Source organism: Panicum virgatum, chromosome 5N, assembly GCF_016808335.1.
Source record: "Panicum virgatum strain AP13 chromosome 5N, P.virgatum_v5, whole genome shotgun sequence".
NCBI lineage: Eukaryota > Viridiplantae > Streptophyta > Magnoliopsida > Poales > Poaceae > Panicum > Panicum virgatum.
Window position 1 is genome coordinate 41,920,950 of NC_053149.1, and position 70,031 is coordinate 41,990,980.

General features: G+C 45.2%; 4 protein-coding genes, 1 long non-coding RNA gene and 1 pseudogene across 16 annotated transcripts; 2 read left to right on the top strand and 4 right to left on the bottom strand.

The window, feature by feature from the left end:
* Window positions 1-1,425: 1,425 nt before the first annotated feature.
* Window positions 1,426-10,042, bottom strand: LOC120674701 (AFG1-like ATPase). Of its 9 annotated transcripts, none has more exons than XM_039955845.1 (16): window positions 9,728-10,042; window positions 9,255-9,341; window positions 8,678-8,973; window positions 8,518-8,597; window positions 8,322-8,396; window positions 8,113-8,238; window positions 6,210-6,279; window positions 6,033-6,119; window positions 5,890-5,955; window positions 5,689-5,781; window positions 5,536-5,592; window positions 5,323-5,451; window positions 5,160-5,250; window positions 4,980-5,068; window positions 1,935-2,002; window positions 1,426-1,794 (listed from the first exon to the last, which is right to left on the bottom strand). In XM_039955845.1, exons 4-16 carry the CDS (start codon window positions 8,532-8,534, stop codon window positions 1,719-1,721), a joined length of 1,044 nt encoding a protein of 347 aa, XP_039811779.1. In that variant the 5' UTR covers window positions 8,535-8,597; window positions 8,678-8,973; window positions 9,255-9,341; window positions 9,728-10,042; the 3' UTR covers window positions 1,426-1,718. The 9 variants fall into 9 exon arrangements, 6 of the variants coding, with proteins under 6 accessions (XP_039811779.1, XP_039811780.1, XP_039811775.1 ...); XR_005675161.1 differs by having other exon boundaries at window positions 1,440-1,794; window positions 1,935-2,018; window positions 8,322-8,422; window positions 9,728-10,038; XR_005675160.1 differs by having other exon boundaries at window positions 1,440-1,794; window positions 1,935-2,123; window positions 8,322-8,422; window positions 9,728-10,038.
* On the bottom strand, window positions 2,186-4,973 carry LOC120674699 (proline-rich protein 36-like). The gene is made up of 2 exons (XM_039955838.1): window positions 2,459-4,973; window positions 2,186-2,338 (listed from the first exon to the last, which is right to left on the bottom strand). Exon 1 carries the CDS (start codon window positions 4,429-4,431, stop codon window positions 2,551-2,553), a length of 1,881 nt encoding a protein of 626 aa, XP_039811772.1. The 5' UTR covers window positions 4,432-4,973; the 3' UTR covers window positions 2,186-2,338; window positions 2,459-2,550.
* A 1,564-nt stretch (window positions 10,043-11,606) lies between the features above and the next one.
* LOC120674700 lies at window positions 11,607-15,733 on the top strand. 2 transcript variants are annotated; one of them, XM_039955840.1, is made up of 5 exons: window positions 11,607-12,050; window positions 12,334-13,049; window positions 13,124-13,380; window positions 13,464-15,470; window positions 15,555-15,733. In XM_039955840.1, the coding sequence occupies exons 3-4, from the start codon at window positions 13,249-13,251 to the stop codon at window positions 14,649-14,651; spliced, it is 1,320 nt and encodes a 439-aa protein (XP_039811774.1). In that variant the 5' UTR covers window positions 11,607-12,050; window positions 12,334-13,049; window positions 13,124-13,248; the 3' UTR covers window positions 14,652-15,470; window positions 15,555-15,733. The 2 variants fall into 2 exon arrangements, with proteins under 2 accessions (XP_039811774.1, XP_039811773.1); XM_039955839.1 differs by lacking the exons at window positions 11,607-12,050; window positions 12,334-13,049 and having other exon boundaries at window positions 13,056-13,380.
* A 2,217-nt stretch (window positions 15,734-17,950) lies between these two features.
* LOC120674705 lies at window positions 17,951-21,455 on the bottom strand. Of its 3 annotated transcripts, none has more exons than XR_005675166.1 (3): window positions 20,889-21,455; window positions 19,787-20,764; window positions 17,951-18,639 (listed from the first exon to the last, which is right to left on the bottom strand). It is a non-coding gene; the product is annotated as an uncharacterized LOC120674705 (long non-coding RNA). The 3 variants fall into 3 exon arrangements; XR_005675167.1 differs by having other exon boundaries at window positions 17,951-19,662; XR_005675165.1 differs by having other exon boundaries at window positions 17,951-20,764; window positions 20,889-21,454.
* A 4,239-nt stretch (window positions 21,456-25,694) lies between these two features.
* LOC120674694 (myosin-17-like) lies at window positions 25,695-47,989 on the bottom strand. The gene is made up of 39 exons (XM_039955832.1): window positions 47,577-47,989; window positions 39,580-39,708; window positions 38,937-39,080; window positions 38,699-38,844; window positions 38,436-38,592; window positions 38,267-38,325; window positions 38,020-38,179; window positions 37,751-37,900; window positions 37,533-37,669; window positions 37,294-37,440; window positions 37,100-37,201; window positions 36,955-37,012; window positions 36,770-36,871; window positions 36,470-36,504; window positions 36,206-36,332; window positions 35,952-36,122; window positions 31,756-31,887; window positions 31,578-31,687; window positions 31,407-31,467; window positions 30,755-30,932; window positions 30,400-30,605; window positions 30,154-30,273; window positions 29,968-30,066; window positions 29,671-29,892; window positions 29,280-29,419; window positions 29,032-29,146; window positions 28,890-28,943; window positions 28,703-28,783; window positions 28,410-28,580; window positions 27,828-27,980; window positions 27,529-27,735; window positions 27,304-27,444; window positions 27,152-27,222; window positions 26,971-27,070; window positions 26,837-26,893; window positions 26,699-26,755; window positions 26,519-26,599; window positions 26,334-26,416; window positions 25,695-26,244 (listed from the first exon to the last, which is right to left on the bottom strand). Exons 1-39 carry the CDS (start codon window positions 47,577-47,579, stop codon window positions 26,121-26,123), a joined length of 4,590 nt encoding a protein of 1,529 aa, XP_039811766.1. The 5' UTR covers window positions 47,580-47,989; the 3' UTR covers window positions 25,695-26,120.
* Window positions 47,990-51,710: 3,721 nt separating this feature from the next.
* On the top strand, window positions 51,711-52,974 carry LOC120674809 (annotated as a pseudogene).
* The last annotated feature ends 17,057 nt before the right edge of the window (window positions 52,975-70,031 follow it).

A 70,031-nucleotide genomic window follows, 5' to 3' on the forward strand; every position in this document is an offset into this window, starting at 1 on the left:
CAAGGGACCACTTTTGACCCGGTTGGAGGGGCCGCCTGAACCCTGAGGCTCATCTGGCAGTGACTAGGGCTTTGGATCTGGGTGGATCTAGCTGCTAGGATAGTTTTTGGGTGTATTTTGTGTTGTTGTAACCGTGTAAAATGTGCATAAATTTCTGTGGAACTCGGAAAAATGTGAGACTTATCTTGTTGAACTCCTGTGGTTTAGATCTGCTCTATAAAAATATTTTTGCATGTTACTGTTACACTAATTTAATTATTTTTTTGGTTGTAAAAGTAATTTAAATGTTTTATTATTTATCTACTGCTCTAAAAATATCAAATGTACACTTTTTAGGTTCATAGTTAAACTATCTAGTGGAAGATTTGGTTTTGCTGTATTTCAAATGTTTAATTATGGTTTTAGATTGATTTGCTGCTTGCTTCCTGAAAGCTTGTTTATTGGACAACTCCTTGCTGAAAAAATGGTAAAATGGCAAAACCACTTCTGTTGAGCTCTATTGCATGTCTTTTCTGATTTAACTTATTTGTAGTTGCTGAAAATTATAATGTTCACAAGTAATTCTATAAAAATGCTTTATCTACAAATCCAGCTTTCCTAAGTTTATTTCGATGCCCACTGTGTGCTCAATTTAATTCAGGATTTATGCTTGTTGTATAAAATTTTTATTGATACTTCTCTTTTCGAAAAGTTCAGAAACATGTATCAGTATCAATTTGGTTACAGAAAAACAAATAAGGGTAAAATGATCTTTTAACACCGTGAACACTCAAAAATGACGGAAGGGCCAAATAAGCGAAGAAACAAAGTTTTTATTTTTTTAGTAAGACACAAAAAATGTGTCTCATATCTAATTCATAACAAGGAAACCTCTTCTTTCGATCTGTTATGCGATAAGATCGGGTTTTTCAACCCTCTATTTTAGTGGTGAAGGATTGCAAGTCTATGTTGCTTGAGGTGTTCCCCCACCCGATGTTCTTTTAGCGGTTGCTAAATCTCATTGTAAACAGTGAATAGTTTTTGCGGTCTTCAAAGCCTTATGTGGCAATGGTGTTTACATGTGTCCATTTCCCTTGCTGCCTTTCCAGTGTATTTTTCAAGTTCCGGTGGACGACGAACAATCTATTGAAAAGACGACCAGAGATTTTTTTGGTGTAATTTTATTTTCTTTATGTCGTTTGCATCAAGTTGTCCTCCTTCTGTACTACCAATTACTTTCCTTAATACGAATCAGATATGAGACAATGTCTTTCTTAAAAAAAAAGTTAACCCTCCTTTTCTTATTCAGAAAGCTCAATGATCCTTTTGGCCTAGTATTTTTATGGACTAATGTAGTTGACTGATGCTGTGAGCCATGATATTATGTCTAAGCAAAGTATTCGTCCTGTATGATATAAGGACAATATCAAAACTGTGAGAAAACAATGAGGGTCAGCTCGTTTTTGAGCATAGGCCTCTTTGAAGGTCTGGGTTACATGTGAGATACCATACATTTTTCTTTCAGAAATTCAATATAGATGAGTAATTTTATGGATCACCCACCCGTTCGCAAAAATACCCTTACATAACTTATTACACATTTACATGCATCACTGTTGAGCTTTTCAGATTCCTACGTAAGCAAGGTGGGCTGAGTACAAGAATTCCAAATGTGAGGCACAGAAGGCTGCTGCTTATTATGCTAGTACAACATCAGCATTATCTACACCTTGCAAGAGCTACGGTTGCTGCTGGTGCTGCCGCAATATCGCTTCAAAGTCCTCCAAGTATTCCCTACAGTTGATCTCTGTCAACCTGTGATCACACAAAAGGGTTGATGGCATCAGTTTAATCTAGCCTCAAAGGGTTCATTCTAAATCGGCGTGGCAGACAAGAATTCAAATAAAAAATCTACAGACAGCTGAAAACATATGTCTGAACTTATTTCACACTACCTGCTAATGGTACGATCCTTTGCAAATCCAAGCTCGTTATCCACACATAGGTCAGGGTCGTCGCTTTTCTGTGAGCGCAAAGATCTAGGTGAAATAATGTGTGCTTCAGCAAGTCACGATATTCTCAAACAGTTATATCGGTCCTGCCTCAGCTGTGCACAATAACCTTGCTTTGTTCTCATACATAACCTAAAAATTCATTAGTTATTTGGATATAAGAACACTTAGGCTAAGTTCAGCAGAGAATTTCAGAATCCAGAATAAGGGGAATGCATTTCTGTTATGGTAGATCTAGGGATAGCACGAAGAACCTGTTCGTCGCCCTCCCTTTGGAGGCTCTGACTACTTTTAGGGTTCTTCTTGCTTGTCTCTAACTGATACATGATAGTCTCTTTTATAGAGACGGGGCTGTTCGGCTGATTTAAAAGCCGGCTGATTTCGGCTGATTTAATAGTACCATGTGAGAAGAAATAAATCAAAACAAGCCGAAATAAGCCGGGAAAAGAGAAGCGAACAGGGCCGACAACTGACTTGATCCCTAAGCAGTATCCTAACCGAATCAATCTAACTTATCTGTTGCCTAACAAACCCAACTAATCCTTATTCCCGGCACTGTTCACGCGGTACAGTACCATGTGGGCCCTAGACCGGCTCCACTTGCCATAACACTACTCCACCCTTCCAAGACAGCTTGTCCTCGAGCTGTGGTGGGTGGTGGTAGCTGCAGCAGAGAAGCAGAGGGGATGTCACGGCGAAGATGATGTCGAGGTTGCTGTTCAGGCCACCTGTGGCCCATGTTCTCCTTCACCAGCATGTGCTCGAGCGCTTCATCGGCGTCAGACATCACCAAGGTGTCCAGGAAGCAGAGGACGCCTTCGCGAACGCTGATGGCAAAGTCGTCATCGGCCTTGCCGTAGATGCGGTAGGAGGTCGCCGTCGATGCCGAAGCCAGGCCCGAAGCGGAAGGAGCCGAGGGTGGCCCTGACGCCGGCGGGCGTGCTCTTGAACGTGAGCCAGACGCGAGGGAGTAGAAGGCCATGTACAGCAGTGTCCTGCCGTTGACGCTGTTGCGGCCAAGCCCGTTCAGACCTGGTGGAGACGGCGAAGCGTCTGTGGCCCAGGCGTGCTGAATGCCCGGGAAGGATGCCGACGCGGGCGACAAAGGGATCAAGTGAGGTGCCATAGCCAGCAGCGAGGAGGCGCGCCCGCGGAAGCTGAAGACAGGGCCGCGCTCGCCGCAGCGGGCACGGCCGCAGGCGCTAGCGCGGACTGGGTCGTCGGGGCCATGGCAGGCGATGGAAACGCCAAAACCAAGGCCGCTCGTGGCGCTGGAGAACCTCCGATGGGCGGCAGTAGGTGGATGGACGGCCGTGGACGCCCGAAGGAGCGCGCGAGCGCGTGGGCGGCCGCGTTTGGGCGAAGGCACACGCGGACAGCGTCCAGGTCGCCAATGACGGAGGAGCGCGGACGGCGCGCAGGCGGGCGGACAGGGCGGGCAGCCGCGGATGAGGGGCGGCGGGCGGAGATGGATCCACCGCGATGGAGGACGGAAGCCGCGACAGACGGCCCGAGGAGGAGCGCGGACGACACCGCGACGGACGGGGCAACCGGATCCATAACGGCCGGAGATGCCGCCGGCAAAGATCCGTGCCGACGAGGGCGGCCTCGATAGGCGGTGACGGGCCGTCGGCGACGGATCCTTGACTGGCAGGGGCTGCTGCTCCCCGAGCGGATCGACGACGCCGGCCGGCGCAGCCGGTGTCACTGGTGGCTGCGGCGTCGGAGACGTCGGCGGAGCTCCTGGCACCACCGGTGGAGCAGCGGGGGACGGCGGTAACAGCGTCCGTGGTGCAGGGGTCGACGAAGACGAAACCGTGCGTGGCGCGGCGTAACCCGGAAGTGAGGCCGCGCGTGGCGCAGATGTGGGTGCCGTGACCCCGCGGGGCACGGCGTGCGGCGTGGATGGCGGAGGCACCACCGAAGGGGACAAAGATGACGGCGGAGGGGAAGGCGCCGGCGGAGTCGCTGGCGTCGCCTGCGGCGGTGGAGTAGATGACACCAGCAGGTCAACAGGCGGTACTGGTGTGGGAGGCGTCGGTGTCGGGGGTGATGCAGCGGCAGCCACCCCTGTCGTAGTGGCCGCGGTGGGTGCCGGTGAGGATGCGCCAATGGAGTCGAGCTTGGCGAAGATCTCGGCGATGGTGGAAGATGCAGTCGCAGGCCGTTCTGATGTCATTGGTTCGGCGGCCGGCGCAAACTTGCGGTTGATGGCGGCAACAAATCCTGCCCACGAAGGAACACCAATGTTCCTCTCCACCCAGCAGTACCACTGATATGTGCTGCCCTTCAATTTGAAAGAAGCAATCCATACCTTCTCATCTTCTACTGTCTCCCATGCGACGAAGCACCTGTTGCATTGGTGCAGCCACTGCAATGGATCAGTACTGCCATCAAATGCTGGGATGCGGAACTTGTGAACTCCCGTGGTTGCTGCCATTGATGGTGGAAGTGTAGATGCAATCTAGGGTGGGATTTTTGCGGCGGCGGCGGAAGCAAAGTCGTAGGAACAAAGGCTCTGAATACCAAATGTTATGGTAGATCTAGGGATAGCACGAAGAACCTGTTCATCGCCCTCCCTTTGGAGGCTCTGACTACTTTTAGGGTTCTTCTTGCTTGGCTCTAACTGATACATGATTATAGAGACAACTGACTTGACCCCTAAGCAATATCCTAACCGAATCAATCTAACTTATCTCTTTCCTAACAAACCCAACTAATCCTTATTCCCGGCACTGTTCACCCGGTACTGTTCACCCGGTACAGTACCGCGTGGGCCCTGGACTGGCTCCACTTGCCATAACAATTTCAAGGTGTCTAAGTTCAAATAAGAACAACATTAAGGAGTCTAAGTTTGAGGCAACCATACTGAATGTTGAGTTGCATGGTGTCATAAGTTCAGATATTAGAAACACAAAAGGTTGTCTGCACATACTGAGACTGAGAAAAAGTTAAACATAATAAATTGGAAGGAAACAAGAATCATACATCAACCAGTGTGACAAACCGATAAGCTGCTGTTCTGTTACTAGATCCAAACTTTGGAACGCCATCAAGTGCCAGTGTGTGAAACTTTTCTGCAGAGTAAACAATTGGGTAGCAGTTAGGTTATGTCAAGAGTTTCGGAATCCAAACAGTAGAAATTACATTGCAGCAATGTATACTTACTAAAGAGTCCAAAGTAATCTGCTGCACCTAAAGGTCTATCACAAAGATCTTCAAATGGAAAATATGCACAACCATTTGCTCCAAGGGGAACCTGCAAAGTCATGGTTAAGTAACAGCAAAAAATGTGTTTTATGTGGAGTGCTTGGGAATACTACTAGCAGACCTGTAATTTCCTTCCCATAATTACTTCAACAGTTTGTGGTCTGGGTTCCTCATCTCCACTTAAAGATTGGAGTTTCTGTTTCAGAAGTGTACTGTAATGTTTCCCGACGAAATAGAAACCTTGCTCGGCCTGATCAGATATCAGATTGAAGATGTCAAAAAAGGGAAAGAGAAAGTAACCATATATGGCAACTTGTAAAAGTTGGTAACATACAGAACCCAATTGACGATAGTCTACTGCAGATCCAATGGGGTGCACAATGCACCTTTCCTGCAATGGTGCCCAAAAGTAAACACGACCATACTAGCATATTAAACTTCAATTAACAGCGCATAGAAATTAATAAATGTGAAACAACTCATATACTTTCAAGGTGTCAATGAAAGGCAAGAAAAGGTCCCGTTGTAAGCCACCTTCATAAAGCTTATCAGGAGTGCGATTAGAAGTCGAAACAAGAATCTGAGCACAAGACACGCAAATAAATCTGTATGAAACATTGATGCATTTTATAGATAACCTGAGTATTTAAGTCGCATAAGAAAGTGGAAGAAAATAGTAGCCACATACAATGCCTTTGATGAACAATTGTCTGAACAGCCGGTACAGAATCATAGCATCTGCAACATCAGTTACCTGCGCGGTACAGTTGGACATGTTACAAACATAAATATTAGCAAATTGCTGCAATATTTAACCCCAGTAGAAAATACCATAAACTCATCAAGACATAATATGATAGCCTCATCTGAAATCTCGGCTGCTACAATATCAAGGGGATCTGAAACACCTTTATGCATCTGCATATAGAAATGTGTCATGACAACATTTAGCATATTTTCCTGAAGCTTGGAGCTGGGAACTTAAGAAGACAATGATAAACAAATTACCTGAAGATGACTATGTACATTCAACATAAAATCATGGAAGTGAATACGTTTTTTTCTCCAATTAGATGGCCTGCCAAGGAGTAACATCAGTTATCTAAAGTGAAAAAACAGCATAAATAAAAATTATTTGTCTAAATATACTGCTAAGCCATGATATTTGGATGCAAAATTTATCTTTTCCAGACTATTAGGAATCAAATTATCTTACTGAATGAAAAAATGACACAGAACGCATGCCAGCATTTCATCCTTCCAACTAGTTTTTCCATCAAAAAGAAAATATGACAAGATTTCTGTTGGTAACAGGCAGTACAGGTTCCTATTAAAGATTATTTAACTGCTGAGGCAACAAGCACAAATTCTGCCTATTTGCTTATATTTTCATCCTTTTTTATGCTGAGAGTATAACTTGACATAACCCCCGCATCACATAAATTTTATTATATGTTCTACAAAAGGTGCTGGGATGTAATCAAAGGAAGGTTTATGAACTGTGTGATTGATTCCATAATCAGAAAGCCTCACAAATTTTTATTAAGGCTTCAGTTTACCTTCGTGACTAAGATGTATAATAAAACTGAATGATTTCATGCCAATTCTTAGCCTAATTTGCTCTTAGATTCTGAAAGAGCTTTTACCAACAGGCTGCAGAAGGTTATTCCTGGTTCAGTCCATGATAATCAGTCTAGCTTCACTAAAACAGAGCAAATTCATATTTCAAGAAATATAGGCAAGGGAATTTCTTAAGAGAAGTGTAGTGAATTCTTTAATGAGCAAGGATCAATGGTTTCCATCACTACAGCAGTTGCCTAAGAATGCAACTTACAGTGAGCAAGTATCAATGATTTCCATCACTACATCAACTTTATATTTCTTCTATATAGTTTGTGCTACCTATTTGCAATACTTTGGTGTGTCTATGGTAGGGATCTTCTTTTCCCTGCCCTTTGTACTTCTATTATTCTTCTTAATCAAAATGCTACATAGCTCTCCTGCGTGTTTGAGAAGGAAAAAAAATAACGCAATAGTTTATATGTGAATAAACATGTTTGATATACATCTGTATGAACAAATTTATTGGCTACTGAAAATAGTATAATATGTTTCTCCTTAGCAGATATACATCAACGATTAACATTGAGAATTCTCAAATATAAGGTAGTTGTTGTATCTATATGTACGTTGCATTCAGTGGCAAAGTATCCAGAAGGTGCTCTGAAACATTATGGTTTTGGTCTTTTGGAGGTTTTCCCTCTCACCTTCCACTAATAGGATCCAAGTATCCGGCCTGTTGATGTGCCACATATTCTGACTCAGATCAAAATGTACCAAGTTTCAGAAATGTCAACTATCCGTTTTAAGAAAATTTCAATGTTAGTGATATTACTAAAGCAACCAGTTGGAAAATTCATGAAAAGGGAAGCCATTTTTCTTCTGCTAGACTGCTACTTCCATCTTCCAGTTCACATGCCACTAGTCTTTGAACAATTTCACTACAATGTGGATTTATACTAATACTAGTGCATTTGCTGTTTCTACTGTGTGCTCTGTTAATTCGCAATTGCACAAGATCCAAAAAGAATGGTGAAGAAAAATACTGACCCTTGGGATCTGAATAAGTGAATAGTTGTCATAAGAGTTGTGATATGGAATCACTTAGATAGACTGATGTACCAGAAGAGCAATTAATATATTCACAAACTACTTCGATCTTTTGCAATTACAAATTAACAGATTGATGTACCAGAAGAGCATTAATATATTCACAAACTACTTAGTAGTGGACTGCTGAGGAAGTTTTAGTGCAATCTTAGCAGTATTTACACAATGATGATTCATAACATCATTATCATAATTCATGAAGTGGTGAGAAGGAAACCTTGCCCTGAACTGATATACTTACATTTGTTCATAGAACAGGTCCATAAGCATGGTCTTCCCTGTACCAACACCTCCATACAGGTACAGCCCCTTAACTGGAGCATAGTTAGAAGGCTGGGTAATGAGGCGGGACCATAGCCATCGACTCCTTCAATATGAAAGACAGATGTTAACATAATGCACTATATACAAAATGTCATCTCAGTGCCTTCAACCTGCTCTTAGTCTTACCGTCCTGATTTCTCAGATGACTTATATCTATCCAGCTGGCAGTCTTCTTCATTCTCAATCAACTCCTCATATAGCCTTTGTAATTGTTGAATTGTGTTAAGCTGTATGAACCAGTAAAAAGTGGGAAAACTTTTTACCACAGCATGGAAGGAAGCTATCCAAGAAATGAGGCTTTGGTCAAGGACCAGAGCAACACCTGAAAGCTATCGCCATCTACAAGCTCTCCTGATGCTATTCTCCTCTCGTATTCCACCATTGGACCACCTCTTCCAGTATCTGTCAGTGTAAGAAAGTAATTAAGTTGATTCAAATGGCCCCAAAAAGGCACCACACATAAAGAGAAATGAGAAGTGAACCTTTAACTGAATCAGCAGCTACAGTGGAGAACATGGACCTCATTAGCTCCACACCTGGACTTGCAAATCGGCTAATTTCACCAGTACGGTATAGTGTGCTCAGTGAACGGGATGTCGAACTGCACATGATCAAAGCATTCTGCTGCCTGATCAATCTGGTTGCTGATGAGTGCCTTTCTGCATGGTGCTGGGTGAAACGGCGGAGCTGCCGGAGGGACCGAACTGCTGATCTCATCTTCCCCTATGTATTCTATTTTTTCCACTTTCTAGGCAGGCACCACACTAAGTTCTGTGGCCTACAAAATGCAGCAGACCAAGAATCCATTAAAAAACATAAATGGTACATCTCCTAAGGCACCATGTGAAGGAACACATCAATCATGTGGAACAAACAGTGGCACTCGAAAGTAAGCAAAAAAAAGTTATAAATGGGGTGGGAGCATGTGAGACTGTGACATGGAATCTAAATTCCTAATAAAAGGTAAATAAGAAAATGACATGGAAAGTGTGCTCAGTAGTGAAAAGAAATGCAGCCACTACATATTTAGCTGCAATTAACAAGAAGTCTAAGAAATACCAAAAAAGGAGGCCGTAAAGTTTCCCGAGACGAACTAGGAATTCGTATCAAATTGACCAGAATACAGCTCCATCGATCGGCTACAAACTGCATGGCCAGATGAATATTATTTTAGTCCCCAAATCACCAGAGCAATTCTTTTCAAAAAAGAAAATCACCAGAGCAAAGGGCTGGAGATGAGTAAATTCTTGCACGACGGGCTACAAGTAGCAGCTCCAGGATTACCGGAGAGCACTGTTGCTTTGGTGTCTCAAAGATTAAAACTTGCTACAGATCAAGGAACACGGAACCGAGTGCGCGCCGGTTACCATCCAGTAACGAAAAAGGCACCAGAAAGGGAAGTTTCGAGGAAATTGGCGCTCCAAATCTTGCGGAGCTACAGAGCAAATCACTAACGATCCCTAATGAAATACCAATTCAATCTCCAAGGAACGATCCAGCTTTGAGATAAAGAACAGCCAGCCCCATCTCACCTGAGCGGCAACTCCGGCGCAAGAACGCCCACGCCCGTCTCCGTAAGACGCCGGCGACCGTGCTGGTGACGAGCAAGGCAGGAAACTCCACCCAAAAGCTGGGACCGGCTCACCGGCAGCACCTGGCACGCCACCGCCTGAGTGCCGAGGTTGGGAGGAGGCGAGGAAGGCAGATGCGTGACCTCGCAGGTACCGGCACCTCAGGATCGATCGACAACCAAGGCGGCGGAGGAGGATAAGGACGAGTCGCTGGCGGAGTAGTCGCCGGCGCAGCAGTCGGCGATGGCAGATGCGTGTGCTCTGTTTTTCTGCCGTTTTAGTTCTTTACGTAAATTTTGCGTTGGAATCGTACTAAATAAGTCTATTTACAAAACTTTTTTATAGATAAATTGTAAATCGCGAGACGAATCTAATGATGTTAATTAATCTATGATTAATCCATAATTAGCGGATGGTTACTGTAGCATCACTATTACAAATCATAGATTAAGTAGGCTCATTAGATTTGTCTCACGATTTACAGCTCATCCATATAAAAAATTTTATAAATAGACTTCATTTAATACTTCATATACGTGTCACAATATTTGATATGATTTTTTTTGTGTTTACGAGATTTACAGGTAAAAATCTAAGCATCGCCTCTAAGAGAAAATGCTCTGGTGGTGGACTGGTGGGCTTTGATGGGCTGGACTAACGCATAGCCTGCTATTTACTCCTGTTTAAATGGCTTCAAAATTCCAAAACTTTAGAGAAGGATAAATGGGTGCGCCAGCTAGTGGATTGGTGGGTTTTGATAGGCTGGACTAGACGCATAGCCTGCTATTTACTCCTGTTTAAATGGCTTCAAAATTCCAAAACTTTAGAGAAGGATAAATGGGTGCGCCAGCTAGCGGCCCACTCATGCTCCCCCTCAGCATACAAGCATTTAATGTCCTGCACTCAAGTTGCAAGTGGGGCGGGTGCGGGCTGCCCGCCCCGCGTCCGCAAGAGCCGTGACAGAGGTCGCGGGCGCATGCAGCTGCAGCAGCCCACATGACACCGCTTGTTTTTGCGGGCTTCTGCGGCAGCCCGCATGTGCCCACATCAAGTTACCACGGCAAACTGCATGCATCTTTCTCCTACCTCCAGCTCTCTCCCTCCACGCCGTGACTTCTCAGCTTCTCCCATCTCTATTCCAATAAAAACAATGACACCGCCGCCAGTGTGGCCGTCCTTAGACGAGCTCACGAAGTCCAGCCGTCCAGCATCGCCCCCGAGGCCTCCTCCATGGCCGTCTTGCGCAAGTCCACAAGCCTCCGCCTTCCTCTGCACACTAAGCCTCCGCCTTCCTCTGCACACTCATCGTCACGGTCGGCGGTTTCTACTTGCCCACCCAGGAGGCCAGGACGCCATGGTTCAGGACCTCAAACTCTCCATCTCAAAGGTGAGTCCCAGCTGAATTGACTTGAAGACCGTGCTTGCTTCCTCCTACGTTCTGCTCCTATGTCAAGGCGTTGCAGAGGCCATGCGGCTTGGCGTCGAAGGCAGTGATGCTCCACATCTCGGCAAGTAGCACATCAAGAGCAGGACCCGGTCCTGCAGGCCAGCGTAGAAGTCATCGTACAGGAACAGCTGCTCGACGCCGCCGTCGACGACGAGATCGGGCAAGAACACGTCGTCGTCTACCACCGCCTCGACGCCACTCGCTGCCGCGAACGACGCCCAGACGACGCTGGCCAGCTGCGCGCGACAGGCGGTACGGGCGCGAGCTCGCTACTTCGTGGCAAGGTTCACAATTTCGGCGAAATTCCGGTAAAAATTCCGTTTCCGCTAGTTACCGGGAAGAGAAATTTCGCTACTTTTCGGTAAATTTCGTTTCGAAATTCAAAAATTCAAAAAAAATTGTAAAAAAAATATGAAAAAAATATGATAAAAAACTAGGTGCTTTTTTGAGCGAGTAGCACTTGAAATCGTTCAAATATAAGTTGATTTGGTTGGTTAAAATCACTAAATGAGTTCGGACCCGTTAACGATGAGTGGACCCGTTAACCCGTTAACACGGTAAACCTTATCTGCTCGTCAGCGTCACCCCTCACGGTCGCCCGAGCCTCTTTTTTCCCCTCCACGGTCTCCTCTCTGGTCCCCTCCGCCGCCGGCGGCGATTTTCGCCTCCCCGCACCGAAAATTCGGCGGAAAGGCGGCGAAATCCGGGCGGGGTGTAGCGGATTCCGTTCCCTGGATGCGCTGTCGTAAGGGATCCGTAATCCGGGCGGATTTCGGTGCGGTTTCGGCGGAAAACCGGTGAAACCGACCGGATTTCGCCTCGGCTCCGGGAACTAAGGTATGAGAAGGTTTTTTTATGTTGATGCTTGTTGATGTCGATCTAAGTTAGTTGATTTGAGATTCTAGAGACCATGTGACATAGAAAGCATAGAAAAAATCAGTTAGTTGATATGTATGAATTTTTTCATGTTAGTCTCAATGTATGAATTGGTAGTTTTAATGAATTGTTAGTTTATGTGATATTCATGGGTTGTTAGTAGGTATTCATCAAAAAAAAACATGAGTTGCTACTTCATGTGTTATTCATGAACTTACACCTTACTATTTTTCTGTAATTGTAGGACAATGCCAGACCTAGTGTGGGAGCATGGCCAAAAAATCAGGGGTGGTTTCAAATGCAAGTATTGCAGGGAGGAGAAGAGTGGAGGAGGAGCAACAAGGTTCAAAGAGCATTTGGCACATAGGGGGAAAGATGTGAAGGACTGCCCTTCGATTCCAGCCGAAGTTAAGGCCTTCTTTAGTGAGCAGTTGGACAGGAACAAGGCTAGAGCTAAAGCAAGGGCCCGAGAAAAGCTGCTGAGGGACCAATCTGCAAGGGGGCCGCACATTGATCTAGAGAAAGAGGAAGGCCAGAGGCTCGACGAGGATGCAGAACTACAAGCGGCCTTACACCAGTCCCGCCAAGAGTATGAATTTATGCAGCAAGCTGGGCCACGATATGATAGGGGTGGCGGATCGGGATGTAGTAGTCGTCCTGATCGAGGGAGTGGTGGTGTAGGAGCAGGTGGTGGTGTTGGAGGCAGTGGTGGACCGCTGCCTTCGATGTTCAGAAGGAGCCAGTCACAAGTCCCCGAGAGGGTTAGGGACTACCATCTAGGGTTGAGCAGTGGTCCACGGTAGCAAAGGATTGATACCGGCCCATGGACTGTCAAGGGGAGGACATCAAGAGAGCTTCTAGGGAAGGCATGGGCGAAGGCGTGCCATGCTGTCGGTATTCCCGGCCGGAAAGTCGATGACCCATACTTTAAAGCTGCGATCGTGGAGACCCAGAAACAAGGTAACAATGTATATTTTGAGCTACATTACATATCCTTCATTGTGATCTTAATGCTTTCTCTTCTATGACCGCAGGTGTTGGAATCAAAATACCATCAGGGAGGGAGATAGATGGAAAATATTTGGATGAGAATGTGAAGGAGATAGAGAAAGAGATAGAGAAGTGGAAGAACGAGTGGGATGAATGTGGAGTCACGATCATGTGTGATTCGTGGACGGGGCCTATGCGTAACTCGGTCATTAATTTCTTGGTGTATAGCGGTGGCACCATGTATTTCTTGAAGTCCATCAATGCGTCCGACAAAATACAGGACCATCAATACTTGTTGAAGGTAAGTCCATGTATCGAAGCATTGTTCTCACCTTGGCATAAAATATAGGACCATACGCATATCACATTGGCAATGTTGTGCAGGAGATACGAGCAGTGGTCATGAAAGTGGAGCCTCACAATGTGATTCAGCTTGTCACGGATAATGGTTCGAACTACAAAAAAGCCTGCAAAATTATCTGTCATGAGTTCCCTACCATTGCATGGCAGCCTTGCCTTGCCCATACCATCAACCTTATGCTGAAGGACATAGGGAAGTGGCCGGAGCATGATGCTTGTATTCGAAGCGCGCAACGAATTTGCAGCTGGCTCTACAACTCCAACAGTTTACACAGCATGATGAGGGAAGCCATCGGTGGAGAGTTGGTCAAGTGGAATGTAACAAGATTTGGGACCAACTACATGTTCCTTGAAAGCATGTATAGGAAGAAGGACCAGTTCATGACATGGTTAGTGTCACCTGAGTTCCGACAGTCCCGCCACTTCAAAAGTGAAACTGGAAGGTACATTTACGAATGCATCACAAGTCTTCAATGGTGGGCGAATATGGAGTATGTGATCAATGATGTTGAGCCTTTGTACATGTTTTTGAGATTTGCTGACACAGACAAGACACCTAATTTGAGTGAGGTGACAATGGAGTATCAAAACATGAGGCAAACATATGCCAGCAAGTTCAGCTGTGACTACCCCCGGTTTGAAAAGATCATGGCTGTGATAGATGCAAGGATGAACACAGTGATGTCAGGCACATATATGGCCACTGCTTGTGCTCTTAACCCTTACGTGCAGTACAGTTTGGGCACATCACAGACAGTCATGGCAGTAATGCGCAACGGTCTGGAGAAAATGTTGAATACTAATTCAGCAGCAATTGCATTGCAGGAATTTGAAATATTCAGGACGAAGCAAGGTGAGTTCTCTAGTGACATTGCTAGGCGAATGGCCATTAACCGGAAAACTTCACCAGCTGCTTGGTGGGCTACATTTGGGGGAGATACACCAGTGTTGCAAAGGGTCGATCGACGCTTGTTGTCGCAGTGTGCAGCCTCTAGTGGATGTGAAAGGAACATGAGCACCTTTGCTTACATCCACACCAAACTGCGCAATAGGTTGAGCCACCAGAAATTGGACAAATTGGTCTTTGTGAACTACAACCTCCGCTTGCGTCTGCAACGTGCTACTAGAGGGGCCGATCCATATGACTATGATTCAGTTAGCAGTTTCATGGATCTTTCTTTGTACCGGCAGTCATCAGCAATTCAAAATTAGATGAAGCTTTCAAGGTCCAATGGAGACCCAGCATTTGATGAAGACTCAGACTTCACTGACACTCCATTGCCGAGCCATATGTTCACTGACATAGGCTCTTCTCATGGTCACGATGAAGATGTTGAGACATGGGCCGAAGAAACAATTGGGGACACACATCTGGGAAAAAGGAAGACTAAGATTGGTCCCGAAATGAGAAAAGGGAAGAAACCACGCATTGAGGAGGAGTTAGGTAGTGACGATACCACACCTGAGCCTAGTGGTGGTGAGGACATTGGTGATGATGATGATGATGATGATGATGATGATGATGATGATGATGATTATGGTGATGGTGATGGTGATGGTGATGATGATGATGATGATGATGGTGATGGCAATGATGGCAACGAAAGTGGTGGTTATCGTATATCTCCTACTATAAGGTTCACTGGGGAGGAGGACTTCACCCATGCAACACAAGATACAGATCATGGAGCACCTACTTCACAACGACAAACAACATCGACAAATCGACATGGTCGACAGGCCCCACTTGCATATGATGAAGATAGCTCCAACTCTGCCTCCAGTGGTCAGTACTACAACCCTTACAGTACTTCTCCCCCTGCAGGGGGCTTTCTGTGGCCACCACCAGGGGTGGTGAACCCGCCACTTCCGCAGGCAGTTGCAGCATTGCCTTATTTGGATTATCACGGCTACCTACCATATGGAGCTCCACAGTTGCAACATCACCCACCTACGTACGTGTATTTGCCACCAACAGACGAGCCGTATGAGGGACCACCGGGAGAGAGATTTGAGGACTGAAGAATGCAGGTACTTATCCTATCAACAGAAATTATCTATACGTTTTGCTTCCTCTACTTATTTAATTTATTTCACATAAATATTTAAATGCAGAGAATATGCTACATGGATTATTCTGGACTATGCCTTTGCCTCTGTTGTATCTTTGGATTGTAATAATTCTAATGGACTTTGGATGTATTGCGTTCTATGTGTGGACTTTGGACATGAGTTATGTGTAATAATTCTAATGGACTTTGGATGTATTACGTTGTATGTGTGGACTTTGGACATGAGTTATGTGTTAAATGGTGTATTTGTCATTGTTTTGTGGAGTTATATATATGTTATGCATTATAAACTGTCAATATACACATAATCAGGGGAAATTTTGCCAAAATTTTCAATTTTTCCATATGTACACATCATTTTCTGTTAATTTGCATCATTTTACGGTGACAAAACCGAAATTTCGGTCAAAATTACCGAAATTCCGGTCGGAAAAACCGAAATTTCGGTCGGAATGCAACGAAATTTCGTTTTTCGAATTCAAAAACACTTTTCGGTCGGAATTACCGAAATTTAGCGAAATTTCGCCCGAAATTCCGTTTCCGCCGGATGGCGGGATTCGGTCAAAAACGAAAAGGAGAACCCTGCTTCGTGGTGTCTGCAGCTAGTCGTCGTCCCGTAACGCGGAACAGCTTATTGCCGACGGAAACGCTATGCGGTCTTTGCGGCGGCGCTGGGTATCGCAAGCTAACCCGCATAGTCCGCTTCAACTGGTGGGTTCGCGTTGCAGGCTATGTGGGTTTGCCGCGCGCGTGGAGCCGGCGGGTTCGCAGATTGGCCCGCGCCACTTGCATCCTGGCTACACCCCTCAGCAGCAAGGCGCGGCCAATAGAAAAACGAGAAGCACCTATACGCCCGCTTGCGCCTACGTTTCAGTACTCGCTGGCCTCCTCCTCTCTCCGCCAGCTAGACTTTTTGCTGATCTGTCCAGCGACTCGCCCGCCTACTCAACTTTGTTATACTTATTCTTACAAAATTTCTCATCATATCGAATCTTTAAACGCATACATAAAGTATTAAATATAGCTAAATAAAATAACTAATTACACAATTTGTCTATAATTTGCGAGACAAATTTTTTAAATCTTGTTAACTTATGGCGGAACAATAATTATTAAATACAAATAAAAATGCATAATGTTTTACGGCCAAAACTTTAAGACAGTCCCAATCCAAACACTACTCGGTCGTTTCCATGGCTGCCATCTCAGCAAGAAACTCCGTTTAGAAACTACAACATACAACGCATCGAGTCTTCATGTCCGTCCGTAATCAAATCTAGCGATCCCTTTCTCTCCCCTTTCACGCGCTCTTTCCAGGCTGCAACGGCGAGCAGGCACGGCAACTCCAGCACGCAGCAAGATCGAGCCTCGGGCGAGTTCGCCGAGCGGTGGGTGGCTACGCTCCGCCGGGCGGCGGGGCCAGAGCAAGTGGCGAGCTCTGCGGCCGCAAGCTCTGACTGCAGCTCCGACGCGGCCACGACGCAAGCTCTGACTCGAGCGTAGGTTGCGGCCACGACGGGACGCGGGCAGCGGCGGCTGGGAGCTCCGACGCAGCGCCGAGCTCCGGCGTGGCTGCGTGTGAACTGGTGGGGGCCGCGACGGGATCCCGACAGCGGCGGCGAGCTCGAGCGCGCAGCGGAGGCCCGGGCTCCGACGCGGCATCGTGATCTCGGTGGCAGCAAGGGCGGGGAGAGCTGGTTGCGGCGGCGAGCTCGAGCGAGCAGCGGCGGCGAGCTCGAGCGAGCAGCGGCGGCCGGGGCTGGCGCTCCGACGCGGCGCCGAGCTCTCGGTGGCAGCAAGGGCGGGGAACGACGACCAGGAGCGGGGCTCCGACGGCGCACCGAGATTTCGATGGCGACGATGGCGAGGAGTGGCGGCGAGCTCGAGCGAGCAGCGGTGGCCGGGGCCGGGCTTCCGACGCGGCGCCGAGCTATCGGTGGCGGCGACGGCAGGGAGTGGCGGAGGCCACGCCGCCGGTGGTGTGCACTGCGGGTCCCAGAAAACGAGTGGGAGGAACCCATCGAGTCCCCCAACGCGCGCGGGAATAATTTTTTATTTTTAACTTATTTTTCAATTTTATTTTAAAAATAACCCACTCGGAAATATATTTGCAGATCTAACCCTTTTGATCGCGCTGGTCTGCGTGGCGTGACAAAAACACGCACGCCACGCAGACCGGCACGACTAAAAGTGTTAGATCTACAAATATATTTCCGGGTGGATTATTTTTAAAATAAAATTGAAAAATAGGTTAAAAATAAAAAAAATTCCGCACGCGGGGTCGTTTCTTCGTTTCTTGCATGAGAGACGACTAGGCCGGGTAGCGCGCTTCGCCGCGCCCGTGGTGCACCGTGTGCGGGGTTGTTTCATGTGTTTCAACTTTCAAGTGATAATATGGAATATGGTACCTGATGATAAATTAACTTCTGATATTCCAGATTAAGTAAATTTATTTTGAGTATCAGTGCATTGCATAGCAAAATAAAAAGCATCCGAGGAACATATATACAGGGTCATTCAACATATACATCGACAATGACAGGACACTACTATATATGATCTGCCACACCAGCACGGTATCACCTCCTTCTTGGCAAAATTAAAAAAAAATAAACTGACAGAGTACTAAATGAAAAGGAAAATATTTACAGACCCCATCTATCTTAGTGCGTGGTGTCACTTTTCTGTATGAAAAGTTGGAAACCAAACAAATTGGAACAAACAAATCGTACTAAATGAAATCCGTGAAACACACTATGCGAGTTGAGGATTTTAGGACCCCCAAACGTAATTAGGGAATAGGCGTGTACTAATCGAAGTAGTCAAATTCCATATCGCTTTGATAGTGTTCATCTTTAGCTAAGAACTAAGGCTTTCTTTCTTCCCTAAGTATCCCTCTCCGAGGTTTTCTTCTTCTATGGTGCCACAGCACTGTGTGGTTAGAGGACTTTTGTACATTTTATTTTCTTTTCTTATCAGTATATACTTTACCATAGTGGGAGCTTCCCCGGTTGTATAGCTTTCAAAAAAAAATTCCATATCGCATTGGTGGACATTTCAAAAGTTTCTTGGTTGTCCTGACGGCTTCAACTTATATCTTCTCCAAGTATTGCCAAGGATATATTATTCTGTGTAGTTGAAAATAGAATTAGCTTCCCACAATAAGCAACAAACTGAATGTAAGAAACACCATCTTAATTCTTTGGAAGCAAATCTCTGTGCAATGCCTTGAGCACGTAGACGTAGTTGAGGATACAAACATAATACACACAGTTATCATCGAGAAATGAATGCCAAATCAAGGCAAAATCCAATGGCAGAACACATTATATTTCTGTGGAACATTCAGTCTAAATGAACCCTAACCTATGGTACGCTAAATTTATTACTTGAATGCACCCCTAAATGATTAAGTTTGGACAGGAGGTCAAACTATTCTATCAGTTAATCGGTTGAGATGTTGCTTGCATGTTTCCATTATGCATTCATATTAATTTTGCGCATTAGGTACAGATGTGTTAAATGATGAAAAAAAACCTGGCAGATATCTTCCTTTTCTGAATAATTATATTCTAAGATAAACCAAGAACACAGAATTCACTGTCCCCTTATGCAAACAAAAAGAGGGGAAATCAAATCATAGAAACAGCTACATTGTCCCTTGGCAAAATAATTAGTAGAAGATTTGAAAATGAAAGTAGCTTCTCACAATAAGGAAGCAAACTGAATGTAAGGAACACCTTCTTAATTCTTTTGAATACATATCTATGCATTAGACTTCAGAAAACAAACTTTAGTTATGCATGGAAATAAAATGGAGGCATTCCTAATGAACATGACAGAAATAAAATATATAAAGTGGTGACTGAGAAATGAATGTTATATCATAACAGAATCAAACAGCAAAATAAAGAATATTGCATCTGCAGAACATCAACCTAAATGGATCCTAATATATGCTACAATAAATTTATTACATCATTGCACCCTTGACTAACTGAATCTGGACAGGAAATCATATTGGCAGCTAAAATTTACACTCACTGCAATGGAAACTTGTCAAGATCTAAAGGTATATGCATCATAAGCATGTCTAAAATCAGCGTATACTGCTTTTCAGTTTTACATGCATCTACTGTATCATTGCGCCCCTGCAATGTGATTAGCCAAACTACATCTCAGCAATCTTGACCATTATGACTCCATCTTTGCAGTAATATGGTATGAGACATTGGGATGCAAGATGAAACAGGCCAGGATGAAAAATGCACTCACTGGGTTGTGTTGACTGTTGAAGCAACAAATATGCTTCTGAAATAGGATGCACGTTCCCTGGTAATCTTTTTAAAAGCGCTACCTGGAGCATTTGTTCTACAAAATAAAGTTAGTCAAGGAAAATCAAAATACCAATGGGTTCAGAATTAGCAACATGAATGGTACCTAAAAATAAGTATGTTCAATGAAACGGAATCTCAATTCAGTAATTTGTTGAACCCTAGATCATGATTCTTTTGGAAAAGGCTAAGCGGTGAACTCCTTGCTGTAACAAATACACATATAAGGGAAATGAATAATCAACCATGGCAAAAAGTTGGGAGGTTGAACAGATCGGATAAAGCACTGGAACTGGTGCTAACATCTAACATTTTCCAATTTGACCATATCTTGTACCATTGTAATTAATTCCGAAAAGAGGGGATTAGAAGAATACCAAGAACCGGTGATTCTCAGTACTACGACATAATGTAAGAAATGACAAATCATTTCAATAAAGAATAAAACCCTTTCAGTACCTCAAAACCATGTCGTGATTCTAAGATAGACAATCCCCCAAAGGGAATATAATCTGAAGATAGTTGGATACATTGAAATGACCTAAGATCGATTAAAGGACCTTCCTATAACTAAATAGAAAATTCCTACAAATGCAAGTAACCATGTCGTATTGATACAACTTGCAACTACTTTAATGATAGTTTTTTTTTCCTTTTTGCAAATACGAATGAGAAATATGCATTGACAATTGTAAATTCCATGGTGACGAAGTCATGCTATGTAAGCATCTGTATATAATATTGTACCTTGGTATTTTTGGAAAAGTTCCTTAGATTGATAAGAATTGGAAACATATGGAGCCACCGATACTTTCGAACAACAATTTGGCAGATGAGAGCCAACTAATCCAATGCAGAAGCAGGTTGAAGTAGAAAATAATGTCACCTCGCTTTTTATACAATTATACAAAGATATCACCTGCAAAACCCAAAAGCAAAGATGCTCTAAAATTGTACAGGTAGATTTGTTTGTACACCAAAGAGACATATTCATCGAACACATAGGATGCAAAGAGTAGACTACTTTTTGACTTAGAATATACCTGATCCATGGTATTGCAGAGTTGCTCTGCTAGCTGCAACTCGATGGAGCTCCTGAGCTGTCCGCTTGTTGACAATGGCGGCCACTTTCCCGCCGTGCTCGCCCAGCCCGGAGGGGTACGACCTCGTGGTGTTCAAAAGCTCCATATGCTTCCAGCAAGCCTTAAGGGGTTGGCGGCTTTGCATCTCCCGTCAACACCAGCGTTCCTCCATGGCCTCGGTAGCAGGCTAGCAGCACGCAGCGGTCAACGGGGAAGGCCGGGAAGCTCACTTGAGGTCGGATTTAGTCATTTAGGGTGGGAGGGAAGGGAGAAAAAGTGAGGGAGAGGAAGGCCGTCGCCGCACAATGACGACGCGCATGCCTCATCCAACGCAAGCCGCCGCACGAGCCGACTGAATGGGGCATGATTAGCTGGGAAGCTCGCCGCGACAGGTATAGGAAGGAGGGAGGCGAACGCAATGGCGGGCGGCGGCGGACGGGGACTGCGGCAGGCACAGGGACGGACTTCGGAAAGCGGGCGGCGAGGATGACGAAATTAAAGAAAGGGGCAGCAGTCGGATTTTTGTTTCGAGGCAAGGACGACTTCTTACATCAGCAGCAATTGTTTTCGCGTGGAAGAGACCAACAACGATACGCAACCGGCGGCTACAGCTGTTGATCTTTCATTCGCAGGTATGCACGAAACTGTAACTTGAGGCCTCCGTTGGCCCGGGAATTCTTCCGGCATAAGAGTGGCTTTGTTTGGTTAGCGCTATAATTACAGCGCGTTAAAAATAGTAATAACTTTGATCATTAATTACGGTGTCAAACAAAGTTAGTTTACAAAATCAACTTTCGAAGCCCGCGCTAGTGAGCTTGAAAAATCTAATAAGACATTTGACCGCGTGATTTGAGAATGGTTACTATAGCATCACTGTAGCTAATCATCCATTAATTATCGTCATTAGATTCGTCGCGAAAAGTTACACCCATCTCTAAAAAGGTTTTACAAATAGACTTTATTTAGTACTTCATGCATGCGAGATTTTTTTTGAAAAACGTGCGCGCTAATTTTGTTGCAAAACCAAACAAGGTCCGTGTACTTATTTCCTCCTCAATTCTTCTCTCTCTTCAATAAATCTCTTGTCATATCAGCATTGTTGCTTATGTGGCAGTCAAGAAACCATCCTAGTCAGCTACGTTGGAACTGTTCTTAGAGCAACTCCAACAGATTGATTTTCTTCATGAGAAAGAGGAATTCTTCATCACAATTTTAATTTATTGGGGAGATATGTTCCAACAGATTTTTTTCTTTCCCCTTTAGTTCATGAGTGGTCAGGATCTTTTCATGCATGTGAATCTTGTGGCTAGAAAAGAATGGATAGAAAGAAAGAAGGAAAAAGAAGAAGGTGGAATTTCCTTTTAAAAAGAGGAGAGGGGGAGGAAAATAAAGAGGAAAGGGGAAAAATCAATATGTTGGAGTTAAATTTTTTTCCATAAATTTTTTTATGACTAAAAAGTGAAAAGAGAAAAAAAGAAAATCAATCTGTTGGAATTGCTATAATGCATGGCTTTGAAGCGCGCAGCGTCTTGCCGTTGGATGCGAATGGATGATCCGGTGCGTGCTACTGCAGGACGTAGTATGCCTGCAGTCGCACGCATCGGACGAGGGGATGGGAACGAGAACGGGATGGCCGGATAGGGATGTGTTGTGGAGCGTGAGATGGAATAAATGGGTGCGGGGTTTGGATATTCGATTAGTTAAAGTCAATCCCGTGCACGGATTGGGGTAGGAGGATGGGCTTGCTTTCTTTTTTACGCCATGGCTGCTGATGAGTGCTCATGGCCTCATGCACTCTGGGAGGGAGGATCTTCTGTGGCAGACTGGGAGTAGCTAGGTTGCCGAGTCGTTTTCTCCACTTCCAAACCTTTCGGAGGCCATTGACCTAACAAAAGCGGAAACATAGGCATAATTGGTTTGGTGCCAAAATTTGCCTTGCCAAAATTTTGATAACCATAAATTTTAGCACTCATTTAGTTACAATCCAAAAAAATTGTCCACATCACAAAGTACTTGTCAATATTTTGGTAAAAAAAAATCTTTCCAATGTCTTGGCCTGCCCTAGTTTTAGCAAGGCACATTTTAGCACCAAACCAATTAGGCTCATAATACGTTTTCTATGTATTTTCCCCAAAATGCAATGTACTCCTCAGTCCAAAAAATAAATCGATCTAGGTTTCAAAATTTATCTTAAAAATAAATCATTTTACTATATTTAGTATGTGTATATGTATGCACCAATCATACTGATAAATAGAGACAAGTAAGATCGTTTCACGTCGTATTAATTTACCATAGAATTTCTAAAACGATTTCTAAATACCGAGTGAGTATGTTCCGTTCTCACTCTTACCATGCGGAGCCAACATTAAAACAGACCAATGAGCTCTCCGCGTCTTGTCATTCCTCCTTGTCCCCCCTTCTTGGTGCTTCCATTCGCCCTATGCATAGGTATGGTACCAATCCCTCATTTTTCTCATCTCCCCACTTCCTTTTTGCATACCATTGCATCTCTCCAATGGAGGCCAGTGCATTGTGCATATGCCTTTGTTCTCGCTATACAATAGATCTCTCGAAGGAGTATGTGGCGCGGCGATAGTGGTTAGGCTAATCCCAGTGCAAAGTTTCAATACACGATTACCAAAAGTGATATATCATCAAAAGACTTTTGAAACTATGGATGAAATAAGAACTCCCAATGCATAGTTTCATTTCACGATTTCATAGGAAGTCATTGCATTCAATTACTATGAACATGATTGGTTGAAATCTGATGAGATGAAATTCTCTAGCCCCCAATGCTAGTTTCATCTAGTTTTATAGCCTTGGAAACAGTGTAACCCAAGTTTCATATAGATGAAACCCATTTCTTCTCTCTCTTCATAAATTTCTTACCATGTCATCATTTTTTTCTATGTGGCACCTCATTTAATGTGCATGAAACCTCTATGAAACTTGCACTGGGACTGACCTTAGTGACCTTTCTTGGTTGTGACTCCCTATGTCAAGTTGCCAAGTACCTTCTCTATCTTTAAAATGGTCCCATTAAATTATTATTATAATTTTGGTGATCTAATGATAATATAATTAATATGATTAAAAATTTATAAGATTATATTTGTAGAATTTCTTGATCTCATGGATGATGTCCAAATCATAGTCCAGATGCCCAAACAAGTGGTCTAAATCATAGTAAAAATCCATAGAATAATTTTAGGGTGTCCAAATGACAACTGAGATGGTCCAACATACCGGGTAATAAGACGGCCTCAAGAACGTATGATGCATATCAATATTTAGAAGAAAATGAAGAAATTTAGCAGCACATGATGAATCGACGCGGTAGGCTCATTTTCATGTGAATAATGGTTAGATCAATCTTACGATGAAGCAAATCCTCCACCAGGAGATCCGAATTCAAGAACATCAGTGCATTTCAAAACGGTCACACCAGAAACTTTGCTGTCACTGTAATTTTTCCCAACTATTTTTATCTTTGAAATTTACAATATGGTGACAATCCATGTGAACGACGACTAAACGGGTGCTAAATCAGTGCATTTCAAATTCGTCCCTTTTTTATTTCCAGATTCTATCTGGCGATGGATCACCACACGTGCTAAATGCCTAAATCTGATGTGCACACCCCACCTCTGCACGGCAGCAAGCGCAAGCCGCAATCACCGTGCACTTGTGTACACGGAAACGAACAAGAGGATGCGCGTTACGATTTGTCAGCTTTTCTTTTTCTCAAAAGCTAATCAAATTCTGGCAGCGTTTAGTTCTCATTTTTTTTGCACAGTACCTGTTAAATCAAATTTTCGAACAGATGTATGAAATATTAAATACAGTTGGAAAAAATAACTAATTATACAGTTTAACTGATTCTTACGAGATGAATCTAATGATATTAATTAATCCATGATTGGACATTAATTGTCAAGTAACAACGAAACGTGTTACAATACCCAAACCCAAACTTTTTCACCAACTAAACACCCCCTCTGCAACAAATTGAATGATGGTAACCGAATGAATTAGTGTTGGAACCAACGCTCAAGCTACCGGTTTAACCAAATAAAATTAGGAGGCGACTGGTAATATCGGTGGGCTGGTTTATTTGCCTAAATTCTTGAAATCTGACTAAATCTTGACTGAAATTCGGAACTCGTGGTATGACTATTTACCAGTCACCACCGGGAAGACTGATTTTCACCGAAAATCGCCGTTTTGTGCTGAAATTCCGAACTCTGATTGGAACTTTTTTTTAAAGAATTATTGGAACTGTTATTTTAATCTGGATATGTTTCAGTGATTCGTCTGCTCTCGTTGTTGGTCCAGCAATTATGAAGTAGCAGCGACTTCGATTCTGCTCAATTGCTGCCAGCAACGATATGCCTACCGCTGCGGGCAGCCACACATCTCATGTCTGAACCAAGACAGCCTTTCTCCATCTCAAAAAAAAAACCCCCGCTCCCCTGCCGTTCGTGAAGAGAGATCCACTTGCTTTTGAATGCATCGGTTCGAAATCACCATCCCATCGGAAATTCCTCCTCCCGCGGTGAAAAGTAAGGTACCTTCACCTTTGAGATTATGAATTTATCTCAGGCACATTTTCATGTGAATAATGGTTAGATCTTTCTATGTCAATATTAAGATGAAGCAGCCTTTCCATGCATCCTTTTCTCTCCGACACGGATGAAAGAAACACCCATCCTCCACCAGGATATCCGAATTCAAGAACATCAGTGCATTTCAAAACGGTCACACCAGAAACTTTGCTGTCATTGTAATTTTCTTCCAACTATTTTCATCTTTGCAATTTACAATATGGTAACAATCCATGTGAACGACGACTAAACGACTGACTCGTAGCTGTGGAAAACCTTTTCCAGACGCTGGAGGACCCCCGAGCTTTTCCAATAGCAGCTCTGGGACCTGACTAGGGGCATCCGACCCCTTCACTACAATATAATACGAATTGAGAACCTTTCCCCCCAAAAAATATGGAGAGAAGATTGAAGAAAGAACCAATCAATCAAACCAAAGACCTAATTAATGAAAGGCAACAAATACATCTAACAATTACCCTGACCAGAGAGCAAAAGGCATGCGTATATGTATGTACATGAGTTATGCACAGGTTGTGTGGACGACAGAATGAAGAGACTTGCAGATGGAAGGACCACCCAGTTAATCCTTTCTTTGGTGTAGGAAGGTAAATCCAGAGTTCTCCCGGATCAAAGGTGGCATATCGACTTCTGTTACCTCGATTTCTGTCATCGATTTTGAGATGTCATCCACTGAAAATGGGATGCTGCGATAGGAGTACACTGTACACTGTTAGATGGCAAGTTTCAAGTAAACTTAGTCAACTAGATATCAGCATGGGAATAAGGAAATAACCTCGAATCATCATCCAACAAGAAAGAGCTGCTCACTGAATTATTAGAATCTTCCGTCATCATTACTCTCAAATTTGAGATGACCTACAATCATTTTGTATGATAACATCAGAAACAAAATAGCACCATATACACAATCACACAAGGAGTTTGAGCTGAGTACTAAGTCAAGTAGAAGAAGCTTACATCTGAAGAAACAGTGTGGGTACCATACTTATCATCCCAATACATTGTACTGATTCTATACAGTTGTTGTATGCTAAGGACCTGAAATTGGTGAAACAGGTGACAAGCCGTAAGGGATAAATCATAACCAACAAATGCAGCTGTGTAGCAAGAGTCAAGTAAGTTTACAAGATCACTTACAGGGCACAAATCGTTGGTAATTTCTTTCAATGTTTTCTTTGGCTTTTGGTGAATTACCTGTAATATAAATGGTTAGAATATCTGATTTGAACTTCAGAAAGTTGCAAATAAAACATCCAAACTGCATAGAATACATACAAGGAATCCAACAGCCTGCCTAATATGTTTTAATTCTTCCCAAGAGGAACCTGCATACTGTTTGTGCAACATGATATTAGCATATAAACTAAATATTGTCCATAATTTTGAAAAAAAAGTTAGAAAGATCGCACCTCTTCAGTTGCATAAATGCACCACTGTTCTAGTTCTGCCAACCCAGCTTTCACATATTCTCCATTGCTAAACGAACAGCACTCCCGTCGAAGAAGCAGACTACAATACAAGGAGTTTCTTAAAACCCAAACGGAAGGAGAACCTAATGTACCACAGGTAGAGCAACGATTGAAATCTTACCTATTAAACAACTGGACGTTAATGAATGAAAAGATTTGTGTGAACACTTTGCTGATTAAGAATGAAGGGACCTGTTAATATCAATGTAAGTCAGGTCAATGCATATTTTTACTTTAAAAGGTAGAATGTGAAGTTATTTTTAGGTGACATACAAAATTGGCTTTCAAAACATTCAAGTAATTTGTCAATATCTTCACAATGCTCTGCCAATGGGCAATCAGAGTTTGCTGAGCTAAGGCATTTGCTTGAGATCGTGATCCTTTAATTAGACTAGCACGAGATGTTCTTGGTGCCTGAAAAATTAAGAACCGAGAAAAAAAATAAAACATGAGGTTTACTCCTGAAATAACGGAGAATAAAGAAACAGTGATTTATACCTGGATGCAAAGACCAAGCAAAGGAGATATCTCCTTTTTCAAGTTGTCTCTTATCATTCCATAGATCTTCTCAAGGAAAGCTGTGAGCTGCTGCTTGAAAAGCAGGGCAGGATACTTGGCTTCAACTTGACGAAGATCACCTAGCCCTCCAATCAACCGACTTCCCAGAAAAGCACGCCCCGCGCTTTGTGGTGAGGCTCGCATCCCCTTTATATTTTAGAAACAGTGAATTCAGTGTTTTTCTCACTAGAAAACCAGAATGGCAAGTAATAATACCAGTGTGAAGAAAAATGGATTACCGAAAACACCCTCCCAAAAGACGCAGCAGATGACCTACGTCTTTGAGGAGTCAGTCCAGCTGCTCCAGTTGTTTTCAGTGTTCGTTGCAGCAGCAGCAGTAGTGTAGATGAATTCGAGAGCCAATATGCCAACTTGTCATTGTTGTCCTGGGACTTTTGAGAGAGAGAATTTGAACTTAATTATATAGCAACACCACAAATATCGACTAAAAAGAATGAACCTTTTGTACTTATGTTCTGACTGAAACCTAGAGCTCTGATAGCATGTTACGAATGAATGGAGGCTGAAATGTTAGATTGTATTGACCAGCCCCAATGGGGATATATATAGTACATGAGAGCACCCAAACCCTAGAATAGGAAAAGACTAAACTACCCTTAACTATTATACCAAAAACACTGACAGTATCCAGAATTTTTTTAATATATGCTGCAGCTGCAATCACATTGTTTCTTTCCAGTTGTACAATAGAAGCATAATATACACCAGTTCGTAGTCAAATATACTAGGCAAACAAATTGTAAAGTGTAGTTCTATGAATAAAAGGGAGTAAAGTCAAACAAACAAGCACAGCTCATTACCTCAATAGCAGAGCCAATTGTTTGAATAATACGGTCGAAAACACCAGTCCTTTCAACTTCAAATGATCTCCAGTGTAGAAGACACCTGTAGATAAGGCAAGCTGCAATAGGTTTGCCACTGGAGAATCCCAGATCTTGTGACACACACTTGATCAGCAGGTCTTGATTTTCCTGGAGCACAAAATTCATATATGATGAAATGAAATCACAACTGTTATAACGCTCAAACCAAAGCTAGTGCATTATTTTATGGCATAAAGGTGTAATGAATAAAGTAGTCAACAAAAACAAACCTGCTGCTTCTCGTTAAGTGATTTTTGTGGCTTCTCTTCAGCTTCAAGCTCCTTGGGGTTTAGTGAGATAGGGGTGACATCCTATGTAAAGATTTCAAGATATAAAAACAGTCATCACGACATCACCTAATATCAGTTACTCCAGAATTTTATGTCAAGTGTTTTTGACATTGTTCTTTTCACTTACTGGTGATGACTTCACTTCTCCATTTAGAGCATTCCCATTCTCCGGAGCTTTCAGCTAACAAAGTTGGATTAATATTAAGTCACTTCAACGAAAAAAAAGTATGAATGTACAAAATGCCTGTAGTAAGCGGAACCAAGGATACCTGGAAAGGAGACTTAGGATATGCAGCTAATGACTTTGCTGTAGGAGAAATTGCAACAGCCTGTTGGCGGAGCACTTTGTTCTCAGATTCCATGTTGGTCGCTTTCTCCTCCAGCCTGGTTTTATTTGAACGAAAATATATTAGGCATTTAATCTTAACAAAAAACAGTGCAACGAATCAAAATATTAGATAGGTGAAGTGAAAGTGAGACCAATCAATGATATTCTGGAACCTTATTTAGACTATACCTCTGGACAGTGTCCTGAAGTTGCTCAATCTTTTTCTCTGCACCCTCAAACTTCTTAATTAGTTCATCATTTCTCCGTTCAGATTCAGCATGTTCTCTTTTTGCAGCTTCTGTTGCTTGCCTTTCAGTTTGCAGCAAAGCCTGCAATCATTAAAAAAGGTATAACTTCAACTAGATCATGCAACAAGCACATGCTTTCAGATTCCAAGCACAAAGCATCCTTTTGTCCAATCATATCTTATCTGAACATTTCACAAACTGTGAAACAGAAATGATTAACAACATTTTATACTTTTATTCATATCATAAGCAGCAAGTGAGATCCAAAGGAATGTATATGGTACTGTAGTTGTCAATGAAAATGTCCCAATGAAGATCAGCTGCCACCATACCTTTAGCTGTTCAACTTCGGCCGTCAGTGAGTTAATCTTTTCAGTGTCTTCGACTAGGACAGGAGTCTCTTTGACTACTGGAGGTGCTTCTTCAATTGCCTTTCTTGCAGCTTCTCTTTCCTTAACAACCATGGCCTTTGCTTCTTCAACTTGAAGCTGCATGTCATGCAGTGTTTCTTGCAGCTTAGCAATTTCCTGGGCTTTTGCTTCCTCAAGGTCAGTCTGCAAGTTAACAACATTAGAACAGGCCCACAATTACCAAATTTCAAGTAGTATCGTGATAAGAAGCGAAATTACCCTTAATCGCTTCTCCAATCCTAAGCGCCAGGTTAGTTCTTCAACACGCTTCTCAAGTTTATCCTTGGCCTCTTTAAGGGCCCCTGTTTCTCTTGCGGCCTGCAGATTGTCATGGTACACAGAGATGATGTTTTGTGCCATAGTATAGAAAGTTGAAGGACTGCAGAGGATAAGAGATGTAAATACCATCTTGAGCTTTCTGAGCTCTCTTCTCGCAAGCCTTTGTCTCCACGCACACTGGTAAGTAAGAGCAGCACCTTGCAGATTCTTGTAATGTGAGTAGTCTCGGTGGCAGCGCCATCGAGCCTGTGTTTCAAAATATCATGTGAATTAAATAATCATTAAACGAATGAAATAAGGGTAATTGAACAAGGAAACAAATAGTGTAGAAATTCTGAAATTTGAATAACAACTTAATTGAAAATCTCGTACTTGGATGTGGACAGCTGCTTTTGTTTCCTTTCTGAATCTGAATTCTTTCCGAGCAGACATTGCCCTTAAGCCTGTCTGCAGTGTGATTGCAGCTGCTTGTAGTTGTAAATAAGACTCTCGTGCTTTGTGGCGACGCATATTCTTTTGTATTTTCACTGCTGCTGCTTCCCGCCTCATGCACTCATACAGCTTGCGAGCCAACGTTCCTGGATTGCAAGAGGAAAAAAGATAGGTGTGTTAAGTAGGTAAATGCCATAAAAACCCACATGGATTCAACATTATAATATACTTGAGAAAAGAAAATCAACAGCATTGCTTCTGTCTAACATTTTACATAAAGAGAGGATATTGGTACCTCTGACAAAAGATTGCAGCTGTGTTGCTGATTTTTTAAGCTCAACAAACTGTTTCTTTGCAATATATGTACATATTTGTCTCTGTATGATTCTTGCTGCTCTTCCTAATACTTCAGCTCTACGTGCATCCAAATCAGCCATCTGTCCAGCTCTCAGAAACACCTTTGTTTTTCCAATCTGAAAAAAAAAAATAGCAAGATACAAGCTAAGAACTATGAACCAAGGGTAGCACCAACGAAAGTACATATATGAAGGACAGAAATTCGTACATATGTTTCACAAACATAACAATGCAAGCCTGAAATCTAGAGCATAGGCATTTGCCTGAAAAGCAAATCCATTTCTAAAAGACAGAAGCAGCTATCAAGTCTCAAGGATTTCTTTTCTTTGTTGTCAAAGGTGCAAGAAAAGGTTGACATGGATGGATACAACAGTAAAGATCAATTTAAGAAACATATCAATATTAGATTAGACTATTTTAGGATGACATGAAAAATTGTAAGAGTAAAAAAATCAGGTAAGAAAAAATCTAGTTCAGATCACTAAAATCCTACGTTTGTGATTAGATGACTATATTAGGTTCCAATGATAAATGAAACGACATGAGAAAGTCAGCAGTAGTATGATCATAGTTGCATTTCCATGTGTCACCTGGTAGTTCTCCAGACCCATTTTTTCCAAAATCTTCTGGCACGCGATCTTATCATCATTGCTAAGCACACCAATACAAAGGGGGGAAAAAGGAAATGAATAGATTGAATTTCAAAAGTAAATGCTGGAAGGGCAGAAAACTCCATTTTGCTTTCTCTGTGATTTTCCTACCTCCCTTCTAAAACTTCAGGAGCAAGGACACCAAAACGATTGACAAATTCGTAAAATGTTTTTCTTGTGGGGTATCCAGCACAGCTGATCCTGATAGCTTCAAGAACACCCTGTGATACGTCTTAATTAGTTCGACTGATCTAGCAACTATTATACTAACAGAGTTTAAGAATCTTACTCCACATCGTAGTTGCTGTATAACATTTGTATTCTCAAAAATGGCTGGCTTTAGGAGATTATTTGGCTTCACGCATCTAATATAGTGGGGTTCAGTAGAGCTCAATGTTTCCATGAGAGATTGAAGTTGCAGCTGAAAATGGTACAAGAAAAATGTCAGTTATCAACAGCAAACAGATAGAACATTAACAAATTTGCTTTCCCATTTTCATGTACCAGTACATAAAAAACAAACATTTGTACTGAGGGTAAAAACAAAAAAAAAAGATTCAAAAAGCATAAGGCAATAATTATAGTCATATAAAGAAATGCTAAAGTCTGACCACACTACTATATCACTAAGTAGCACAAGGAGAAACCATGTCCATCACTGCCATACACCATCTGGGAGGTAGCACGACTTTCCAAAGACGCTATTGTAGTGTGTGTGTGTGTGTGTGTGTGTGTGTGTGTGTGTGTGTGTGTGTGTGTGTGTGTGTGTGAGAGAGAGAGAGAGAGAGAGAGAGAGAGAGAGAGACGCGTACAAAAAGGAGTATATAGACACATGCATTAAGTTGCACCCTGGTGCATTCATAAAAAGGCTTTATCAATTTATATCTTTTTATTCGCATATCAGGCGCAATGTCACAAGGTAAAACTGTATGCGCTTCAAACATTCTTTTCGTAGAGACCACACTTGCTCAATATACAATGTGTAGGAGAATAGAATTGGTGTAGTGTTGTGGATTGTATTAGCCTGAGCCTTGGGGCTGAATATATAGGGGTACATGACTTGGAGGGCAAGGAGCCTCTCCTACAGATCTGGTAGGATACGGATACAATCCTAATCTACCTAATATAGAGATATCCCTAATATACTCTAACATCCCCCCGCAGTCACAGCGGGAGCATCGCAGACGGTGAGACTGGAGAGAAGTCGGTAAACTGACATCCCCCCGCAGTCACAACGGTCAGGGCGCTGCAGATGCTGTGGCTGGAGTGGAAACCCACAAGGTTGCTCAAGCAGATGATAGCCCTTTGTGCCGATGTCGAGGTAGCCGAGCTGAGGACGAGTAGCCATGGTCGATGATGTCGTGCGTAGGGTAGCCGTGGTCGACGTAGCTATGTCGAGGTTGCCGAAGACAAGGTAGCCGCACATGAAGCCGCAGGCGCACGAGGAGGCGCCATGGTGGTGGCGTAATGGAGAAGACGCCGAAGACGAAGATGGCGACGCGTTGAGGCAGTCGTAGAGGGAGCGATGCCGAAGTCGATGCAGTCAGGCCATCGGACGACACATGCCCGAGTTTGCCAGGCTCGGGAACGCATCGGGGACGATGGGCACGCACCGGTGTTGCCAATACCGAACGTGTAAGTGAGGATGCACAATCAGACGCCGTCGCCAAGAGGGACCAGCAGAGAAGGTCTCCATGGCGGTTGCAGGCGCAGAAGAAGGCAAGGTAGAAGATGCCAACGCCTGCTGTTGCTGGAGTAGACGAAGTAGTCAGGGATGAGATGGCGACGCTGGCGACGTGGTTGTGCTAGACGAAGCGAGGAGGGGAACCCAGATTTTCCAGCACAAGGCCGAATGATCCGGATGACGCGGCGGCAGCGCTCGAAAGAGACGGCGAAGAACTGGTACAGCTTGACGAAGACCATGCGCGAAGCGCGCAGCGACGAGTCGACGATGAGGTCGGGGACATGGTCAGCGGCGGTGAGGAAGCAACGGCGGAGAAGACCACGGGGTGACGCCACTGCTGCCTGAAGAGGCGAAGCAGCAACAACCCTCCATGCTCGGTGAAGGGCGCGCTCGATGAGGACGGACGTCGCGGGAGCCGGGTGGATCACACACATCGGCTGATCAGACCGAGTAGCGTGAGGCGAGACGACGGTGGGCGAAGTCGATGAAGGCGACGATGAGCCGGCGAAGGTCGACGTGCGGACGAGGCGGCGATGTAGGCGGCGGCGCAAACGAGCGCCCCCTAGGGTGCCGGCCATCTCGCCATGCTGCAGGGTCGGAGAGGAAGAGGAGGCCGGTGAAGTCGATGCCGACGTCGAGGTAGAGGCGCGAGGTCGACAGGCGGTGAGCGACGCAATCCCGATCTCTGATCAGGTAGAAGAAAAATTGATGCAGCAGCTTCTCTGGTAGTACCTCTGGAGTGCACGTAGCTGGAACCCTTATCATCTCTTTCCTCTCTGCCCGCAGCCCACCATGGTCATGGTCAAAGGCCAAAAGCAGAGCACGAGCAAGAAAAGGAAAAACAGAGGCGAGGGAGTGACGCGGTGGCGGTGCTCATGGATGGGAAAAAGGGGCGAAGCCGCGGGTCTTGCCGGGTCGAGCGGCGAGCTCTAACTGGCGGCGACGGAAGGCTCCCGCCGGCGGATCACGCCGAGGGCAGGGGGTTCCGCCTGGACGGGCGGAGCGGATCCTGTCAGGGCGTCGGGCAGGCGGCTCCTTGCCGGTTGTGGCGTCGGATCTCGCCGGGGCGGCAGTGGATCCCGCCGGATCGGGCTCCCCGCCTGGAGCCGTGGCGGATCCCGCTGGAGTGCGCGGCTCCCCGCCAGGGGCGCCGGCGGACCCCGTCGGGGCGGGTGGAAGCGGAGTGGCAGCCAAGAAGTCCGCCGGCGACGAGGTGGATGAGCCGCGCACGAGCCCCTGCTGCCACCACGGCAGCACGGGGTAGAGCGCGAGCATCACTTGGAGGCCGTGACTGCCACCACGACAGCGCAGTACGAAGGTGTCGTCGACGTCTCCATGGCGGATGATGAGGTACTTTCCGATCTGCTGCTGCTAGACGCTTGAAGGGCGGATTAACTCGATCCACCGTGACGGAGGGCACTGCCCCCGGCGGAGGTCATGGACGACCTCCCCGGGGGCGCGCTAGGAGGCCGTCGAGGGGACGCCCTGGATGATCGCCGTGGGAGACGGCCGGCGGCGCGAGGAAGGCAGGGACGTGCGTGGCGGCAGCGAAAGGTTTAGCCTAGGATCCCAAACCCTAATCTCGTGATACCATGTAGGAGAATGGAATTGGTGTAGTGTTGTGGATTGTATTAGCCTGAGCCTTGGGGCTGAATATATAGGGGTACATGACTTGGAGGGCAAGGAGCCTCTCCTACAGATCTGGTAGGATACGGATACAATCCTAATCTACCTAATATAGAGATATCCCTAATATACTAACACAATGGCACACATAAGGTCTAAAATGTCAACCTTATAAGTGTTTGCATGGTTGCATTACATATGACAAAGAAGGGACTGTTAGAAAAAAAAGAACAAAGATAGAGTTTTAATTTAAAGAGAGTTAGTGCAGAGTCTACAAGTTACTAACAGTGTTAGTGATAAGTTGGCCAGATCCAGATTTTTTGACCCATTAAAGGGGACGATGATGTGAACTTTGTGAAGTTGTAAATATTGGAATGAAGCAACGAAGAATTAGCCTATGTTCTAATCCCAATATAAGTTATAAATTCCTATTCAATGCCAGATTCCCTCCAAGCTAAACTTTCTGCTCAGGCAGCATGCAGGAGCCCAACCATCCTATATAGCCCAGACCAGTATGATCCTTTGTGCATTCAGTCTTGAAAAAAAAATGCAGATCAGCATCCAGCCCAGGTAGCTTAACATGCTGACCAGGTGTGTCGTACTGCTGTACACTCCTACATCGTGAATAAACACCATCAAAAACAGGATGAAACCACAATGAAGAGAAGAAATTGAATTGGATTTGAGCCCATATGAAGTAGCCCAACTATAAGCACACCCCGGCAGGCTCCTGCCTTTAGGTTCAAAAAAAAAACTATAATCACACCTGGGATTTGTTCAACTGTAGCTAACAATAATATTGATTATTGAATTGTCTGCCGTAAAATGTCACCAGGTGCCATGCTAGGAATGTCAAAACTGTATCGACTGTTTATGTATTGGGGAACATTGAATAGGGAATATGGCATAGATCAAAGCCTAATAAAGAGCTCCAGGCATGGATTGAAGTAACAGCAACATGGATAGCATCTTCCAACAATGGCACAAAATGTTCTTCTAAGGGCAAAAAAAAAATGCAGTGGGGTGCATATAGCTTCTATGAATGGACTGATACTTCCAAGAATACAGATAAGCTGGAAATGATAGCTGCTAAAGAAACTTATTTTATTGATACATAAGCAACAAAATAAAGTATGATGTACGAATAAGCAACAAAGTAAAACAGAATTTCACACCTTGAAACGTGATCCAATGGATGAAAATTTCGAGGACTTGGATGTCTCCTGAGGGAGTGGAGGGAATAAACCAGCTACAAACGGGCATGAAGAAGCATTCAGCAGATCCTGATGTTCAGCCACTACATAGTCTTTGTTCTTGTCTAAGAATTGGTCAGCCTGGTATGTCACCTGTGTATGGCACAAAAAACTTCTAATCGATAACATCCTCACATTTTTTATACAAGAATTTACATATCATGAAGAAGACTTACGTCACCAGCATAATGGACTACTGTAAAATCAGTACGTGAAAGTTTTGGTTTGGCAAACCGCTTGTTATTCTTAAATGTTGTATATAGCTTCTGCGCAAATGTCTCATGTGTTGATCTAGGAAACATACTGCACAGAAAATTTTAGGGAAAGCAATCAATTTACAAGCGGTCAGATAACAGAGAATTCAAACAGCTAACAACAACAGTTGCCATAGTAATTGAAGGAATCTATGTTGCTTGCAAGTAGGAATTCCCAAAGCATACCATGCTTCATCCAGAAGTGCAATCAATCCACCTTTCTGAAAACATAGGAATACATGTTATTAGTGTCATACACAGTTCTAAAACAAGATTTGAAACTAAAATATTTAATTTCAGAGTTTCCATTAGACCATTACCAAATACCCAAATTTGTTTCACCAAACTCTAGCTCATCTTAATAATAATAAAGGTATCGTAAATGAGTTTTTAGCCTGTAGACCCCAAGTCTTGCATTTTAGTAATATATACTCTCTATAAGATTTACATTATGGTACTTGTGCATTTTGTGTGCCATGCATGTACCTTCTCTATCAAGTCTAGCACATCTTGATTATCAACAAATTCGATGTAACTCCAGTTTATCTCTTCTCTGGTATACTCTTCTTGTTCCATTTTGAACACATGCTGCATACAAATGCCAAATGTTTATTTAAGGTCAGGAATCTCAAGAATAAAGTGCTATCATTGAGAGTAAATTCAGTACATACCTGGTTAAAATGTTGTTGCAGCTTTTCATTTGTATAATTGATACATAGCTGTTCAAAACTGTTCAGAGCAATTCAACAGCTCCATTTAGCACATTTTCTATTATGCAGTTTTTTGTATCTAGTTCACGAGTTAGAAAACAGTAACCTGTTAACTTTGAAGCTCTCAAAACCATAGATATCAAGTACACCAATCAATTGTTTTGAGTTTGGGTCCTGTCCAATTGAGACATTAATTTTTTCCACAATCCTGTGCATAAGACCACAGTAATAACAGATGTCAGGATACAATCACTGGAATCTACATGCAATTTTCAGACAGGCGAGGAAAAGGATCATTACCAATCGAACAATCGGGAGTATATCGTTTTGGCTAATGCATCTCTGCTAGCAATTGCAGAAGCAGGATCAAGTGTTCTAGTAATAATTTCTTCAGGTGTGACTATTACTCGAGTTATCAGCGCTTTTTCCAAATTCTTGCAATCACATCTGCAAGAAACTTTAGTGCTTAGCATTTTTTGTGGTCACACTGAACATATAGGAAAATTAAGCATTCTACGTAAGGAGAAACCTGCACTCACTTCAAAAGTTCTGCTGCAGTATTAAGGTGGAACCTGGACTTATCATCCTTGATTACAGATGAATCAATTTCTGTTCCCTTGGCAAAATCTATATTTCCAAGGTGAAGTACAGCTGCTACAACCCTGAATATAGCTTCCTGTAAAATAAATGAATTATGATGGTTGTTGGTAATCCTTAAACTAACATTATAGGAACTCAAGAATAACAAGAGACACACCTGCTCTTCCTCATTAATTCCAACTATGTCCATGGCCCTTCTTGTTGCTAAATATTCTTCGGCGTCATTAATTCCGTCCACCTCGATACAGCTTGACTGGTTGAGGTAATGGAAGGATCTAGGATCAAACAGTTTATACCTCTGAATGTCCTGCAGATTACAAAGATCAAAACGTAAGGAATAAGCCTTCTCAACCATGTTGAGTTACATGCCCAAAATATCAATTATCAAAAACCACATAGTAATAGGAAGTCAATCTGAAAACGTACCTCAGGTGGTGCAGCACAAAGGAAGTAAAAGCAATGATAATTTCTTTCCGGGGTATTAATTTGGCACACACGTGATCTTTCCAGCAAGTAAGTTCTGATAGCAGCTCCTGAGATCCGTCCAGTCTTGTCAAATTGGATCTCAACAAACTTGCCAAAGCGACTTTACCAGAAATTATACAAATGTCAACATCAAACAACCATTTGATAATATCCAAAACGGGAGAAATAGAGATAGAAAAAGACTCACCTTGAGTTGTTGTTTCGCACAGTTTTTGCGTTACCAAAAGCTTCAAGAACTGGATTGGACTGAAATTGTGTATGGTATAACACAATAAGACTGACAACCAAAACAAATATTTTCGATTTAAAAGATACACATAGCAAGGAGATAAATGAAAAAGGTTAAACGGCCTTGCCTCTAGGACTTGTTGTTCTACTGTACGTCCTTCTACTCCAGATCGCCCACCTAAGTGTGCTAGATATCTCATAAGCATCTTTGTTGTCTCAGTCTTTCCAGCACCACTTTCACCACTGACCAATATAGAGTTGCTTTTCCCTTCATTTATCATTGCCCTGGTTTCTCACATTGACAGGTTGCATCAGAGTAGTGCAGTCATGTAAATTAGTCGATGAATGCCATATCGCCATATATATAAATATTTACACAAGAATAATTCACCTGTAAGCAACATCCGCAATAGCAAAGACATGGGGACTCAATTCCCCAAAATCTGCACCCTTGTATTGTTCCATCATGTGGGTATCATAAAGATGTGGCAATCTTTGAAATGGATTTACAGCAATCAAAATGCTGCCTGTGTAAGTCTGAGTGCAACAGAATTGTTATCATGACTTCATGAGCAACTTATGCAATTTCTTTGGTGTAAGATTTTAGGCAAAGATGGTAAGGAGCTCACATATATTTCATTCAGTTCATAGCGGGTAGCAAGATTCTGAAGAACACCAGGTTCATGTAAGTATGACAGTCTTGTCATATCATCAACTCCTCCAGGTGGAGCTTCCATATCCTTGGGAAAAACTTTTGATCTGTCTATGGTAACCTGTGAAAAAGCATTAAGTGCGATGAAATTCAGAATCCACTTTCTGTCAAAAAGATTCAGCCTACATCTTGAGTCCAGAAGAAACCTCCGTCCCAAAATATAATAACCTTTTGACTTGTCAAAGTCAAACATCTTCATCTTTGACCAATAATATCTTAAAAAATAATTACTTTTAAACAGAAAATGTTACATGTTGTGATAATTGGTTTCATTATGAATAAATTGATATCACTTTTACGTTGTCAATCTTTATAGTTTTTTTACCATCTACGGTCAAAGTTAAAAGATTTGACTCAGAGAAAACCTAAAAATAGCTATATTCTGGGACGGAGGTAGTACAAAATATTGGAACAGATCTGTAAATTTCCTTTTTAGAAGTACCCATATTCCTAAGGAAATGCCAGATACAAAAAAAAAACCAACATAATTTGAATTTGTCATAGCAAGAGGAAGATGTAGATCTTATGCAGAAAGCATGAGAAGAAAAAGTAAATGGTACCTTTTTCCCATTTGATGTTTGCACATGTACTTCATTGTTTTTTATGCTAACAACCTCCCCATCTATCCAAGCTAGAGTTGGGTCTTCTACCCAAACATGAGAACCAACGATGATGTTAACTGGAGTTCCCTGTGAAACAAATGGTGAAATAATCAAAGAGATGTCAAGAAAAAAACAGAGTTAAGGAACAACTTAATGGTTAAAGCATTGTTATAGATGTTTTCCATGATATGAGTGTGCAATGCTGTGATTTAAATAATGAAAGAAACAGTATTCTAATGGCACACTGAGTTAGGCTCTGAACCCTGTGAATATATTATATCCATCACCAGGCTTCAAAGCCCAGAAGCTAGGATTTGGACCAAAGGAGAGACCAACTTTGTTTGAAAGCATCACTCAGAGGGGAATAGAGGAAGATAGAGAATCCAGCTTGCAGGGGAATGAAATTACAACTGTTAGATGTATATGTATCTCTTGTAGTTTCCCCATTGTATAAGGGGTTTTGTGCATATTTCCTAATACCTGTACATGTATATATTCGGGCCTAGAGAGCCCTCACGATGAATACAAGTGCTATTCATAACAACAACAACGTAAGCAAAGGGATAGGCACACAACAACCCCTGTGACATCTGGCAAACAAACATAACAGACTTACTACCAACAAAAATTTGTGCTACACCTAACAAAAGAAATTGTGGGATGCAATTAAATTTCATGAAAAAATTGCTTTCTTTATCCCCAAACATATTGAGGAGGCTAGATGTTTTCTTTCATAGTGGTAAAAAATAAAATCTGTAGTTCTTTTCTGATGATTCATTTAAACCCTACTTATGCAATACAGTCCCCTGCCATGCACAAAAGTACAAATGGAAATTTGTGTTTCCACTTTATGCATCAATTATGTACCTCATCACTTAACCAAATTCTGAAGATCAGTAGCGAGAAGTTACAGGCTTACAGCTAGCACAGTGTTTAGGCCCACAGCCCAAGCATATCAAAGCAGTGCAATTTTCAGTACAATACAAGGTTGTGTTATAACTTAGAAGGCCCCAAATACTCTGTTTTCTCTATTGTAATTATACAAAGACGGTATGCGGATTAATAAGTACTTCAATGTTGATAAGTACTCTTTACATCAAGTAAGTGATACAAACACAAGCAGCATACTACATGGTACAATCTTCAGGAAATCATGCATTTAACAGTCAAAAGTGTCCATCAATAAATTTGAGTGATCATTAAGATTCCAATCCTCTAAACGAATAGAACAAATGCAGTTTACTACCCAAAAGATTATACAAATTTTGAGCAATGCAACTTTAAATCACAAGATTCCTGGTATCAAAATTTTCAAATAATATATGTAAGACTTAATCTGCAGCTGTCCCTTTCTGATTTTGGTCAAGGAAGTCTGCAGTTTGCTAGCAGCCTTTGTTGACTTATGGCTCTAGGCCACTAATGTTCAGATAGTGATAGAAGTTATTAGCCATAACTGGTAGCACCTTAGAGTAGGTAGCAATGGTGTATAAATATGAATGCAATGCAATGAGAAAAGGCAGTTCATTCTTGCCACATTCTAGTGTTCAGCTCTCAGCCAGCGCAGAGAGCAGACAGCAGAGTATAAGTGTGTGCAGAAGTGCTCAGCTCTTCTTCTACCTTGGAGCTAAGGAGAGGGAGAGGAAGGTGACCAGGTTGCTTACCTGGCCCTTGATTGCAGGGACCAACAAGTGGCATCAGAGCCGTACGGTGTCGTTCTAGCCCAGCGGCTGAACGATGGCTGGCGAAAACTCCCCGGCGTCCAGTGCAGGCGACAAGGGGAAGGATGTCTCGGAGGTTGTGATCAGGACGGTGCGGGAGACGAGCTCGCGGGACTGGCCGCAGCTCACTCGCACCAACTATGGCGAGTGGGTGGTGCTGATGAGTGGCGGCTCAAGGCGTGCAAGCTCTGGACGGCCGTGGAAGTCGGCACCAAAGAAGAGGATGAAGACGTCCAGGCCATGGACGCACTGCTGTCATCCACGCCACCAGAGTTCCACAAGGCCATCGGCAACAAGAAGACGGCGAAGGAGGCGTGGGACATGCTGGCTTCATTCCGAGTTGGCTCGGATCGAGCCAAGAGGGCTAAGGCGCAGCAGCTGCGCAGGGACTTCGACGACCTGAAGTTCCGCCACGGTGAGGCTGTGGAGGACTTTGCGCTCCGACTCCAGTCGTTGGCAAGCCAGTTGGCAACGCTGGGGAAGAAGTTGGAGGAGGACGTCGTCTGCAAGCTGCTCCGCGCGTGCCCGGCCAAGTACAGCCAGATGGCGGTTACAATCGAGGCCACCTTGGATCTGGATCAGGTCTCGCTCGAGGACGTCGTCGGTCGACTTCGCCTGGCCGAAGGGCGTTCTGATGCGCCGCTGGAGCGGAGGCAGGAGAGCGGCAAGTTGCTGCTCACCGAGGAGGAGTGGAACGCGCGCATGAAGCGGCGGACCGGGGAGAACTCCTCAAGCCGCGGCGGGTATGCCGGCGACAACAAGGCACGCGGGAATCCGCGCGGGAAGGGGAAGAAGAAGAACTTCGACCCCGATGCCTGCCGCAAGTGCGGCAAGATCGGGCACTGGGCTAAGGAGTGCCCGGAACGGAAAGAGAAGAAGGAAGGAGGCCCACCTAGCTCAAGAAGAGAGCGACGACGACCACGCGCTGTTGATGGCGCAGTACTGCGCGCTGAAGGATGGCGAAGCAGAGGAGGCGGACACGGAGCAGAGGACTGCGCCGCAGCCCGTCAACCTTGACGAGCCAGAGGCGCGGGTGTTGCTGGGTGCGGTCGGCGACGAGCTGGAGCAGAGGTGGTACCTGGACTCTGGGGCCAGCAACCACATGACGGGGAGCAGGGCCGCCTTCTCTGACCTCGACGAAAGCAAGACCGGGACGGTCAAGTTCGGCGATGGCTCGCGGGTCATCATCCGCGGGCAGGGCACGGTCCTCTTCAGGTACCGCAACAGCGAGCACCGTGCACTCCAGGAAGTGTATTACATTCCCCAGCTGCGCTCAAACATTGTGAGCTTGGGGCAGCTGGATGAGCACGGGTCGGAGGTGCTCATCAAGGCCGGAGTACTAAGCATCAGGGACCGGGAACGGCGTCTTCTCGCCAAGGTAACACGTTCCCGTAATCGGCTTTATCTCCTGGATTTGAAGGTGGAGCAGCCGGTGTGTCTCGCGGCGGCGTGCACGGAGGAACCATGGCTGTGGCATGGAAGGTTCGGCCACTTGAGCTTTGAGGCGCTTGGACGCCTGGGCAAGATGGTGACCGGGCTGCCGCAGATCAAGCACGTCAACGAGCTCTGCGACAGCTGCTTGGCCGGGAAGCAGAGGCGTCTGCCGTTCCCAAAGGCGGCCAAGTACCGGGCGCAGGAGGTGCTCCAGCTGGTCCACGGGGACCTGTGCGGGCCCATCACGCCGACGACGCATGGTGGTCGGAGATACTTCATCCTGCTCGTGGACGACTGCAGTCGGTATATGTGGCTGCAGCTCCTGACGAGCAAAGATGAGGCGGCGGAGGCCATCAGGCGCTTCAAGGCGCGGGCAGAGGCGGACTCCGGGAAGAGGCTGCGCGTCCTCAGAACCGACCGTGGCGGCGAGTTCACAGCAGTGGAATTCGCCAGCTACTGCGCAGGAGAGGGAGTGGCGCGTCAACTGACGGCACCATATTCGCCACAACAGAATGGCGTAGTCGAGCGGCGAAATCAAACCATCGTTGGGATGGCACGCTCGATGATGAAGGCGAAGGCGATGCCGGCGGAATTCTGGGGCGAGGCGGTGAGCACGGCAGTGTTCATCTTGAACCGCTCACCGACCAAGGCCCTGAAGGGGATGACGCCGTATCAGGTGTGGTATGGGCATAAGCCAAACGTCTCGTACCTACGCACGTTCGGCTGCATCGGGCACGTGAAGACCGTCAAGCCAAGCCTTGGGAAGCTTGAAGATCGGAGCACCAAGATGGTGTTCCTGGGCTATGAAGATGGGACGAAGGCCTATCGGCTCTACGACCCAGCCCGGGGGAAGGTGGTGGTGTCCCGGGATGTCATTTTCGACGAGGTGGCGGCATGGAGTTGGAGCACGCCCGCGGCAGGGGAAGCAGAGGGGTCCGGCGGCGGCTTGACGGGCGAATTCATCGTCGAGCAGCTAGTGATCGAGCGCCGGAGTGGCACAGAGGAGGCAGCGCAGGAGCCAGAAGCGGAGGCAGTGGAGCCTCCAAGTCCTGGCACGGCGGAGGTTCCGCCAAGTCCTGGCGCGGCGAGTTCATCGTCCCCAGCCTCCCCTGTTTTTCCAGAACAGGGGACCCCGACAGCGGCGGCGGACCCTGAGTTCGCATCCCCCCCCCCCGTCCTCCTACTCGGAGTTCGTGGATGGCTACCACGACGGAGAGGAGCTCCGATTCAGGCGAGTGGACGACGTAATCGGTGATGCAGAGCTGCCGGGGCTGGCCTCGCGTCTCACCGATCCAGAGCTCATGCTCATGAGCGCGGAGGAGCCGGCCACGTTCGCGGTTGCGGAGCGTGACGCGGACTGGCGGAAGGCCATGATGGAGGAGATGCGGTCAATGGAGGACAACCGCACCTAGGAGCTGGTCGATCCGCCGGCGGGATGCCGGCCGATTGGCCTGAAATGGGTCTACAAGGTAAAGCGGGACAAGCGCGGCGCCATTGTCAAGCACAAGGCTCGGCTCGTTGCCCGTGGTTTTGTGCAGCGTGAAGGGATTGATTTCGAGGAGGTGTTCGCACCGGTGGCTCGGATGGAGTCGGTGCGGTTGCTGCTAGCTCTTGCGGCGGCAAAGGACTGGCAGGTCCATCACCTCGACATCAAATCGGCGTTCTTGAACGGCGACCTGGAGGAGAAGGTCTACGTCAAGCAGGCGCCGGGCTTCGCGGTGCCGGGGGCAGAGCACAAGGTGCTCCGGCTGCGGAAGGCTCTTTATGGGCTGCGCCAAGCTCCCAGGGCGTGGAACGCCAAGCTCGACACCACCATGGGCGAGCTTGGGTTCGCACGCTGCGCCACCGAGCATGCGCTGTACACACGACGACGGGGGAAGGAAGAGCTCATCGTCGGCGTGTACGTGGACGACATGATCGTCACCGGAGCTCGGGCGCAGGACATTGAAGCGTTCAAATGCGAGATGGCGGCTCGTTTCAAAATGAGCAATCTCGGCGCACTCTCCTACTACCTCGGCATCGAGGTAAAGCAGGGGAGGGACTCCATCGCGCTGGGCCAGCGCGCCTATGCGCTCAAGCTGCTGGAGCAGGCCGGGATGACGGGCTGCAAGCCCATGGCGACACCGATGGAGGAGCGGATCAAGCTGTCGAAGAACAGCACGGCGGCGAGGGTGGACGCAACACGTTACCGGAGCATCGTCGGCGGGCTGCGGTGGCTGACGCATACGCGGCCGGACATCACGTTCGCAGTCGGGTATGTGAGCCGTTTCCTCGAAGACCCGCGGGAGGACCACTGGACAGCGGTCAAGCGGGTGCTGCGCTACGTCCAGGGCTCTCTGGACATGGGCGTCGTCTTCCCCAGGCACGGCGGGCTTCAGTTGACGGCATTCAGCGATGCGGACATGGCTGGAGATGTGGATGGACGGAAGAGCACCACAGGTGTGCTCGTCTCCCTTGGAACCGCACCGGTGGCTTGGCAGTCACTGAAGCAGAAGGTGGTGGCGCTGTCAACCTGTGAATCGGAGTACATTGCAGCGGCCACCGTGGCGTGCCAAGTCGTTTGGCTGCGCCGGCTGTTGGGTGAGCTCACTGGCGTTGAAGCTCGCCCGCCAGCACTCAAGGTGGACAACCAGCCGGCCATTGCGCTGGCAAAGAACCCCGTCTTTCACGACCGAAGCAAGCATATCGATGTGAAGTTCCATTTTCTTCGGGACTGCGTCGATGGGGGGCACCTTGTCATCGAGTTCGTCGACACCGGACGGCAACTCGCTGACATCCTCACCAAGTCGCTCGGGCGTCTTCGGTTCTCGGAATTGAGGAAGATGATCGGCATGGATGAGGTCCAGGGCTAGCAGCAGGATTAGGGGAAGTAATGTAAGACTTAATCTGCAGCTGTCCCTTTCTGATTTTGGTCAAGGAAGTCTGCAGTTTGCTAGCAGCCTTTGTTGACTTGCAGCCTTTGTTGACTTATGGCTCTAGGCCACTAATGTTCAGATAGTGATAGAAGTTATTAGCCATAACTGGTAGCACCTTAGAGTAGGTAGCAATGGTGTATAAATATGAATGCAATGCAATGAGAAAAGGCAGTTCATTCTTGCCACATTCTAGTGTTCAGCTCTCAGCCAGCGCAGAGAGCAGACAGCAGAGTATATGTGTGTGCAGAAGTGCTCAGCTCTTCTTCTACCTTGGAGCTAAGGAGAGGGAGAGGAAGGTGACCAGGTTGCTTACCTGGCCCTTGATTGCAGGGACCAACAATATAATGGCTCACAAAATTTGTGTCAATATTAGAGTATATTTGGTAGTTGTAGATATACGTATCGTAGACTGCCATATGTATCCCGGAAAGCCTTGCCCCCCAAGTCTTGTACTCTTATATATACCGGCCGAGGCCTCAATGCAATACATCCACAACATTACACCAATTCTATTCTTCTACATGGTATCACGAGATTAGAGTTTGAGATCCTAGACTAAACCTTCCGCTGCCGCCACCCACGCCCCTGCCTTCCTCGCGTCGCCGGTCGTCCTCCACGGCGCGCCTTCTGCGCGCCCCCTCGACGGCCTCCTAGCGCGCCCCCGGGGAGGTCGCCCATGACCTCTGCCGATCGAATCGATCGGCCGCCGTCGTAGAAGGTCGTCCGGCAGCAACAGATCGTGAAGAACTCACCCGGTGTCGTCCACGAGATGGCCTTGGCGGCTCCTGCTTTCGGCTTCCTCCAGTCTCACCGTTTGCGGTGCTCCCGCTGTGACTGCGGGGGAGTATTAGAGTATATTTGGTAGTTGTAGATATACGTATCGTAGACTACCATATGTATCCCGGGAGACTTGCCCCCCAAGTCTTGTACTCTTATATATACCAGCCAAGGCCTCAATGCAATACATCCACAACATTACACCAATTCTATTCTTCTACAGTCAACACTATTCATGAAAATACCAATAACTAATTTAATCCTTATGGCTTGCTCATCAAAACATCAATGTTTTCTCAAACAACTCTAGTTAGCCCTTTATTAAGGAACAATTGAGTTCAAATCCTTGGCACCTACTTGATATAAAAGGTACTTCGTACAGAACCGACAAGAAACACGCATCAATCATCGATGGAATAGTGTAGTTCCATTTCCAGCACAAGCATCTCAGCTAGTAATCTTGGCAAAGGTCCATCTAAACTAAAATTAAGGTTTGTTTAGCTGAAAACCTTCAAACAGAGAGGGGAAATCTGAACGTAGTCTTCCTATTATATCCTATTCTGTACCCATCTCATCACTGCTAAATAATCTTAAACTGCAAATAAGAGCTACGACTTATATCATCAGCATAGTTTTCAGGAGACGCAGCAGGCGTGACGCTTTCACCTATAGAGATAAGAGTGAAGTAAGGATAACAATACTGCTGCGTGAATGTGGTAGAAGCAATTCATTATTCAACCCCGCTACCTATCTAAACTCCACATAAAAAAAGGGTCCTCTTTAAGAGGCATGCACAGCAAGTAAGCTAACTCCAAAAATAGCAGCAAAGCTCCTCCAAAGTTGTAACAACTCTCTACTGCTAGCAGAAGCATGCTGTATAAAAAAAATCTTATAAGACTAGGGTTGATAATTTTGCTATTGACTAAGGCTTCCAAATGCGCAAGCAGCCCACGCAGCTCAATTAAGCCATGATAACCAATCCAGAGCAGCAAAACCCAGCAAAACATGATGCGATCCGCAGCCATACGAAGCGAAACGCGCCCAGCACACAAGTTAGCAGCAATCGTTGGGAAAGCAAAGGGCAGAACAAGCAAAGGATCTGGAACAGTACCATGGGCTGATCAGGCTCGGATCAGAGAGGGGCAGGGATCCGTCGGCTCCGGCAGAGGGGACCCCGCCGGCGGCGAGGTCAGCGGCCGGCGAGGCGGCGAATTGGGCTACCTCTGCTCCGTTTCCCACCTACCCCCCACGCTCCTGCTTGCTGTTGCTTCTCGCGGTCCTCCTATTTCTCTCTTTTCTTTTTTCCTTTCTCTTCCGCGAGGTTGCTTCAAGATTGATTCCACCCCGCACGTGGTGGTTGCCGCCGGCGATGATAGCACGGCGGTTCCGTGCGTGCGCGCGCGGCGACGGCGAGTTGGGGAGGGGAAGGGGAGGGGAGACGGCGGAGGGCAGAAACGGGAATTACGTTGCTGCTCGGTTTTCTTGCGGTTTGAAAGAATCGAGGAATTCTGCTGCCTGAAATGCGCTGTTTCCGGACGGCAAAAAGACAATTAAATAGCTGCGCTTTTGCCTCAAGGACCTATGTTTCTTCTGATTTTCGACAAAGCCCTTTCTGATTACATTCAAAGACCGCGGTACAAAACAAAATTGGCAGTTTTTTGAAAGATCCTATTAACGCTTATCAAATATCTACCAAATCAATGAGCTTTGATTTGGAAAAGTAATGAACGGGCTATCTGGTGCAACCATTCGTACAAATAATATTGGTTATAGTTGCAACAATTTTTTTTGAAAGATCTTTGAAATAAATTCAACGGGTAACATTGCATACAAGAAGGGCAAAATGGGAATAGAAGACAGCAGCAGTACTCTCTAGAGCCACACGTGCTAATACAGGCGGAGCCAAGGGAAGTCTATTTATCATCGCAGAAGGTCATGTTAATCTTCCTCCTCCAACTGCGGCGGCCGGACTTCGAAGAACGGGGTTGTCGGGGACGGCTGTGGCAACCAGCGACCTTAGAAGGTGGGAGGGGGGCAAGGTTGCGAGGGCAGCGCGGCGAGGCGGCAGCGGAGGCGGATTGCAAGGGCGGTGCGGCGATGCGGCGAGGACGACGTCGTTGGTGGAGCTAGGGTCGGGGGCGATTAGTGACGGCAGTGGTGGAAGGCAGCGGTGGAGATGCCGGAGGGGTGTCGGAGCTGAAGGAGGCGGTGGATGGTGGGAGCAGCGGCGGCGCGGCCTTCCGCGACGATATCATGGCCAGCCGCGTGCGCTAGAAGTAGACTCCCCCCGGAGCCGGGGCCGTGCTGGGCGTGCTGCAACACGGGTCTAGCCTAGCTTTTCCAATGTAAAACGGTAATAATTATACCTAAAATAGTATAGTTCAATCTGATTCTGGTTACTATAGTATTTTATCCATAGTTCAGTCCTGGGTGGAAGCTCTTTCCGACTCTGCCCTGAATGATATTGCATATCGGAAATGGATTTAGTGGTGTCAAAATAAAAAAATGATTTTAGCGATTTAATATTTATTTATAAAAAAGATATGTTTTACCCTTTGACCTTGTCACGGAATTTGAAAAGTAAACCCGAACTTAAAAATTATATATGTTGCATACCGTAACCATCAAAACTGGACAAACTACCTTTTTGTCCGGGGCAAGGTTGTTTTGTAGGTGGTTTTACTAATGTTGCAATAGGACCCACATATTAGACCCCACTTGTCACAAATTTGTCCCATCCCCTGTCCCTTCTCCCTCCCTCAATCTCTACCATGGCGTGTAGGAGCACTTGACCCGCCGAAATGGTCGCTGCCGGCCCGATTGGGGAGGATAACTTGGGCGCTACCCTCGTTGTCCTGAGGGTGAGGAGATCCAAGCGCCACCACCAATCCGTGGAGGAGGAGGTCTCGAGCGCATCCCTGCCGACCCAGAGGGAGGGGGCCTCGAGCGCGGCCGCCGCCGGTCGACCTTAGGGAGCGGGTCTAGTGTGTTACCACCGCCGCCGCTCGATCACAGGGGAGGGGGTCTCGAGCGCTGCCGCCGCTCGACTGGGGGGGGGGGCACCAGCTACTTGTCCCCGCTTGACCGTGGGGAGAAGCCAATGTCCCCAAATGTGGCACCATGACTCTTGCTCTTGCCAAGAACTGGTAGCACCAGCAGCAACATCGCTATAGGTGCGGCGAGCTCTAGCAGCAGCGTCAATTACATGACGTGTCGACCTAGAACATGAGGTGCACATGCCTGTGCCGGTGGGCGTAATTAATTAGGGTCAGTTGGATCCATGCCACTCTAATTTCTTGAAATTGGATCTCATGTTGAAAATCATGCCATTGAGTGGCATGATTTTCAACATGACACCCAATTTCACGGAGTTGTGGTGGCATGAATCAAATTTTCCCAATTAATTATGGCCTGGAGTAGGAGAGGTAGAGGGGAGGGAAGAAAGGTCCAACATGTGAGTCTTATTGCTACGTTAGCAAAAACAAAATAGCTTTGATCAGGTCAATGGGTAGTTTGTTCAATTTTGATAGTTATAAGGCATGCAAGATATCTGATTTTTGAGTTTGAGATTGTTTTCAGATTCGGCGAGATATCAAGAGGGTAAAATAGACTTTTCTTTTTATTTGAAGAGCTCAAGTTGCAGTGCTGTGATCATGCACCGGAGCGTGGTAGGGCACAAATATTTTTCTCCCCCTTGTCCGTGAGGGCGGCGCCCTTTCGGCCACCAGCCGCTGCCGCTCTGGGCTCCGGCTGCGTGCTGCGCTGGTTTTTTTTTTTTCCCCTCGAGGCGGTGACGAAACTGCCCCTCGGGCCGCATTTGTGTGGCGCAGCATACGCGGTCGCTGGGGAGTCGCACCGCCCTTGGACAAGCTGGAGGGCTTGGAGCTGCTTTTGAGGCCCGGATGTCGCGGCCGTTGCGGCAACTGCTTATCAGAGGGTTAATAATTCCGATCGGTCCGGTAAAATCGCAGCCCTCCGGTAGCGGTTTACCAGACCGGTTTTATCGGAAATCGGTGGAAACCTGTTGAATTCAAATCCAAATTCAAAATCGCATGTGTAATCGGTTTGGATCGGTATACCGGCCGGTTTGAATTCAAATCTAAATTCAAAATCGCATGTGTAACCGGTTTGAAACGGTATACCGGCCGGTTTGACTGGTTTACCAAGTGAGTCTTAATTGGCCGTCTTATTTTTTTTCCTTTTCTTTTTTGGTTTAACTTTAAATGCCCGAAAAATATGTTAAACGAACGAATTTTTGAGAAAATTTGACACAATTAGATTCGTCGCACCTTGAAGTATTTTTAGAAATTTTTTTAGGATTTTTTTATTTTTTTGAATTCAAATTTGAATTTTGAATTTGGGTCGGTTTGGTACCAACCCAAACCGAAACCGGACCGGACCGGTTTGACCGGTCAAACCGGACCGGTTCCCACCTGTTTTTTAAACCCTGCTGCTTCTAGCTGGCTGTGGGTCCCACGCCACCTGGGTCCCGCCACCGCCCATCCTCCGTGCACACAGATCATGTGATCAAAAGTGCACGGGTGGCTGCTGTAACGAGAAAATAAAGCACTGTTTAGTTTTCAAAATTTTTGCATAGCATCCATCACATCAAATCTTCAGATATATACATGAAGCATTAAATGTAGTTGAAAAAAATAACTAATTACACAGTCTAACTGATTAGCACGGGCTGAATCTTTTAAGTCTAATTAGTTCATAATTGGATATTATTTGTCAAGCAATAATGAAATGTGCTACGGTACCAAACTCCAAACTTTTCACCAACTAAACACACAGCATGGTGGCTTGTTTGGTCCGCGGCCCGCGGGGATAAACTTTCACAATAGAACGTGGTTGTTCACTTGTTTGGGTGGTTTTATTCTGCCGTGTTGAGGCTGTCCACACCGGGGAACTCTATAGCTTCCTCTAGTACACGATAGGGCCGCGACGACTACTCCCTTTCGGCCGGCCCCTCCCTCTCCGGCGGTGGTGCCTCGCACGAGCTCCGGTCGCGGTGGCCGGATCCGGCCAGAGCGGAGCTCGAGCGCAGTGCTCCGCCTCCGCCGGCGAGCCGTGGCGGCGCGGGCGCTGTCCGTCCTGAGCTCCCTCCGTCGGCGAGCCGTGGCGGCGCGGGCGCTGTCCAAGCACGGGCGCGAGAGGGGGCTGCAGCACGCAGGCCCCGCGCGCGGCGCCACGTCTCCGATAGAGGAGCTCCTCTACCCCCGCTAGGAATGGAGTAACCGGGATGGCCCTGGAGGATAGAGTAGCCCATACAGTACGCCGGTGCAGACGTCCACAGTCATTTCGGAGTACCGTAGCAAAGCCGTTCTTCGCAAGGTGCGTGCCGATACTATCAACTGTTGGCTCGATGCAGCTGCAACCCTTGGGATCGATGAGCTCACCCTGGATCTTCCCCTTGGCGATGGCAAACCTCAATACAGATTCCCATGTGAGCTTTTCATCGAAGAGAAGGGATGCTCGATCCAGTCTCTCTGCCTCTCCTCGTGTTCGTTCTCACACCTGAACTCGGGTCTTGTTCCTTCGGTAGCTTGAAGAGAGTGGATTTCAGCTGGGTGCGCATCACCGCGGAAGAGTCATGGCTGTTCCTCTCTAATTCTCCTGCTCTTGAGCGTCTGCACCTTGAGTACTGCCATGAGATAGCTTGCCTGAGGATACCTTCCACGCTGCAACAGCTCAATTCGCTGCGGGTGCGGCACTGCAAGATGCTACAGTCAGTAGAGACCGGTGCTCCAAATCTCTCCATCTTTCATTACCAAGGGCCTATAATACAGTTCTCACTTGGAGATGCACTGCAGCTTAAGGACGTAAACATGTTGATCTACCCCTGCTTCAATTTGTCTGGCTATGTTCCTAAGGAGCTCCCAAAACTTGGCCCAAATCTTGAAACTTTGTCCCTTGTGTCTGCTGATGAGACCGGTTATATGTATCCGCTCGAAATCGCGCTGCGTGAAAAATTCATTCACCTCAAGCACCTGGAACTTGCGATTGTTGGACCATGCCCTCTGATCAGCTTTCTCTTTCAGTTCCATTTTCTGTTTACTTTTCTCAACACTTCTGGAGCGCTGGAAACACTCACCTTGCACGTATGTCATTTTCTCACAAAGTGAAATTATTTACTTTCACCCTTCAGTTATTTTCATTTTATTTGTCTCCTCACATTGATTTTTCTACAGCTGGAGGAGTCTGCCGTGCAGATATCTCTTGTACCCACTGGCTTTTGCCCCATACAGGACCTAGTCGAGCAGATCTACTGTATCATCAACAACGTGGCATCGCTTCGGTGTCTTACACTGTACAACGGAATCCAGGGTTTTGAAAAAGTTTTGGTTGCACGCATTGCACAGGACAACTGGACAGTGACTATCAAGGGTGGTGAAAGAATTTTTGTGACAAGGAAGGATTCCTACACTATCACCCTGTTTGGCTGGCTGGTTCCAACTAGGCGATTCACTGTAGCAGCTGATTTTGTGAGAGGATATATACTGTAGCGACTGTTTAATGTAGCAGATGGTTACTGTACATACTCTACGACCTACGGAAAGGCACAATATGAGGGTACTGTAGCTACAGGTTACTATATCTCCAGCCAGCCGCGCCAGCAAGCCGAACATGGTGTATATGAGGAGGGATGATCCAAATCATTGGGATGCTAACTTTTCTGAAATTGCTATCGGAAAGTATATCTTGGTGAGAGTTTCCTGCTATGTGGAACTCTCTTTTTGGAAAAGGAAAACTTTATTAATTTTAAGAAGTGATATTAGGTGATACAACGATTTGAATCTTTTCCGACCTATGCCAAATGGCACACAGCCTAAAAAAGTCTAAAACACAAAGGGACAATACTAATGACTGATAATCCTAAGACTAGACCGCCATCTATGTGTCCGGGTAAAAAACTCCTTGGCCACCCGCTCCAAGAACCGAGATGCCACCACAAGCACCTCCTGTGAAGTAGCCTGTTGAAAAATAGCCCATGTACGGAGCCAGTGTGTAGTCGAGTATATTACCTGCAAAAAAGAAGAGTGTTTGTTCTAAAAAACGACAGCATTTCTGCAGAGCCAAACAGACCAACACAATGCTGCCGCTTCTACAAGGACTAGAGATTTATAGAATTTTGGTATTCCATTGAGCTAGCTTCCAAACATATTTGAAATATTGCGAGGTTTGGAGAGGCCCCATGCTGAGTACACCGTAGCCCAAACCATTCGTGTAAACTGACAGTCAAAAAACAGATGTTGTATCGTTTCATTTTCATGACAGAAACAACACTGTTGATTGCCTTGCCAGTTTTGTTTCGCAAGATTATCCTTTGTGAGAATTACACCGCGTTTAAGATACTAGTTTTTTTTTTAAATTTTGGGTGGAATTTGAGCTTCCAAAGACCTTTATTTATATTTGGAACATTCTTATTGATTACACCCGATAATTCACCAAAAAAACACCCGTGGAGTCTAGGTTCCACCTAAATTCATCCTCCACTAGACTTGTACCAGGGGTTTATTGCCTAGGTATTTGTTGCGTAGAATCTGCTGTCATGTACCATCTGTTCTGATCAGTTGGTACAGCCATTTACTGAGCAAGACAATATTTTAATTTCTAAGTTTTGTATCCCTAGTCCCCTTTGTTCTTTCGGTTGACACAAGATATCCCATTTGTCTAGCCGATATTTCCTTTTGTGTTCATCACTTTGCCAAAAAAAAAGCGTGATCGAAAGTAATCCAGCTTTTTACGGACCCTTTTTGGGATCTCAAAGAAGGATATCTTATACATAGGTAAGCTGCTAAGAACAGAATTAATGAGAGTTAAACGGCCTCCAGTGGAAAGATTTTTCCCTTTCCAGCTAAGCTGCTAAGAACAGAATTAATGAGAGTTAAACGGCCTCCAGTGGAAAGATTTTTCCCTTTCCAGCTACTGAGACATTTTTGAAACCACTCTTGCACTTTCAACCAATCCTTATTTGACAACCGCCGATAGTGAATCGGGATACCCAAATAACGAATTGGGAAAGCACCTGGATTGCATCCAAACAGCTCCATGTACTGATTTTCGTAATCTTTTGCCTCACCAAATCAGAAAATTTCACTCTTATGAAAGTTTATTTCCAACCCTGATAACTATTCAAAAGCACAAAGAATTAACTTCATGTTGTGAGCCTGTTCCAGGTTATGTTCTAAGAAAAGAATTGTATCATCAGCGTATTGTAAGATAGATAAGCTGTCATCTACAAGATGGGGCACCACTCCACACAACTGAGCATATGTTTTTTCTCTATTTATGAAAAGTGCGAGCATATCGGCCAGAATATTAAACAGTATCGGTGAGAGAGGATCCCTTTGTCGAAGCCCTTTTTTGTTTGGAAGAAAGGTCCTACTTCATCGTTGACATTGATTGCTACACTCCCGCCAGATATGAAGGATTTAATCCATCCAATCCACTTGGGTGAAAATCCCTTCATTCGTAGCGTTTGTATTAAGAAATCCCACCGCACTTTGTCATAAGCCTTTTCAAAGTCTATTTTGAAAATAACCCCGCTCTAATTTTTGCGATGCAACTCGTGGATTGTTTCATGAAGAGTGTCCACCCCTTCAAGTATATTACAACCTCGCATAAAAGTTGTTTGCGTGGGGCTGCTCAGATGTTCAACAACTGAGTTAATACGAACAGTTGCAACCTTCGTGAAGATTTTAAAACTTACATTCAGTAAGCAGATGGGCCTGTACTGCTAGATTTTACCAGCATCTTGTTTTTTAGGTAGCAATGTAATGACCCCAAAATTCAGGCTGAACAAAGGAAGATCACCACTGTGTAAATCATAGAACATTTGCATCAAATCCCCTTTGATGAGGTCCCAAAAATACTGGTAAAATTCAGTCGGGGAACCATCTGGGCCCGGAGCTTTATCGTGTTCTATATCAAAATTTGCATTTTGAATCTCCTCTTCAGTGAAAGGAGCCATGAGAAATTCATTTTCAGACTGACCGACTTGTGGTATATTATCTATTATACTATCCTTGAAAAAGAAATTATTATCCACAGAAGGACCAAATAAATCTTTATAAAATTGAGTAATACATTCTTTGAGATTATTTTGGCCCTCAACCTTGGTTCCATCGTGATCCAGCGAAAGATACGTTTCTAACGATGTTTGCCGTTCACAACCACTTGAAAGTACCTCGTGTTGTTATCTCCCAAGAGAACATCGGTTGCCTTGGCCTGTTGATACAACTTGAGCTCTTCTTCACGTAAGAGCTTAATCAAGACATCACTTGCATTTTCCAGCTGTTCCCATTCTCCATTGGTTAGTAACCTGGTCTCTGCCAATGTATCCAAGGTCGTTACAACTGTCTGAAGGCTATGTTTTGGGATTTGTACTCCCCATGTTTTTGTCTAGCCCAATCCCTTAGGTATTTTCTCAAAGCCCCAAGTTTTCGGTTCCAGCGTTGTACTGCATTTTGTCCAAATACTGGTTTATTCCAAATCTCGGCAACCCGCTCTCTAAAGTCCCCCTTCCTCCTTCCTCCTACTATGTGGAACTGAAGAAACTAGGTTGTAGAGAGTTGGGCAAACACCACACACCCTAATGAGGGGGGTGACCTTTCATTATATAGGCCGTATAGGCTTGGAGTACAAGTTAGGGTACAAATACAATACAAGACCATATACAACTCTATATATCTAACACCCGCCCGTAGTCGCAGGGGAAGCATCACGAACACCAAGACTGGACCTAAAATCAGTACACAACTGTACAGGAAGACCCTTAGTCATGATATCAGCATACTGATGTGATGAAGGAACATGGAGGACACGGACTTCCCCCAAAGCGACCTTCTCACGGACAAAGTGGATGTCAATCTCAATGTGCTTCGTTCGTCGATGGTGAACTGGGTTAGCTGTCATATAGACAGCACTAACATTGTCACAAAAGACAACCGTAGCCTTCTTGAGAGGAAGATGAAGCTCCTGAAGAAGCTGACGCAGCTAACAACACTCAGCCACAATGTGAGCAACTGCCCTGTACTCTGCCTCGGCACTCGAACGAGAAACTGTGTGCTGCCGCTTGGACTTCCAAGACACCAGAGTATCACCAAGATAAACACAATAACCCGAAGTAGAATGCCTCGAATCAGGACAACCAGCCCAGTCGGCATCAGAATAGGCTGTGGGGGTATCAACAGGACCTGTACAAATGTGGAGGACAAAAGACAGTGTGCCCTTCACATAGCGCAGAATGCGCTTGACAAGCGCAAGATGTGGCTCCCGAGGATCATGCATGAACAAACGGACCTGTTGAACAGCATATGCAAGATCAGGACGAGTCAAGGTGAGGTACTGCAGAGCTCCAGTAAGACTCCTATACTCAGAGGCATTGGCCACAGGTGCACCATCTGTGGCGGACAACTTGGACTTAGAATCCACGGGTGTCGATACAGAATGGCAATCACTCATACCAGCATGCTGAAGAAGGTCCAAGGCATACTACCGCTGAGACAGAGACAACCCATCTGAAGAGCGAGTAACAGAAACTCCCAAAAAGTGATGAAGTGCTCCAAGATCTGTCATAGCAAACTCAGCATGAAGTCGATCAATAATGCACTGAAGCAGGGCAGAGGACGAGGCAGTGAGAACAATGTCATCCACATATAACAGAAGGTAGGCAGTGTCAGCACTAGTCTTGTAGACAAACAAAGAGTGGTCAGACTCTGAAGGAACAAAACCCAACTATCGTAAGTATGTGGCAAACCGCTGATGCCAAGCACGAGGAGCCTGCTTCAAACCATAAAGAGACTTCTGGAGAAGGCAAACATAATTAGGATATGCTGGATCAACAAAACTAGGAGGCTACGGACAATAGACTGTCTCATCAAGACGACCATGAAGAAAAGCATTCTTCACATCAAGCTGGTGAATCGGCCACTGTCGAGAAACTGCAATACTCAGAACTGTCCGAATGGTCTCTGGCTTGACAACCGGACTGAATGTCTCATCAAAATCCAAACCAGGCTGCTGAGTGAATCCGCAGGCAACCCAATGAGCCTTGTGACGAGACAATGAACCATTTGAGTTATACTTGAGCTTATAAATCCACTTCCCTGTCACAACATTAGCACCAGAGGGCCGTGGAACAAGACGCCAAGTGCCATTGTCAGTCAGAGCCTGGAACTCATCTGCCATAGCTGCCCGCCAATTTGGATCAGCAAGGGCACTACGATAATTGGTGGGAATAGGAGATGCAACAACATGATCAGCAGTCAAGTTTTGATAGTTGACAGGCGCAATGGTACCGGTCTGAAGCCGAGTCTGGCGATGAATGACAGGAGACGTAGACGGAGACGGGCTGCCAGGCAACGGTGGCGGCGGCCCGGTCGGTGCAGCAGGGCGACGCTCATAAACAACACCCTTAAACCGACTAGGAAGGTCAGCAAGAGGTGTTGGTGTAGAGACACCATTGAGAGGCCCTGAAGGGGGCATGAAACCACACTCGCCCGGACTACCAACAGCTGCTGGATCGTCGAGAGGTCCTAGCGGGGGCACAAAACCACACCCGCCCGAACTGCTAGGAGTAGCAGCGGCTGCATCGTCGAGGGATCCTAGCGGGGGCACGAAACCACACCCGCCCGGACTAGCAGTAGCCGAAGTGCCAGAAGGGGAGACACCCAGGGCGCCGGGTAGGGGCATGAGACCACACCCACCAGGCAGAGAGACGTCGGGACTTGGTGGGGGTGCGGAACCAGACCCCCCAAGCGAGCGGCCACCAGCTGCATGATCATGATCAGTAGAACAAGGTGCAGTATCTAAGCCACGACCGAGAAGAAAGTCAAAGGAGCCGGTGGGAGTGCTAGAGTCACGCACAAACGGAAAAGTGAGCTCATCAAAGACAACATGATGAGAGATGATTATCCGGCGCGTGGAGGGATCCAAGCAATGATATCCCTCGTGAGCAGAAGGGTACCCCAAAAACACAGGCGGTAGAATGTGGCGCAAGCTTATGCGGGGATGTAGCCTGTAGGTTGGGATAGCAAAGGCATCCAAAAACACGCAAGTGCTCATAGGAAGGAGGGGACTGTCGGTGTTTACCGCCAAGCCTGCTTAGGGATACCCTTAGCAGTAAGGTTTGTAGGTAGGGATCGACGGCTCTGGAACTCGATGGTACAAGGAACACAAAGATTTAGACAGGTTCGGGCCGCGAGTTGCGTAATACCCTACGTCCTGTGTGGTGGTTTGTATTGCCATAGGTGTTGATGTGTTTTGAGGGGGTACCTGCCCATCCTTATATATCTGGGGATACAGGTTTACATGAAAAGTCCTAGCCGAGTACAGTTGGAGTCTTACTACAGCACGATCGGGTAGTTTCTTTTGTACTGCGGCTAGTTCTACACCTATCCGGGTAGTTACAAGAGAGGTAAGGTACCTCCATGAGCTATCCCTTACTCTAGAACATTCTATGCATATAAGCAGTCCCGCTGCCCCGGGTCTGACAAGCCCCCGAGCTCTTCGTAGCCGAGTTCTGCAGGCGTCGAGTACTTGGCCGGGCGTATTCGAGTACTTCAAGTAGTCAAAACATCCTTCTGGTTGCTTCTGGTCCTTCCTTCAGATACATCGAGTAGTCCTCCAAGTACTTCTGGTTGTCTCGAGGCTGTGAGGTGCTCAAGCCCTGAAATCTTGATCATATATGGTGTGCGAAGTACTCGCGCTCCATATGGAGTAGCCCCCGAGCCTTAGGTTGAATCGCAGAATCAGGCTGAGCGTCACTTCAGTCTTTTTCCTTCATTATTTTCCAAGAAATTTGAAAAAAAATCTCTAAGACACATATCCCGCAGCCCCCGAGTCTTGAATTTAAATCTGTCAGTTTAGATTTAAGAATCAAAGAAAACTCATGGCAGAATAAGTGATGAAAACTTTCCTGAAAAAGAAAGAATCCATTGATCTTCATGGTATTCATGAAATTGCCATCAAAGACCATATAAACCCATTCAGTCACTTTTAGGGTTTTAAACCTTTTAACCCCTAGCCGCCATCAAATTTAGATTCACAGTTACCCACTTCCTGTGCCATCCATAGCCCCTCTCGTAGCCCCCGAGGCTAAACTCGTGACATTGAGATGGCTCCCAAGAAAGACAAATCCAAGGTTGAAGACGAAGCAGTTGTCAATCTTTCAATGGGCCCATGGAAGGTACCCTTGAAACCGTTGTGTTTTGTGGTTTCGTGGAACGTGGCCTTGCACTTGATGTGTCAGAATTTTTCTATGCTCTTCTGCAATTCTGGGGAATCCAATTGCATCATCTGACTCCCCAATCCATTTTGCATCTTTCTATTTTTACTCATTTCTGCGAAGCATTCCTTGGCATTCTTCCCCATTTTCACCTTTTTCAACATTTCTTCATCCTTGTCCCCGTTCCAAATGCCACCAAACCTGCCGTCGTTGGCGGATGTGAACTAATACTCCACCCTGAAACTCGGGATGAGTACTTAGCGTATGATCCAGCGGGTAAAGGAATTGAGTGGAAGAAATTCGGGTTTTATGTCGGGAACTTTGAATTTTCACTTCCAGAAAGAGTTCCTAGTGCCCCCCAAGTCCAAGAAAACTGGTCGAGTAATGGACTTGGTGGCAAGCAAGTTGAGTGCATCCTTAGAGCCATTGCGAATTGGAAAAATAATGGAATCACTGGTGATCATGTGGTCTTCTCCTTTGTAAGCCGTCGGGTCCAGTCTCTCCAGCTTCGGAAACATCCTGCCTTCAGATACGAAGGTACAAAGGACCCCACTAGACTGTCACCTGAGGCAATGGCTTACTCTGAGGCAATTAGAAGATGTTGCAAAGTACTCGATAACTTTGACAAATCTTTGAAGCTACCAGTACTTTTTTGGGCAGCCAATCCTCCGGAGAAGACCAGAGTAAGTGCTAAGAAACACTGTCGAGTACTAGTAGATAAATTTTTTGATCTCCTGACGAATCCTTGCCTCTTTTACTGCAAAATTTTAAGACATGGTATTGCATGCCTCCGACTTCTGGAGATGTTGCTCCCGATGAAAGCAAAAAGCGAAAGGCAACTCCTCGAGCTTTGTTGCAGAGGAAAATACCCCGTCTCAATGCTGGCCAGTAAGAATCTAATACTTTTTAATTACATCCTATTTGCCTCAACTTTCTTGTTGCAAATTTTGCTTGGCTAGGATTCAATATCTGCCATCCCAAGAGAAGGATCAGATCCAGGACTTCCGTAACAGGATAGAGAGTAGTCCAGAAACAAGTACTCGATGCACCCCTGAATCTCCAATAATTGGGTTGATTGAGAACTCGATTGCTCTCTCCCCGAACATGGACATGCCTGGGACGTCAAAGGAACCGGCTCTTGAGGTACCCACACCTACTCCTGCGGATGGTACTTCAAATGCTGCTGGACTTGGCAGTGATAGAGCTGAAGGGTCGAAAAATCCCACTGTTCGACTAGTACCCTTTCAGTCTATGCCACAATCTACCCAGGAGGAGTTGGGTAAGGAGCTTTTTGACGATCCGTTGTTGTCTGTAGACAATGTGAAGAAGCTTGCCGATTACATGCAATGGTGCTTTAAGTATACCAAGGTAATCCTTCTTCTGCTGCTGCTTGCCTTTGTCGAGTAGTTGATGATATCTGACCAATTTTGCCCTGTGTGTTACAGGATGTTGCCAATCGGTCTTTTTTGAAGTCTCATGCTTTATATAAGACCGTCGATAATCGGAAAACCTTGGAGCAGCAAAATACCCTGATTGCCAAACGACTAGATGAATCCCTTGCTGCTCGGAACAAGCTGTATGAAAGCAAACCGAAAGCATCATCTAGAACTTTGTGACATGAAACGGCAGATCAAGATTCTTGAAGAAGAGAAATCAAAGCTCCAGGAAGATAAGTCAAAACTTCAAGAACAGTTGTAGATCGCTCAAGCTTGTGAGTATTTGATCTTTTGTCTTGATGTTGCTCTGCCAATGATAATCATTGAAATATCCTTCTATCAGGTTCTCCAAGTGACCATATTCGACTGGTAGCAGCAGCTCAAGTCATTGTGGATATGGTAGATTCTGAAGAAGAGTCGTCGAGTAGCAAGTCCTTGGTAGAGCGTCTAGGAGAGGCTCCCAAGAAGGTCTTTGACGTCATGACGGCCACCACCAAGAATTATCTGACCCACATGATTGGAGTTGTCAAGTCTTACTTGCCTCAATTTAATTTAGCTCCCATAGCCAAAGGAAATTCTGAGAAATTTGGCAGAGTAAACTACTTGTAACAACTCTTGTAATCTTCTGTAAGATCTTGTCTTTGTAGATATTGCTTTTATCCTGTTGGTGTGTCTTCAGAAGTATGATCTGATACCGTAGGATAAGTACAAACTACTCGATCAATCGAATAGAATGTTCACATGGAGTAATCTCTATAGTTGATTAGTTAGGGTGAATCCCGTCGGATTACCCAGATAGTAAGACTGTAAAGATATCCATAAACTACTCGAGCAAGCGAGTAGTGTGTCCTGACCAAGGACTGGAGTAATTTCTAAGAAAGATATGTTAGGATGAACCCCGCCGAGTTATCCAAGATGAAACCCTCTTAGAAATATCCAATATCTATTCGAGCTTGCGAATAGGGTGTCTCATTTATATACTTGGAGTAACTACTAAGATTGATCAGTTAGGATGAACCCCGTCGGGTTACCCCAGAAGGACAAAATTGAGTAGTATCCATAACATACTCGAGCGAGCGAGTAGTTTTGCCTTTGACACAAGGCTGGAGTTCCTTATAGTTGACCTATTAGGATGAACTCCATCGAGTTACCCAAGATGGACAAACTAGTAAAGGTATCCATATACCTTCTCGAGCTAGCGAGTAGGTTGTGTCCTTATATTAAGAACAAGGATGTGACTTGTATAGTTTTCCTGATAGAAAACTGTGTAAGCTATCCAGAGGGAGTTATCCAGGTCGGTATGAATCTGTAGAGATTATCCTGGTTGGATGAACTTTTTGGAGAGTAGTCAGGGATAATGCTGTCAAGTTGAAAACTGCCTTTAATATAGTCGAAAAGCTGATGAAGGCCTTTTGTAGCGCATCTAGGCCGATAGATGCTAATGGTAAGTTTCGGTGATTAATGACAACCGTATGCAACTAACGTGTGTTTTAAAGGAAAACTCAATGACTGGATTAGTCTCATATGAAATATGAAAAGAAGACCCCTCAATTCGAAACAATCATACGTACCAAGGACTCAATTTGAAAGATTAAGGACCTTTCTAGTCTCAAGTGTCACAAGGAGATGAAGGACACTTGATTTAGCTCGGTTTTATAGTTTCTAGTTCTTGATCGTACTATTAAGAGGGGTTCTTGAGTTAGTAGCTTGATCAAAATTGAGTTGGCCTTAGAAATCTTGCACACTCACTCAAAAACAGCAAAAGATGGTCAATAGAAGTTAACACAACTCTTGGAAGAAGAAACAATCAAAGTCACATTCGAATCCAAGTCAATTCAGCTGAAAACAAAGAAAAACAGCAGCACCGGTTGAACCGGTGCCCTAGCGTCGGAGCATCCGATGCATGGCGGAAGGACCGATGCCCTGTCGGTCTATCTTCTCTGGAAGCAGGCAGAAATCAAGTCAAAAACTCTATAGCACCGGTTGAACCGATGGTCCCAAGAAAAGCACCGGTGCATTAGATGTACTTTGTTCTAGAGAGCATGATTTGGTGGACTTCAACTTCTCTTCAGTACCGGTTGAACCGACGCTTCAGAATCAAAGCACCGGTGCATTAGATGTACTTTGTTCCAGAGAGCATGATTTGGTGGACTTCAACTTCTCTTCAGCACCGGTTGAACCGACGCTTCAGAATCAAAGCACCCGTGCATTGGATGTACTTTGTTCCAGAACGCTTGTTTGAGTTGATCAGTGAACCTCTTCAGCACTGGTTGAACCGATGCCCCTACGGAGCATGCACCAGTGCAATGATGCAAGCATGGATACTGTGTCAGAACTCCAACGGCTACAAATTGGACACAGAGAGACCGGTTGAACCGATGCCTATACTTTCTATCCCATCGGTTCTTCCGGTGGTCACGGTTTTTCTGCAGAAAACTTCCAACGGCTATGTGACCTCCTCCACTCTATATAAGGGTACCCCCTGGCTCATTTCAGTTGCCTTTGACACCTTGAAAACCTGAGGCCACCCTTGAGAAAAAGAGAAAGAGCCTTGAGCAAAAGAGAGAAGATCTAGTACTTTGTTTGTGCTTCAACCTTGAAGAATTCATCCTTTGCAAGTGTAGCAAGTGTGCTTGAGCTAGGGCCAACTGAGTGTAAGTCAAGTGAAGGCTTAGGAGCTTGTTACTCTTGGTGATTGGCAGCACCTAGACGATCTTGGTGATTGAAGGTGTTTCTTTCGGAGCTTGCCAAGGATTGTGGGAGCCCGAAGAAGTTTGTACGTGGCTTGAGCTCCACCACGCCGGGATGGTGAACGGAGACTCTTAGTGAGCACCCAAGTCTCGGTGACATGGGAGGTGACAAGACTCTTAGTGAGTGTCACAACGTGGATTAGGGGTGTGTGCCAACACATCGACACCACGGGAAAAAATCCGGTTGTCTCTTGCCCACTCTTTCATTTCAAGCATTTACTTTCATGCATCTTTTTATGTGCTTGACCTTAGAGATCATAACTTAGCTCTACCTTGCTTAGTTTCTTTTCTTCAGTAGCTTGTGTAGCTTGCTTAGTTAGCCGGTTGGCGAAATGAGCCTTACTAGCATTGCATAGGTTAAGGTTGTTTTAATTGCTTTAGAATTTTGAAAAAGGCCCAATTCACCCCCCCTCTTGGTCCATCGATCCTTACAATTGGTATCAGATCCTCGTTGCTCATTTGGATCATTAGGCTTCACCGCCTAGAGCTATGGCCAAGATGGGAGGTTCGCCGCCTCACTTCGAGGGCAAGAACTTTGCCTATTGGAAAGTTCGTATGGCCGCATACCTTGTTGCGATTGCCCCCGAAGTGTGGTTGGCAACAAAGACCGGGTTCACCGGAACTCCCACCTCGGAGCAATTAAAATGGAATGCTAAGGCTAGAAATATAATTTTCGAAGCCATTAGTGAGGAAGTCTTTGCTAGAGTAAATGACATGGACTTAGCAAGTGATATATGGAAAGAGCTAATTGAAATTCATGAAGGCTCCACAAAAGTCCGTGAACAAAAATATCACTTGTTTAGAGCTAAGTATGATTCCTTTAAGATGCTAGCTCACAAAAATTGCAATGATATGTATTCTCGCTTGAATGTCATTGTCAAGGATATTAATGCTCTTGAAGTTTCTAAAATTGACAGTGGCTCCATCAACCGCAAGATTCTCATGCTCCTTCCGAAGCCCAAGTACAACATCATCAATGCTATGCTTCAAAAGGAGAATCTTGATACAATGGAAGTGAGAGAGCTTGTGGGCAAAATTCGAGCTCATGAAATGGGTATCCTTGGTATGTCCTAAGAGCCAACTACAAGCAAGTCAATCGCTCTCAAAACCAAGGCAAACAAGCCCCGCAAGCTCAAGATGATCAAGCAAGAATCAAGCTCAAGCAATGAAGAAGAAGATCATCATGAAAGCTCATACGATGATAAAGAAGATGGAGAACTTGCTCTCATGATGAGAAAGTTCACACGCTTGAGCGACAAGATAAACAAGAAGGGTTACAATTTTGACCCTAAAAGAAGAATGTTCCGGCCATGGGGAGATGTCAAGAACAAAACTTGCTACAATTGTGGAGAAAAAGGCCACATCTCTCCCGATTGCCCTAAGCCGGACAAGAGAAAGAAGGACAACAAAGACAAACATCGCCATGATTCAAGCGATGATGAAGAAAATGAGAAGAAGAACAAGAACAAGAAGTTTGGGAAGAAGAAGAGCCATGACAAGAAGACCAAGCTCTTCCCAAAGAAGAAAGAGCACACCAAGAGAAGCTTCTTGGTGGAAAAACAAGAGTGGGTGACCGATGTCTCATCAAGCGAAGATTCAAGTGATGAAGAAGATATCGTCACCATCGCCCTCACAAATGAAGAATCACCACTACCTCCGCCTCCCATGTGCCTCATGGCAAAAGGTAACACAAATGTATGTGAGGTAGATAGTGAAGATGATAGTGACGAAGAGATTGACCCTTATGAATTCACTAACCTCATTAATGAGTATACATCCATCATCAAGAGGGAAAAGGGCAAAGTCAAGATTCTTGAGAGCACTCATGCCAAATTAGAGCTTGCCCACTCCGACTTGTTTGGCAAGTACAATGACTTGCTCAAAAAGTACAATGAGTCACTTGTACTTGCTAAGCAAGTTGAAGAGAGCCACAAAAAGCTTAAACAAGAGCATAGGGAGTTGGCTCACAAATATCAAGAACTTGAATTTGCCTATGAAGCAATTGACCCAAGTCTTGAGAACTTTGCTCATGAAACTATTGAAAAGGTCAATGCTTCTACTTCATGTGATGACCTACTCATTAATGCAAATGTCACTAATATTGTGCCCGAGCTTGCTCCTTCTAGGGAAAAGGAATTGATGGATCAAGTAGCAAGCCTCAAAAGTAGTGTGGAGAAGCTCTCAAGAGGAGAATACATCCACAAGGAAATTCTCTTCAACAATGCACGTGACTATGGCAAGAGAGGTCTTGGTTCATTTCCGGAGCCAAATCAAGGCACCACTCCTTCTCCGAAGATCAAGACTAGCTTCATCAAGGAAGTTGGTTCATATTGCCAACATTGCCAAGTCACGGGCACCACACTAGGGAGTGCACCTTACCATCATGTCCTCTTCTCACTTTACCAAAGAATTACTTATCAATGTTTCAAAATAACCATTTTCTCTTGAGTAAAGTGAAGGGCAAGGTGAAGGCAAAATTCATTGGCAAAATTGCTAAGGAGTCAAAGAAGAAGCTCCCCAAGCAACTTTGGGTCCCAAAAGCTCTTGTCACACATGTGCAAGGCCCAAAGCTTGTTTGGGTTCCTAAAACTCAAAAGTGAATTATCATGTGTGTAGGTGAACTACAAAGCCGGTGGAAAACATTGGGTACTTGATAGCGGTTGCTCTCAACACATGACCGGCAATGATAGCATGTTCACCACTCTTGAAGACCCTGGAGATCATGAACATGTCACCTATGGTGATAATTCAAGGGGAAAAGTTTTAGGTTTGGGTAGAATAGCTATCTCTAAAGATTTATCTATTTCTAATGTCTTGTTTGTAGAAGCTCTTAGTTTTAACCTTATTTCAATTGCTCAATTGTGTGATCTTGGACTAACATGTACCTTTGACAAGAATGGTGTTGTAGTAACTCTTGAAGAAGACAAGTCATTGGTATTCACAGGGTTTAGGCATGGCAACATTTATTTGGTCGATTTCTCTTCAAAGCAAACAAGCTCCATGACATGCCTCTTCACCAAGTCGTCTCTTGGGTGGCTTTGGCATAGAAGAATTGCTCATATTGGCATGAGCAACCTCAAGAAAGCCCACAAGAGAGGGATGATCACCGGCTTGAAGGACGTCACTTTTGACAAGAACAAGCTATGTAAAGCATGCCAAGCCAGGAAGCAAGTTGCAACACATCATCCCATCAAGACGATGTTGTCTACCTCCAAGCCGCTCGAGCTACTCCACATGGATTTTTTTGGTCCAACTACATACAAGAGCTTTGGTGGTAATCTCTATTGCCTAGTAATCATTGATGATTTTTCACGTTACACTTGGGTCATGTTTCTAGGAGATAAGGGCGAAACTCCGGAAATCTTCAAGACATTTGCAAGGAGAGCTCAAAGGGAGTACAACTCCCCAATTGTGAAGATCTGGAGTGACAACGGCACCGAGTTCAAAAATATGAAGATTGAAGAATGGTGCGATGAAGAGGGCATCAAGCATGAGTTCTCTGCCACCTACACGCCTCAACAAAATGGAGTGGTGGAAAGAAAGAACAAGACTCTAAAAACTCTAGCAAGAGCAATGTTGGATGATTATGGCACATCCGAGAAGTTTTGGGCGGAAGCAATCAATACGGCGTGTCATGCATCCAACCGAGTGTATCCCTACCGACTCCTCAAGAAAACTCGATATGAGCTCATCACCGGGAAGAAACCAAATATATCCTACTTTCGAGTCTTTGGTTGCAAATGCTTCATCTATAAGAAGAAAAGGCTCGGTAAGTTTGAAAGTAGATGTGATGAGGGTTTCTTTCTTGGTTATGCATCAAACTCCAAAGCATATAGAGTATTCAATCAAACCTCCGAGTTAGTTGAAGAAACATGTGATGTGGAGTTTGATGAATCTAATGGCTCCCAAGAGGAGGTTGTTGGCTATGAAAATGTAGGTGATGAGGAGATTGATGAAGCTTTGAAGAAGATGTCCATTGGGGATATAAAGCCGGAAGAGGTGCATGAAGGCAATGATCAAGGGGGAGGACCTTCCTCATCTACACCAAGCACCTCCACGGCACCCCAAATGGATGAAGATCTAGAAAAAGATGATCCACAACCTCAAAAAAATGTGCCAACGCCAACACCCCAAGTCCAAGAACAAGAAGAACAAAATATTCCACCACAAGCACAAGTCACCCATGATCCACCCCAACAAGCATCCACGCAAGCACCGCTAGTGAAGCATGGTTGCATCTCCAAGGATCATTCAATTGGTCAAATCATTGGTAGTCCTTCCAAGGGAGTAAGAACTCGCTCCAAGCATGCTACATTTTGCGAATATTACTCGTTTGTTTCTTGTATTGAACCCACTAGCATAGAGGAAGCGCTTGAGGACTCGGATTGGGTGATGGCCATGCAAGAAGAATTGAACAACTTCACCCGCAATGAAGTTTGGGTCCTCGAAGCTCCTCCGAAACACAAGAACATCATCGGCACCAAGTGGGTCTTTCGAAACAAGCAAGATGAACATGGGGTGGTGATATGCAACAAAGCTAGACTTGTGGCAAAAGGGTTTTCTCAAGTCGAAGGTTTGGATTTTGGTGAAACTTCTTGTTTACTCTTCACATCATAACATTAAGTTGTATCAAATGGATGTGAAAAGTGCTTTCTTAAATGGCGTAATTAACGAACTTGTTTATGTTGAGCAACCTCCCGGGTTTGAAGATCCGAGGAATCCTAACCATGTTTATAGGTTGCACAAGGCACTCTATGGGCTCAAACAAGCTCCAAGGGCTTGGTATGAGAGGCTTCGTGACTTCCTAATCATGCAAGGCTTCAAGATCGGGAGGGTGGACACCACATTGTTCACAAAAGACGTCAACGGGGATCTTTTCATTTGTCAAATTTATGTTGACGATATTATCTTTGGCTCAACTAATGATTCACTAAGCCATGAGTTTGCTACCATGATGTCTAGGGAATTCGAGATGTCTATGATTGGCGAATTGACCTTCTTCCTTGGTTTTCAAGTCAAACAAATGAAGGAAGGGACATTCATCCATCAAGAAAAATATACTAAAGATATCTTGAAGAAGTTCAAGATGGATGAGTGCAAGCCAATCAAGACACCCATGGCAACTAATGGGCATCTCGACTTGGATGTGGATGGTAAATCGGTTGATCAATCCCTTTATCGCTCTATGATAGGGTCTTTTCTTTACCTTACCGCATCTAGGCCCGATATAATGTTTAGTGTGTGCTTGTGTGCCCGCTTTCAAGCTAACCCAAAGGAATCACACCTGTCGGCTGTGAATAGGATCCTTCGGTATCTCAAGCACACCCCTAGCATAGGCTTGTGGTACCCCAAAGGCGCTAGCTTAGATCTCTTGGGATACTCGGATTCGGATTTTGCCGGAAGCTGGGTGGATCGCAAAAGTACCTCCGGGGGTTGCCACTTGCTTGGGCGTTCTCTAGTTTCTTGGTCGAGTAAGAAGCAAAATTCTGTGGCTTTGTCCACCGCGGAAGCGGAATATATAGCGGCCGGTGCATGTTGTGCCCAAATCCTATATATGAAGCAAATCCTTTTGGACTTTGGTGTGAAACTAGATAGGATACCACTCCTTTGTGACAATGAAAGTGCCGTAAAAATTGCCAAAAATCCGGTTCAACACTCTCGCACAAAGCACATTGATATTCGCCATCACTTCTTGCGTGATCACGAAGCTAAAGGACATATATCTCTTCAAGGTGTGAGATCCGAGGAGCAATTGGCGGATATTTTCACAAAACCATTAGACGAGAGTACTTTTGTTAGGCTAAGGAATGAGCTTAATGTATTAGATGCGGCAAACGTCATGTAAAATGCCTTGTCATATAGAAAAATGCATACATATAGGACACTTGTCTAACCTTGTCAAGATAGTGATGAACATGGGTTTTGCATGAGCCGGTGGTCTTCGTTTCGCTCATGGCATGAAGAATGGTTCATCATGAAGAAGCTTGCCAAGGGTTCAAACTTGACAAGATAGATTTAAATTTATGCAATGCATATGCTTGTCATATAGAATGCATCCATGTTTAAATTCTAGCTTTGCATTGGCATTGCATCATGGTAGTAGCATCACAAGGGAGCAAATCACACTTCGAGAAAGATATTCATGC

Bases quoted from the DNA above. Each gene is read 5' to 3' on its own strand.
- LOC120674699 (XM_039955838.1), bottom strand. From the start codon at position 4,431: ATGGCAGCAACCACGGGAGTTCACAAGTTCCGCATCCCAGCATTTGAT.
- LOC120674701 (XM_039955841.1), bottom strand. From the start codon at position 8,912: ATGAGATCAGCAGTTCGGTCCCTCCGGCAGCTCCGCCGTTTCACCCAG. The intron at 8,423-8,517 runs GTGTTGCTCTGG...TGGTTCATACAG, and splicing joins TAGATGGCGATAGCTTTCAG to CTTAACACAATTCAACAATT. The intron at 5,452-5,535 runs GTATGTTACCAA...ATATCTGATCAG, and splicing joins ACTATCGTCAATTGGGTTCT to GCCGAGCAAGGTTTCTATTT.
- LOC120674700 (XM_039955839.1), top strand. From the start codon at position 13,114: ATGACCGCAGGTGTTGGAATCAAAATACCATCAGGGAGGGAGATAGAT. The intron at 13,381-13,463 runs GTAAGTCCATGT...AATGTTGTGCAG, and splicing joins ACCATCAATACTTGTTGAAG to GAGATACGAGCAGTGGTCAT.
- LOC120674694 (XM_039955832.1), bottom strand. The intron at 38,845-38,936 runs GTGAGCTCCTTA...TGTTGCACTCAG, and splicing joins ATGAACTGAATGAAATATAT to ACTTACACAGGCAGCATTTT. The intron at 37,441-37,532 runs GTGAGTGCAGGT...AGTTTCTTGCAG, and splicing joins ACTGCAGCAGAACTTTTGAA to ATGTGATTGCAAGAATTTGG.